At 41.6% G+C, this 60,627-nt stretch overlaps 1 protein-coding gene across 1 annotated transcript; it reads right to left on the reverse strand.

Moving 5' to 3' along the window:
* Window positions 1-1,985: 1,985 nt before the first annotated feature.
* On the reverse strand, window positions 1,986-54,898 carry RNF150 (ring finger protein 150). The gene is made up of 7 exons (XM_009576092.1): window positions 54,826-54,898; window positions 50,477-50,727; window positions 43,204-43,275; window positions 42,701-42,783; window positions 35,002-35,098; window positions 28,359-28,569; window positions 1,986-2,400 (listed from the first exon to the last, which is right to left on the reverse strand). Exons 1-7 carry the CDS (start codon window positions 54,896-54,898, stop codon window positions 2,282-2,284), a joined length of 906 nt encoding a protein of 301 aa, XP_009574387.1. The 3' UTR covers window positions 1,986-2,281.
* Window positions 54,899-60,627: the final 5,729 nt, after the last annotated feature.

Consider the following 60,627-nt stretch of genomic DNA (forward strand, 5'->3'; position numbering starts at 1 on the left):
TGTGTGAAGGGCCAGTATTTGGTGTAAGCACCATTTAAATCCCATTTCAGTATTATTTCCAGAGCTTAAGCAGAGCTGCTGTGGTACCTTGTGCAAATTCTCTTGTGTTAGGGGTGAATTTCAGCATCAGTTCCCCTGGTGCTGTGGGTCTTTCCCATAGCAGCAAGGAACAGAGAAGACATTAAAGACTAAGGAAAATACGATTACAGAAGCGCAAATATTGGCAAGACTGACCTAGCTGCGCCCTCTGGAACGATCTCTAACTTTCTTTTTAAACCAAGCGCATTTCCGGCTGCCTGTATCTCTTTAATTAAAAGACATGTCCTTTCAAATGGCTTATAAAAATGTAATGGCACATTTCCGGATCATGGTTTTGAAGGATGATTAGGCTGTGCTCCTTTGCCTCAAAGTTACCCTGCAATTTAGGGACTAAGAACATAAAAAAAATTAAGCTATAAAGTGAACTGAGTTCTAACTGGACTGAAAAGCATGGAGTATAATTTTCCTTCTTCCTGTACTAAAGAAGCAAGTCGGCCAAAATTTTAGGGATAGTTCTAAACCCATTTGTTCCTGAATAAGATCTGACAAACCGAATTTTGGCTGAAGTTGGTTTCCACACCTAACGAGTAAATCCACCAGGAGATTAAATGCAGCAAGAACCCTAATAGTTGCATTTTGAGATGCTGCCGTGACACCATCAAGTCAAAATGTTTGACCTCTCCATGAAATTTCGATGTAAGATGAATTGTTGATTCTATGGACTTACTCAGGAGGCGGTAATGTGATTCAAATCATCTGACTGTCAACAGAAACCATTTACTCTTGTGTAACAGTAAGCTAAAAATGCTTCTTCACAGTTGAGTATTTTGACTGAAAAACGAAATTGTACACTGAACAAGTAACAATAAGCTTTTCCCTGGAAAGCAGAGCTCAAGTTGAACTAAATAATCATCACAGGTGGTTATTATATAGGTGTTTTGATTTATGTTAGTTCTGTTTATTTTCAAATTCCACCCCCTCTACCCAAAATATTTTGGTATATATACCTATATACAAATTGCAAGCATTCCATTATGCTTGCGACAATGTTGACAGGGACTCGGGAGGGCCACGGACCGCCTGAACTCTTGTGTTCGATAACAAGCAGGCAAAAACTGTCAAACCAGAAGTGAAACGCACTAAGAAAAAAACCCAAAACAAACCAGGAAGTAAACATTTCAACCAGCTGCCTCCTGCTTCATTAGCAATTTCTGACACCGATATCAGCATCTCCAGACCCTTTCTAAGAATATTCTTGTCATCTGCATATTGCACAGCTGTTAACAAGCAGCCTCTGGAAACCTCTCAGACACTCCTTTAGCCTACCGGTCAGATTTTGGTCTGTAAAATTAAGAAAAAACATAATGTTATACTGGATCTTCTTTTCCAGCTACTGAATTGTGACTTGAAGGAAGGCCATTAATGTACTGGCAACTGCTAATAGCGTAAAATATAGCAAAGGACTACAAGGACGGAGTGAAGCTTTAAGCTTTTCTTTCTCTCCTTCACACTGTATGATACTTGTCTAGAACAGAGCTCTAAGTAAAAGCCAACATAATGCAGTTTTAACCCAAATCTCAGCAATCTCTGTTAATTCAGAGCTCTCTTACAAAAAAAGGCCTTCAGAATATACCATTTCCAAGGCTCCCACTTAATGAAAGCAGGCTTCACAATAGTGCAGGGTGCTGGTGCACCATCCTTCTGAAGCTACGTGTAAGTAATGCAGAAACAAGAAGGCAATGATAAATCCTGGAGTCAGATCATGAAGTGACCAGTGAACGGGAATTCAAATTTCTGGATTGAACTCTTGAAAAAGCTGGGGTCAGTCAACAAAACCGGAGTGTCCATCCATAACAAACTATGAACAAACAAACATAACAAACATATGTCTTTTAAAAAAAAAAGAAACAAAAACCCGATCGAACAAGTGTAGAAAACACTCAAGCTGTCATTTCAGTTGTGTATTTATGAGCCACTGAAGAGTTACATGACTGCTCTCAAGCACATGGGTAAACTGGTAGTGTTCATCTCCCATGTGAACAAAATGAACATATGTAGATGATGAAACCGCATCCAGGCAGACACAACTGTTGCTATTGCTTTTCGTGACCATCTCAGAATGGAGTGTGCAGGAGTGACAGTGCTCTGGAGGCATGTGCATGACTGGTCCAAATCCTAGAAAGCTGACTCGGTCCCTCCCTGTGACCCTCCCCTGTAGTTTAGTGTTGGATCTCTTTGTTTTTCAAGATTTCACCTCTTCGCAGTCTTGATCAGTGGAAAGCTCCACATCGGACAGTCCAACCTCCATTGCCATAATCAATGAAATATCTGAATCACTGCTGACTGCTGGCTCCTGTTCATCTGTGAGGGTAGAAAAGACAGGAAAAGGGCATTATGGTCATGTCTTTCTGTCAATGTATTACTATTTTTCAGTTCTGCAGATGGGGCCCAGAGGTTTCTCCACTACTGAGGTTGTGCTTAGATTCCAAACTTTGCTCTTATTCAGTATCTGTCTAAAGCATTTCGAAAATATCAGAAAGTTCAAGCCACTGGTAGTGAGAAACATGATGACAAGGAGCCTGGATGGGTAACACTTCCTTCTCCTCCTAATCCTCCCAGGGCTCTCCGTCCAGGCCCTTCATCTCCATGATCTTCCTCCCACCGCCTGAGCACTTCCCTCCCCGTCCCCTTTCACTTCCACCTACTGGCATCATCCTGCTCTCCCCACAAAGGCAGCGAGTTAAGGACAAAGTCACAAGCACCTGGTTGAGCGAGTTGGCCATCAGGAAAACATTTTTAAGAGGAAAAAGAATCTGCCCAAACCCTCATTAGGTGACAGAATCTCTGTTAGTGGAGACTTTTAAGAGGGCGCTAGGCTAATGTTTAGAAGGAGCAGCGTGGGTGTCGTTAGTTCTGCCTCAGGACCAGGCTACCTGCCTTCTCAGGTGCCTTCTCTCATCCTTTTCCAGTCTCTTTTCTATTGACCCTTTCCTCTGATTTGAAGATACCTTGCAGGTTCTTGATCCAGGCTGAAGGGATCTACCTTAATCCACCATGATCCCAAATACAGTAAAAGTCAGATTATTGACTTTTGCCAAACTGCAAATCTCATCAAAACTACAAGCGTAGAAGGAGTAACTTGTTTTTTGTTTTGATTCCACAGCACTTACTACGTGTGTATTTAGTAGCAGATAAAACCAACAGATTTTAAAGGACTAAAAGCTAATTTTATTTCATGAACAATCAGGAGAAGCAAAGCACACTGGATCTCTGGGGAGATTTTCAAAGGCACGAAAATCCCATAGGTGGCTGAGTCCCTGAGAGAAAAAGTTGATGGTTCCTATTTGCAAGTGTTTTAATTACAATGATGATATTTATACTGTAACAATACAATGTATTTAAATCTGTGGCAGTTTTTCCTTTACATATTTTATTTTTCAGACAATAGAAGCAGAACTTGATTGATGTTAAAAAGTCTAAAAGTTGAATATCTAAAAATTAGTAAGTAAGAAACATTACAGAGGAGCCAGGAAAATAATAACTCTTCACAATTTAATTATTCACTTGAAGCTAAGTGAGCACAATTAGTCTCCTCTCAAGAGCTGCATGATTTTAAAATCTGTTTTAGAGAAAAAACATGTATTACTTCTGCTGGGATTAGACCTCATGTTCTATGGAGAAAGCTTGAGTGAGGTCTGCATTATTCAAACTGAAAAAGCCAGTGCTTTCCTTTACAACCCTTCCCAATTTTCACCCTGGATTATTTTTATACTTTCTTGATTGCAAGATAAATAATTAATGCACACAACCTCTTTATATCTGTATATTTTTTTCCCTATCAACGTGACAGTAGTAAAACATTTCAAGGCATTGCTTCTGACTATAAATGTTTCCACTGGAGGTGGAGGAAGTACTTACGAACTGAATGATATCTCCTGCAGACTTCAGTGGGCTTCAATTACATTGGACCATCAGGTGAACTGCTAGATCCAAGAGTACAAAAATGCATCATGTACACCTCCAAGACCTAAAGCATCATCTGTAGTGGTAACAGCTCCCTGAGCCAGAAAGATGTGGTTCCAGACCACTGGAACCTCTGTAACTATCTTCTATAACTAATAGGATTCTTAAAAACAATGAAAATGATGCTTCAAATGTTGACCTAAGAGCAAGTTTATATTTGCATGACAGGGTTCCCGAGGCTTAGCCACGTTAAACAGCCACTTGGAGCACTCTTGAGAGAAAGTGATTTTCATCTGAACTAGCCGTGCAGGAAAGAAGGACTGGCTGAATGGTGACAGCCACAGGCATGCTGAAGAGGCAGGCTGAGCTGCCAGCGCCAAATGTCAGAGCGTCAAATGAGAAGCGTTTATGGTGCTGAAATGTTATTTCAAGAATTGTTGTCTCTTCTGGGGTTGCACAGCAGAAAAAAATCTCAGCTGAGTTCAAGACGGGCAGATAGCACAGAAGCAGATTTACAGCTTACCTGCCAACTGTCTAACCTATGTACAGGAGCACCCACTTTCCAAACCAGCAAACTTGAGTTTTACATTAAAAATCCTACACAATTATTCAAATTCTTGGATCTTAGTTTTTCCAAAGTGTGAGCTTTGTAGTTTGTCTTCTTTGGGACTGAAGTGCAGGTCAGTAGGAGTAGAAGTAGGAACAATGAACAAAGGATCCTAAAAATGCCCATGCTTATGCCCTGGCATTGCTTTTCCAGCACTGCAAAAGTGCCTAGAAACATGAATGCTCCACCTTCCTTGCTTGCTGACAGTGCAGCAGTTCAAAATCCTAAAGCTACAGCCTGCCGCTTCAGCAGAGTGGGGAGAAAAACTGGGACATCACCATCCCTTACACTTTCCCTTTCAGGGAAGGGGTCAGCACTGACATTTCTTTGGAAGACGCAGACAACACAAGGAAATTAATGCATCCCTCAGCATTACATGCTTGCTCTTGAAAACAGGCATTCTACTGCTGACCCCAACAGGCACAGGATGAAACTCTGGGAGGCTGCAGAAGTTACAGCAGATCATAGAATCATAGAATCATTAAGGTTGGAAAAGACCTCTAAGATCATCAAGTCCAACCGTCAACCCAACACCACCATGCCCACTAAACCATGTCCCTAAGCGCCTTATCTACACGTCTTTTAAATACTTCCAGGGATGGTGACTCCACCACTTCCCTGGGCAGCCTGCTCCAAGGCCTGACCACTCTTTCAGTAAAGAAGTTTTTCCTAATGTCCAGTCTAAACCTCCCTTGGCGCAACCTGAGGCCATTTCCTCTCGTCCTATCGCTTGTTACTTGGCAGAAGAGACCGACCCCCACCTCGCTACAACCTCCTTTCAGGTAGTTGTAGAGCGCGATGAGGTCTCCCCTCAGCCTCCTCTTCTCCAGGCTAAAGAGCCCCAGTTCCCTCAGCCGCTCCTCATAAGACTTGTGCTCCGGGCCCTTCCCCAGCTTCGTTGCCCTTCTCTGGACACGCTCCAGCACCTCAATGTCCTTCTTGTAGTGAGGGGCCCAAAACTGAACACAGTATTTGAGGTGCGGCCTCACCAGGGCCGAGTACAGGGGCACGATCACCTCCCTACTCCTGCTGGCCGCACTAGTTCTGATGCAGAATCAGATACGGATCAGCTGTAGGTAACTCTGGCTGCAAGGTCTACAGACTGTCTCACTGTGAATCCCCCACAAAACACAGGCTTTCTAGACTGTGGTGGGGTGGTTTTTTTGTTTGTTTTTGGCTGGCTGCTCAATAATGTGAGCCAGCACATTTAGTGACATTTGTTAAAGGTAAGCAAACCTCAACTAAACTGCAAGTGCCAGGAGCTTAGCCTGCATTTTGCATCCCTGGTTTTTAGATCCTATTTACAATGACAAAGCTTATACAATCACACAGCTTCTATAGAAGATGCCTGACTCACTGTTAAGAACTTTTATGACCTTTTTGCAAGTTTTTTGAAATTTGGTGTTTTTCTTAAAGCCCTGAAGTCAGGTGAGGATCTCAACTTTCAGTGAAGATCTCAGCTTTCACTTAAAAATAAATGAACTTTAAGAATTAAAAAGGAAATAAAGAGTTTAAAAAAACCATATCCCTAATTTCTAGACAGATTCTATGTTGGAATATCTGACTTGTGATTTTAGATGTTTGAGATTGGCAATCCTGTCTAACAACATACCACCGTGTTTTATAGCACTTCATGCCACAGGCATAAAGCCTTTTGCTTAATGAAGCAAAAGGCACATCCCAAGCTGCTTTTCAGCCCTAGTGCTAGTGACTACAGCAGGCAACTGTAGACCTCACTGCCACATTCCTCTCATGTCAGCGAAACGCAATACACCACAGCATGCTGCCTACTTCCAGACAGACTTTTTCCACTCACTTATATATTCCCTGACACACATTCATTTGAGAGGTGCAATAAAACAAACTCCTTCTGTAACCAATATTACTTTAAATTTAATTATGCTAATGCAGGAGGAATATCACCACGTAGATACAGAACTGCCCTATATAATAGTGGTACAGCCCTCACTTGTTGCAAAGTTCATTAAGTGATGTTTATATTTGTGTATAATTGCAATCAAACAAGGATGAAAATAGTTAATTACTCTGGTGCTTTAAAAACAGTAAGACTGCACACTAGTAATAGTTATCTACTGCTGCTGCTACTCCTAACACTTTGAGTAGGTCTGTAGCTGTTGTACACTAATAAATATTCCAAAAGAAAAAGGTCAGATGATGGGTTTCTAAGACTTTGATACTGTTTGCAAGAGTCTTGGGAGGGACCTAAGCATTCAACAGTGAGTGAAAACTGCATTTACAGAAACATTCATCTGCCATATGTACGTAAGCATACAGGCATGGGCACAAATCGAGATATACTTGTAATGACCCACTGAAAGATGAGGAACAAGCTGATGTAACTGCGGTGGGTTTTGCACTCGTGGAGGCCTCACGCCTGCTCACCACTGTGCTCCTCCCAAGAAGGCCCTATCCGACACTATGCTCTCATGTCCCTAGGACATGGGCAGTGCCATGGGGCTCTCCTAAAATTGCTCCTGCTTGCCCCAGAGGCTGAGATTTCCCCCAGGCTCATGGAGCTGGAAAAGCTGCAGAACCCCAGGATTGGGCTAAAAGGTCCACAAGCATATAAGATGTCTAAGATGACAGACTTTCTTCCTTCTCTGGACCTTCAGGTAGCTCTCTGCTATTACACCCATTTGTGAGTAAGCAGAGAAGTATCGATTATTACATGTCAAATGAGAGCTGCCACCAAGTGTGTAATTCATCTACTGAAGGTGTAACTAAAACCAGCAATCTCCTATTCTTGTGGATTAAAAACATGGGCCACAGCAATAAACTATTCAGCTGGGAGTCAGTCTTCCTTCCCTCATTCATTATCAGCTCTCCGTGAACTAATTCAGCATACCCAGTCCTGCTCCACACACAATTAAACCGTTGCACAGAGCTGTGCAGCTGCTAATGGTTTTCTTCATCTTATGACAGTCACAGGAATCAGAGGCTAAGAAAAAGCTGCTACCGTGCTACTGACTTAGGTGTAACCTATTTGCCTAGCTATGAAGTTGAGCACAAGAAACAAGTCTTATTTTGCGCAGATCTTCCGTTCTTGATGGTAAATGCCCAGCTTTGAGGAGAAACGAATAATTACTGGTTTCTTCATCAAACGAAACGCTGTGAAAAATTCATCAGTTATTATCCCATCCTAAGCTGGCAGAAATTGTACAGCAGACAATGGGACTCTGTTTAAAACTTCGTTTTGACAATAAATATACAGCAAAACTTGGGCTTGATTTCACTATTCGTTTCACATTCTCACTACTGTAAAATACACCTTATTTCAGAACTCTTCATTTTCTGAAGATAGAACTAAGCCAAAACATGAAATCCCTGGTGACAGGTATGCTCTCAGATCTAGACAAATATCTAAAATTTATGTGCTAGCATGAACCTTATTCCAGTCTGGGGCTCACTTCTACTAAACAAACATTGCCCCCAGTCAGATGTGTGGAGAAGCATTTTGCTCCAGAAGAAACCAGAAATGTGACCATCTCCTGGAGCTCTGAGGACCTGAGAAGAAAATATATCCAGGGTCATTAGAGGCATTGATATGGGACCTTTATCAAAACGGATTCTGTTCAGCATGAAGCCACAGCGACCTGCCAACACAAACAGTGTTATTCAGATTTTGTTTCCAGTATCAGAACAACCAGAACACTATTCATCACATTTGATTTATGACAGGGAGAGAGAGACATTTCTAGACCCCTCTATTTTTCTTTGTCTGCCCAAGAATGCATTTTACCATTACAGAATTTATTGCTCCCTCCTATTGCAGCCTTGCTACAGCATCACTTTGCTGCTTATAGTCTAAAAGGAGGAGTATGGTCCTATGAAGTTAGTACCTCAAATGGCAACTCCTTCCACAACAGTACCAATCAAATTTATTTTATCGCTAAGACCCTCTTCTTTAAAAATACTACCAGTTCTTAAAATTATTCTCAGATCAATTATCCAATACTTCTTATTGGATCATTTTACAAGTAAGTCTCAAATTCCTTCCATATCATCTTGATAACTGTTTAGAACAGGCCATAACTGCACTAACAAAAGAACTGAAATAAAACATACGGAAAAAAACGCCTATAAAATCTCTAATGCAAAAGAAGCAGTGGGAATATGTTTGAGGAGAAAGTGTTATAAAAAACCTGTTACTAACGCAGTCCTTTTGTACAGAGAGGCTAATAAAATGGATGAAGAAGTCTGGCTGGCTACAGTTGAGAATAAAGTACTGGGGAAATATTTTATTGCTGTTCCCTAGCATCAGAGAGAGACTTATCTGAGCAGCAAGGGGAAAAAGTACTTGGGCATGGTAACTGCTTTTGGAAGAAAAGGTTAGAGTCTTTTCCATAAATAACAAGCCAGAGCTCTGTGAATGTACTAATGGCCACAGGGCTTTATCCAGAGGATAAAGCAGATGACATCTGAAACACATTGCAGAAGTGAATACCCAAACATCAGCACACCAGGAAGAACCAAATGAACCTGGCAAGATTCATTCAAGACAACATTTCAAAAATGTGTTTAACTGGATCAAACCCCTAAGTGGTTGAGAGACTTGATAGATGGGCCTGGATATGATATAAAACACTAGAGTCCCTCCCAAAGCAAACTTTTTTTTTTCTTGTTGAGTGAAAAGGCAACAAACTTTCTTCCCTTAATCTTTCTCTAGAATATATGTTTTGGAAGAACATACAGCATCTCTTAATGGAAAACAGCCAAAGACATAGTTCCCTGTTTTCAAAAATCCCGCAGTACGAAGGGGTAACATCATCATTCTAGACATGAGCTACCGAGATGGAGAGTCACGACTTTTCAAGGCATTCACTGATTCTGGGCACCCAGTTAAGACACCGTAAACCTGATTTTTCAGTTACAGCATTAACCAGCACACTGTATGCCCCAAGCATATCTTCTACTAACTTCAGCTACAGCTGTAAGTACTCAGCACTTCTGGAAATCATATCCCAGTATCTCAAGTCAAGCATAGAAAAACGAAGGGGAAATTATTAGTAATACAACCAATTTTCTGAAGCCTAAATTTGGAACATGTTGTACTTAAGCAATAAAATTTAACACCAGTTACCTGAGAAGACATTTTGTATTTTGGCAAGATCAATAAACTCATTTTCATAAACAGTATAGAAAGTATCAGCACCCAAATGCTCTCTCCAGAAAAAAGGGAAAAAAATCTGTCCAAATAAGGACATACGATATAAAACATAAGGAGCAGATAGCAAACACATTTGCAGAAAGCTGAGCAAAAGGGAAAGAACACATACCAGATGTTATTGCATGGAGACAGTTGGACCTGATTGGCTGGAAAAGCAAAGCATTTTTTTTTCATTTTTTATATATATATCTATCTTTAATGAGCATATACTAGCTCCTTGGGATTTTGTCCATGAATCAGAACACAAGGCCTTTGAAATTCACAGCATGTATTAACATTATTTTAGGAGTCAACACTTTGGGGATCTGTCTTCTCTCTATGAGAGGCTGGCTGACGTTTTGGGAACTCTTGATCAGCTGTCTTAGCAGGGAGCTGCCAACCCTCTCTGTGATACAATGAACATGCCTCTGCCAAGTATAACACAAGAAAACTTAGTATTTTTGCTTTCAGTATACTTTCCTCTTTCTCCTTATGGGAGACCCCTCTTATGGGTCATGCTCATCATGTTCCTGCCCTAGGACCAGCAGGGAAACTCCTTCTGTGGCCTAGATACTGCAATATCATTTTCTCTTCCCATGACTAGTCTTTCTTCTTTCCTATTGGAAACTCAGTCAAAATATGATCAGAAAGATTTACCTGAACAGTCAGTGGAGTCATCACACTAAGGTCTCTTGCACCAACCTCTATGCTCTCATATCAGCTAATCCCCATATTCAAGGTCCTTCACAGTTTATCTGCACATCTGGTCTTATTCATTATGAAGTATTTTCTTCCATCTTTGACTGACCCCATTCTTCAGTCCTACACTCTCCCCTTGTTTGATTGCCAGACAAGAACCACCCTACTTCCTCCACAACAGGGCATCCAGCTTCTTAAACCTTTGCAAAGCTGCTTTTCCTTTCTCCCTCCAAGCCTTCCCACTGTCTGGAAGGGGAGAGCGACAGTGGGATGCCGCTGCACGCCCTCCTTACCATTCACCACTGGCCATCCTCAGTGCCCAAATACTGCACCAGATGCACCTCTGGTCAGGACAGCACGTTCTTCTGATGCCCACAGTAAGTTTCAGAAATAAATCTGAATGCATTTCATTCAATGTACAGCCTGTTAGAAATTATTATTATTTAGAATATGCAAAATTATTCATGTATTTGATTGAAAATCAGAAAATGAGATCTCCCATAAAAAGGGAAAAGATTCAAAAATACTGAAGCATGGTGCTGTAACTACATGACAGTTTTGATTCTCAAGTACCTTAGCTACCTTTGGTAATATATTAAATAGTCAAAGATCTTTAATTCTGAAATAATTTAGCTACTTTTGGTAACATCTTGCCATTTCCTACACCACTCTAAGAATCCTAAGAAACATTAAATTAAGTTTTCCATTTCATGTTGAACAAAAAGTCTGATTCAACTCTTCATCAAATTCACTCACAAAAAAGTCTCTTAGGCCAAGACCGAACTAAAATCGCTATTATTGTGCAGTCTCAAGCACTGCTACAAACACTTCATGTGCAGGTATTATTTTCTGATCATTTCTATTATTCTTCCATGTAATTTCTCTGTGTGCAGACCAAGTCTCTGCCTTAGCTGAAGCATAGTTCCAGGTACCAGCAGCATGACAGAGCCAAGAAGTGGAAGTCCAGCTCCCCTGTCCTAGCTCACCCTCCTGCCACCTATCCTGAGTCAGCTCTGCTGTTCCTTTGATTGGCCAGGCAGTTGACTTAACTTAAAAAAAAGTCTGCAAACTACCTTGGAAACATTTTTTGCTAGGCTAGCAGCTGAACAGGCTGGCTCAGTCACAAGGCGAGTACTGCAGCCAACTTCAGGAAAGAAGCATACAGAAAGAGAGAAAGGAAGGGAAGGGACCCCTAGCCTTGCATTCAACATCTGCAAGCTGTCCCTGAGGTACCATGATGTTATAAGTCTAAAACGTCAGGGGTGGCGTGGGGACTACTTTTTTACTTGGTTTTCTTAGCAGCTGCTAAACGACCAGGGCTCCTTGGTGTTACTGCAAAACAAATAGCATTAAGTGATAAAGTTAAAAATAATCATGCTTCACCATGTTAATGGTGTGCAAGGGATATTGCAAAGATTCTTCCAGTACCCGAGGTGAGAAGCGTGGAGAGACATACACCCTTTGAGCAGTGAGCAAACATCCTTAATCACACTGCAAGCCATTTAAAAATCTGAAGGGATAGCAGGTATGTGACAAAAGTAGAGTTAAATGCTGTATGTACTAGCATGTGTTATACGCTATACGGCCTATTGGCAGGCTGTCATAATAGACTTTTACATCCAAGAAGTATAATCACACAATTTAATTGCGTGCATCTCAGTTTCCATGGGCTATACTGGTGACTGCTATTGTGACTGAACTTGCTTATTTATATTTTAAAAACCTGTGTCAGCAGTATGCTCTGCTTCCTGTGAGCCTGAAAGGAGAAGGAAATTACAGCCTGACTCAGACACATAATGTGCTGGATTGAACGAGCAAGAGTGTAACGGTAAGAGAAACTTCAGTTCTGTTCCGTTCTTAAGGAACATAAGGAAGAAACATCCTGTCATGGGGTGATTTAGAGATGTGCTGGCCAATACCACACAAGTCCCTCAGTCACACCAGAGAGGTATCGCAATACCCCCAATCATGATAAAATATTAAACCAGAAGACTCAATGTAAGCTAGTGGTTTCCAAAACCTTTTTCTCTGGTCTGATCATGCTGCAGATCTGTGACCTCTCCTTCGGGGACTCCATGGTAGAAGCGGCTACACAAAGCCACCTGAGATCGCTCCTTCTCAGGACTGCAGATCCCTGCTGACCCCAGCTGCACAGCAGCTCTGCTTTGCCCTGCTGCTCTGCACCCTGCTCCTGGCCAGGAGGGATGAGAAAAGAGATGCTCAGCCCACAGGCACCCTCCTTCCCACTGCGGCAACTGAAGAGCCCGTCCCTGAGCATCTGCGGCTGGGTGGCGGCTGAGGCTCAGCAGGGTCTGCTGGCACACAGCAGGGTCTGGGGGAAATTGCAACCCATCGCTATGATCTCTGCCTAACAGCTTCAGCACTGCTGGATCCTGCAAAGGCACCCAGGACCGCGACCCTCCTGGGAAGTGGGAATGTCACCTCTGGCACTCAAGGGAATGCAAGAAGGGGCGTTTGGAAGAGCAACCCACCAAGGGCACAACGAGACTAGGACATGAAAGTGGACCTGCAGAGCAAGGCCTGGCTAGGCTGTCGTAAGAAATCTCAGATTACTGCAGCTTTTCTTCAAGGATGTTAGAAGCTTCTCACTCCTACTTCAGCTCACGTCCAAGGTGGCTACTAGCCAGTGAAAATCTGCATGGGGGCAATTATTTCTGAGAACTTGATGTGAAACATAGGCTGTGAAAAGCAGGAAAAAAAACCACTTCTGCCTAATCACTATGAACTGCTTCCTCAATTACAAGTATGCATACAGCTGTAACAGAAAACAACAGCTTGCTTTAAAGACAATTCCTGTTAATTTTTGAATGAGGGGGGTTGGAAAAGCTCATGTTAGTCTCGCTGAGTTTGTCTGTCATGGCAGCATGTGCATGATTTTCAAATCTGTCTCTTTAAATACCTTTTGCTGCATAAGATCTCAAAAAACCTAGGTCACTAGCAAAGCAGACTACTGAGGAATCATACACTGAACTTTCAAGAGCATTACAACAAACATCCTTGTGCAAAGACGTCACAAAAATGCCTGTGCATATATTAGAGGATTTAATGAGAAAACGCACAAGGAGGTGGCTGAAAAGCTCAACAGTGGTGGAATTACTTGAATAAAGTGCATGTGTATCTTCTCTCCCCCCTCTAACAAACAGTCCTGCCTTCCTTTCCAATGCTGCTAACACTGGGTGCCACCTGAGATCTCCAGGACATTCCCGGGATAAAGGGGCAAGTCATTAGCCCAGCACTTCCTGGGCTCTTGAATTTTGTGCATGTTGCTAGGAAGCCCTTCCTCACCATGCATGTTGGTGATGGTGATGCTTGGCTGAAATTTAATTCCATTAGAAATGTCCATAATAAAAATTTCACCCACGGATGTCTTCTCATTAGATATGAAAAAAATGCACACAGTAATGAAGCCAAAAGAGAAAACTCCCACAGTGGTGGTGGAAGAATCTACTTATCGGATATGTCATGTTTACTGCTGTCACTAGCAAAATACAACTTTTAACAGTGTAACTTTTACCTTAAGGGGAAAAGTGTCTTCCTTTTTGTTCAGTATAAGGAAACAACACGCCTGAGAACGGGCCTGGCTCTGTTGCAGCAACAGCTCCAACGCCTGAAGCAGGGCACAGCTGTGGGACCACCATGCCTGCCAAGTCCGGGCGGATTAGTACGGCATTCAGTGGTCATCCATCCACAGAGCTTCAGCATCCTACGTGCTACCCAAGGGCTGCCCACAAACAACAGACATGTGCAGAGACCATAACATTGTTTTTTTTTTTGTCACACTTTTTTTTTTCCCCTTCTGACACCTCGCAGCGAAATCAGTGTCTTGCTTCCCACCAGCCACATGTGGGCTTGCAGGATTTGACCATTTCTAGTCTCCTGTCACATGCTCACGTTCCTACAGGTGCATGCCCCCAAAAAACTGGGAGACATTTGACCAAAGTACACTGCTTAGGTTAAAGATCAATTGTCACAAGTCCATAAAAACAGAGAATACACGACAGAAACAGCACAACAACCCAGAGACAATATGTTCTTGAACTTTACAGGACTGTCTAACCTGATTTGAATTGGACAGCTTAATTAAATGTTTTGTCATAGGCCATGGCTTATTTATGTACTGTAGTTCAAAAGAGAAAGATTGATTTAAGTGCAATTCAGTTGTAGAAAAATCTCTTATAAGAAAAAAAAAAAGGCAGAATCATGGAGCCTCAACTGTACAGTGTCTCAGTGACTCTGTAAGAAATCCCCTGTTTAAAAGCAAAGCACATGCTTTTCAGTCTCACAAACTCCACCGGGTACTGGAAGATATAGTCGTTCTTGATGACGTGGCATCAGCAACAGTACAATATTCTGCGGACAGGTCTGATGCATGTATTGGAACAACGTAAGAACCTGAACAGATGACTATAGCCATACCCTACAGCTATACTATTTCTGCTATGTTAAGATGGGCACATAGGTAAAGAGACTTTTTTCTGAATACATGGAGGGGACGGTTCAATTGGTTAGCCAGGCATTTTTTATGTCTACACAAAACATTTAAGAATTAATAGTATGATCAATTAGATAAAATAAGAACATCCAGTTTTCCATACAGAAGAAACAATTTCAGCCATTTATATGTGCATTAGCAATGAAGAGAAATAACGTGACAAGCTGAAGTGTCACCCCTTAATTTCATTAGAATTGCAGTAGTTTTTTGAAATAAATTCTAGATGCTTTCAAAGTAACATATTCAACTAATTTGAATCTCCTTCCTACGGGCTTCTTACAGCATTCATACACTTCTCTTTTGAGGCCCCTAGGATAATTTAAAAATTCTGCAAGGAAGCTTTCTTTAATATCCAGTTTCGCAGAATCTTTACATAAGGAAATTTTACCCTAATTGAAAACAGTGTACACTTCATTTCTAGTGCCCTGTGTTCAGATACACTCTTGGTAGGTATTTGTGTTTGATCCTCTCTCATACAGTTTTCAGATTTTTCATCTTCTCTGGAGTCTAAGTGACGATGTTGTTTTAAAACAATAGCAAGAAAGGGAGAATAGTGCAGAAACCACGCTTCAAAACAGCTTCAGTAGAACAATTTCTTTAACACATGGAGTATTTCTCTTTACTTAAACAGGAAGCCTTAGGAGACTTGCACTGGAAGGGATGTCCTGGGTAGCTGAGGCTTCTCTCCACTATTGTAGTGGCTTCACGATATAATCCCTTTCAGACTTGCTAGCAATTAGCATCATTCACTGTACAAGCTCCCCAGCTACTTAGTTCACCTCTTTGCCAGTGCAGAACCACAGCCGGATGTCAGTTAAAAGCTGTAATACCTGGTTTTCAAAAGAACCCTTCATGCAACACCAACCCACAGAGGTTTAAATTTTCTTTTACATCCTACGATGACAGATGAGTTCAGCTGCTAACACTCCTTTCTCTTAAGCCTCACAAGCCTATCAAACCTTGCAACACATTTTACATTCCAGTGTAATTATGCAGTTTTTGAACACGAATTATTCTAGCTCTGATATTCCCTGCAGACTACTCGATATTTTCACTATCAGTAACATTTTCTACCTACAGTTGTGGCCGGTTCTGTGATTGAGAAGCGAATCTGACCATGGCCACAAACAGAAATCTCCTTATCAAAATGTGAACTTTTGTACTTAAGACTTCCTAAAATGAGAGCTTCCCACTATTTGGATGGTCTATGTACCAGGAAGGTCCTCGTGTGCCACTGGGCAGTTGTAAGCAGAACGTGCCTTGTGCCAGGCTGTGGGTCGGCGTTTTGCACAGGGTGCAAAATGACTCAAACTGCTGCTGACATTTATGGATTGGCAGGTGGGATATAACATTGCCAGCGCTGGTATAATCTATAAATCTTGTATAACTGTGACTGAGTACTAGCAGAAAGAGTAAAGTACATCTATGCAGCCAGAAACAGCCCATAGTTTCCAGCAGGAACATTTCCCAGGACTTCCTGCAAACTTAAGCAAAAAACATGATTTCATCTGTCTATGCATAGTTGTTTTTATGAGAAATGTGGCTTTTTTCATTAGTTTAGAAATCAGAACCCCCCCCCCCCAAACAGAGACTGTATCAAAACCTTTTCTTTTTGAAAAGTAAAACCTCTTAAATGCCCTTTGGATCTTCTTTAGGTTGCTTTCACAGTTTGCTTAAAGGATTTAGCAGTATTTTCAATATAATAAAAAGCATTCTATAGGAAGGAAAAATAAGCACATTTAAAACTCATCACAGGCACATGAAATGAGGATTAAAATATGACTAGGAGGTATACAGAACCACCGTCTATTTGGAACAGAAATGTCCAAAATGTTATTGTTTCGTGCAGCAGGGCTAGTGCACCAGATAAAATTCTAACAAGCTAGGCTGTGTATATTAATGCACATTCACAGAGAAACACATGAATACAGAACAACAATCAAGAAAAGCATTCTTAAAGAAAAAGGTCAACAGTTTATCTCTTGTTTTGTTCATTTAAGAAATTTTAAATCAATTGGTGCCAATCTTCTTTTAATTAGAACATTTATTTGACAATGCTGCAATAGCTCAACATTTTTGGTTTTTCCCATTAAAAAATAAGTCTTTGATCTGCCAGGCCAGGCCTGCTCCATTTGAATCTTATCTGAAAATACATTTATAAAAATGCCTTATGTCAAGAATTTAAAAAAAAAAAAAATCAGCCTTTACAAAAACTGAAACCAAAATAACAAGCTTTTTGAGTTAAAGATTTTAAATTAATTTTATGTGAGTCTCCCTCTGATCCCCTGTCTCCTTCCTGCCTGTCTCCCTTTCCTCCCAAAATGGGCCTTTACAAAAAAGAACATAGCACAGTTTTACTTGACCTGACTCCTTGACCTGAGATGTGAAACCAGTGGTTTTGTCTCACCAACCTAAAGCAAGAGTGCAAGCATGCTCCCTCCTTAGTTAACTAGCTCCTGTTGCTTTCCTTGCTCATGGTTCACACAAGTAACACCACAAAAAAAATGAGCTCCATTTTCTTGCTTACAAAATGCTAGATGTGACAATTAAAACCCAGAGAGAGGCAACCAGGACAATAAGCAGCAAGGCTAACACTAAAGAGGGAACTCAATCTCACCTAAAAGCCCCTAAAGGTGCCTGAAGGGCACCTCAGTCCTAGCACCCAGGATAATTTCTCACTGGCCAAGTGCCCTTGAAGGCCTGGCTGGTAGGAAACCCAGTAGGGATATCAACAGAAACTGGTCTTAGGCTATATATAGATCTAGGGCCATTTAGCATTTCCTTTCAAATAAGCTTGCAGTCACAATCTAGTTTCAAGTGAACAACTTCTGGCATCAGAAAATCCCTCCAAGCCACTGCTTTTATCAGGGACTCTTGCTGAAATACTCACGAGAACATGAGAAAGGCCAAGACCAAGGCATCCGTTTTCAGAGTTTCTTCTCAGACCAGTGGAGGGGAAAGGTCAATTTAAGTTTCAACAAACTGCAGCTGGAATTTTACTATGTTCAATTAGGTCACTTGGACACCACAATACCATCAAGACCTCCCTAACACTCTACAAGTGAAACTCAAATTGGAACAGAGTAATTTTAAAACACTGTTTCTCTGCATTAAAACATTTTGTCTCTGTTTCAAACTTTTTAGTGAATATATACTCCTGTTCCACCTTCTTTTGAGTTCTGAGCATTCACACTCTTCAGAGACGCAGAAAAAAAGAGATATTACCCTAAATACCAATACGTACCTGGAAAAGTAAAAATAATAAAAGCTCTCCAAAAACCTGAAAACCAGTCACATAACTTCAAAAAATGTAAATGCCTTGGCACTGTTCATTATTATTTCCCTTGGGAACACTACTGTAAAGTTAGAGTCAAAATTTTGTGACATTAAGTTCAGTTTTAAGCCCTCTGCCTTTCCTTTTCCATTCAAGTTCTTCAATTTCAACTCCTCTCATTGAAAAATGGTAGTTTCCAGAAGGTTCCCAGGCAGTTCCAGAAGGATATTTAGACCTCAGGAGCTTTCAGAAAAAAATTAAAGATTAAAATATTGTTACATTATTCATCTAGTCTGGAAAGAGGGCTTTTAGAAGCTGAACATAAATTTACAGTAAATTTTCAGTTTTTACAAGGGAAATGGACTTGCATCTTTCAGTCATAACCAGGCAAAACCTGAAGGATTAATTTAAAAAAAGAGAGAGACAGAAGGAATGAATTACTGCAAACAAATGTAATTATTTCCAACCTGTGGAATATGCAGCCATTACAGTAGTTTAACAAGGCACTTCTGAGGGTGAACAACTGAAAATATAATCTTTCTATCATAGCTTTTCTTCAAAACTGTTTCCTTTGAAGCGTATCTTTAGGCTGCAAGTTACTCAGCAGCTGGGAGCACATGTTACATCTCCCAGAGCAGGTTGGCAGAGGGTCATTTTTCTAAAATCTCTTACTTTGAGACTATTCTGGTCTTACAGACTGATAGTTTTTCATGCACAGAAAGACAATTTGCTGGTGCCACTACCTTTTCAAAAAGCAATTATAAAGAAGTAATAAAGTTTAGCAATATCTCACTTGAATTCAATATCCCATGCACAAGGGGGCAAAATCTGAAGCAAGGTTTGACATACGTACCTGACATACCACATTTGGTGGCTGTCTCCCAAAGAAATGTTAGCAGCTGAAAACTCTGCGTTTTTTAACTACTTGCATAAGGAACTGGCAGATTTTAAACCTCCTTTGTGTGATTTTTTTTCCCCCACTGAGATGCTATGATTTAATAAAGCTATTTTAGCTAAGTGCTTTTCATATTCTGACTTTGCCAGTGGTATCTTTGTTCTACACATTTTCTACGCATTTTTCCTGTAGGAGTATGGTTTTTCATTGTCTTACAGCACTATGCTACCCAGACAGTGGCAATTAGAGCAGAAATTCACCACAGAGATCTCCAGGTAAGTTGTTTTGCACATTAATATCTGAATTAACATAGGGTTTAATTATTGCCACAACAGAGCATATGTTCTTGCCTACTCTCTTGAGTGCCTCAGATATGCTAACAGGAGTTAAAATGAAAAGAACAGTCAAAGGTATCAGCACTTGCAAAAGATAGTCACAATAAAAGGCCAAGTTGGGTGGATATTCCATCATATATCTCCTGGGCACTTTGGAAGCCCAGATATTCATTAATGCAACTCTGATGCTACTGTGCACTGTGCTGAGTACAGCCTGAGTATATTCCTCAGGATATCAGCCTTATCACTGGAGTTGCAAAGATGGCATCTAGTTGGGCTAGAATATAACCATGTGGGTCCTATTTTCAGCATCCCTAAACGTGAGGGCTACCCACCTCTCCCATCTCCCACAGACTCTGAGGCAGGAGAAAATCCTCTCCTAACACTCATGCCAGTACTGGGATATTTCCTCTCGGATGTTGGGCTTAACCTGTTACCTACTTTTCATCTGATCACTCACGTTTTCTATAAACGTTCATAAGCTAGTTTCTCCATCTGGCCTATCGGTTTCAAAGCATCAGCTTCAGGCACTATCTTCACTTAAAATTGCCTACATCCAGAACAATAAATATGTAGGTCCAATTACTAAAGATTTAGTGAGAACTCGCACTTCTAGGTGAAGTGACCTGGTTACTGTGGTAAGCCTAAAGGATTCCTGAAGCACCCTAATTGCTGCTAGAGTTGGAGGTATGTAACAGAAGAAAGAGCTGTTTCAAAAACATACTAGGACTTGACTGGTATTTTATGAGCAAATACCAAATTATTTTTTTGTCCAGGCTGAAGTCGTAAGTACTAGAAACTGTATGTGGAAATCTGAGCTGTTGCCCCTATAAGAATCTGGAGAAAACTTAAACCAGAGCAATTTTGGATGCTTCTTGCAGGCCAAACATCTCCTGAAAGACTATTTATCTATCATAAAAAAAAACATCACACAGGTACGTGCACACACACCTCTTTCACTTAATCTGCTTCTAAATGTAACTCTCTCACGCTTTTTGAGAAATCAAAAGTGCTGGTTACAACACAAAAAGCACAGGTATAAGCATGCACGTGATCCTTTAAATGCTTGTGAGAAACCAGATGCCTTCCATGTACAAACGATTCTCTTGCACATTCACAGACTCAAAGCCTAGATGAATAAGGAGAACAACGTATATACCAATGACTGGAAACAGTACATCAGTAGGGCTTTTGCCTGGCTTACTTCTTTCATTTGAGTTACCTTCAAAGTGGTCACGACACTATGGGAGCACTGACGCAAATGTATACTCCATTATGAAGCAATGAAACCAGAAGAAAATACATGCATGCAGAATCAATGCTGCAGAAATGGCACTACTTTCTGTGAGTGCCTCCTATATCTCAGCCTTGTGTTTTTACTCTCCCATAGGCACAGCTGCCTTTTCCCACTAAATTTATTAGATTTGTTTGCTTGCTACAATCTGCTCTTACCTGTGAATTTTTCAGAAGTGGGTCCACCTGTTACTATCTGTGTATATAATGACTGGTACAGCAGAGCCTGACCCTGGTAGGGGTCTCTGGGGTCAGCGCAGTACAGGTAAGCATTACTTTTGCATTGCTTATCTGTCTGAAATAATGGCAACAAGCAGAAGCACTGACCCTGGAATCCTGCCTTTCCTCTGCCTGCCTGGCTAGAGAGCTGTTGCTCAGTCTTACTTCTTAATTCTTACTTTCAGGTGCTGATCCAGGCTGGATCTTTGTGTCTCCCATTTGTCTGTTCCTGAATTGGTCCAGTAGCACATTGTATCTTAAACAGCACTTCCTGACGATTTTAGTGGAGGCTTTTGTGTAAAAACTGATGAGAATAAACACTCCACAGACATTAGAGATGTCAGAATGAGTCCTAAATAATCAAGCAGATTGTATGCAAGATGCTGAACATCTCTTGCAAGGCAAGGCTTTCATTCTCAAGTATAAATCAAAGAGATCAGCTAGTATTAAGTCATCTGGTCTCTCTGCAGTTCAGATTTGTATTTTACTCTACATTGTTTGTCCGTTTTGCTTTAAAAGCTTTCTTGTTCAATGTTTTATCTGGCTGTCTGCTTAAGACAGTGAAGTATAAAGAAAGATATAAGCTATGTTATCACTGATCCCAGTCCTCAGATCCCCTTTTCCCCTGCATGGATGCAATGCACATTCAGAGCAATGGGGAATGATGTATCTAAGGACACGCTTGTGTGTCATCACAGTTTTTACAATGGCACTTTTCCTTACTGAGTTTCATCGTCATAGATAATAAATCCCTTATGTCTCTCATATTCACTGACCATTAATAAAATGCCTGTATACTCAGATATGAGCATTCAAATGAGATTTTAAACTTCATGCTTACTTTGCCTATTTGTTTATCCTGATTTCTGGGCAAAACAGACAGCTGTGTAGGCTCTAGTTATGCTTGAGGTAGTGTGCTTGCTTCTGGCACGTGTTGTGAAAGCTGGCTTATATGTCCTTCTTCTCTTGCACTCCACATTTCTTTCCTCCTGTTGTACTGGCACAACTACTTCTGGATCAGGGAACTGATCCAAATGAAAAAAAAACCAGGAATAAATCGGTTAGCTTCTGGATTGGGCTCACAAGGTAGCTGCACAACAGAAGGACAACACGGAGGCAGGAACAAGTAATATGGGACAGAGAGAGGCAAGCTAGTAACTGCCACAGCATTTATATGTAGAGACAGACTTATAATGGAGCTTCCACTGCTGAAGGAGAACTTTTTCTTCTAAATCTCTCCCTAGAGTCAATTATTAAGCAAGTTTCTTAAGATCTGCAGCCTTTTTGGCACCCTAGTTTAGGCCAGACTACCGCGTGTACCTACTGTGCCCCCCGACTGGGCCACAGACACAGCTCAGTGTGTCTACAGGGAAGAAGGGAGATTCAGGAACTGATGGTTTCATCCTTGCTCTGTACACAATGTCAATGTACAATAGCAGATGTGAAACAGAAAACAAACAAAAAAATTTGCTCCTTGTTTCACAGCATTTTTGTACATACCTTTTTGCAATTTGCTGTACAGAAACACTTTGTCTGTTTGTCACACAGCATATGGAAAGGAAGAGCAGTTTTATAACAGAAAAACTTCACTGCCCATTCACAGAGCCTGGCAGGAGTCTTGTACGTGTATGTAATGATCCAGAGCACATTTTTAGTGCCAGTTAGGTTTCACTTGGTGATTCTTTCAAACCACTGCTGGCCTTTCAAACCATCAATGCTATGTTGGCACTGGTGTCAGTCTCAAAACGAATGTAGGACCTCAGCTCACTGGAATTTTCAGTCCATGATAACTATTTAGTGCAACATCCGCAGAGGCTTTTAATAGAGCCACCAGGATTTATGTCATACTCCAGGCACATGGGACCCAATCTGCTCAATCTTTAACTAGGTCCCATCAGTATTCTGTCTCCAGGACAGTGTTAGGTGCTAATGCAAGTGTTAATAACTTTCCGTATTAACTACTGTCTAGGGAGTTTTTCCACCTTTTCCTCCCCCTTTACATTCTGCCTAAAAAAACCCCTATTATTAGCAAGGAGGAACAGTCAAGTGGTTGCAAGACAACAGTGGATCAGATTCTCATCATGCACTTTCAGCCACTTCCAAAGGCTGATTATTCTTCACAAAGACATTTTAGACATACATAGATCAAAATAATTACTTGAGAAGTTATATTAATAGATTTAATGAAGAGATATCAAAGAGACTTGAAAGTGTCCTAACAGTCATGATGAGCTGTATGTTGGCAGGGTTTTATGGAAAGAACAAAATGAGAGGCAGAAGAGGAACAGCTGGTATTCTCTAGACTGCCCCCACTGCTGTACAGCCCGCTAAACTTGATGGACTTTGCAGGTGATATGACACCTTGGGGGAGAGTTCTTCATACTAAAACTCCTGCCCATGTTTGCAGTAGAATTATTCATGGATCTTCCTCCAACTACAGAGACAGTGCTGGTGGGATTTCTGAGGCCTTATGCAGAGTGATGAGACATCCCGCTGAAGAGAATATAAAAGCTTGTCTAAATTGAAGAACTACTAACAGAGAACAAAGACTCAGGCAGTGCACATTATCTACTGCAGAAATTAGCAAGTGCCACGTGGATTGAGGGAGATGAATGACCACAGATGCTAAAAAGATGAAAAAAATTAATAACTGTTTTTCCCCCTGCAAGTGTCACCATACAACCTTTAAAATATCTAGATGCTACTTTCCCAGCAAACTACCTTTTTCAACCATATCATTCAATCCCAGCTGAGCCTGGCTCAAAGAATATTGCAATGTCCTCCTCAAATCCCAAATCTACCTTCCACTCCTCCAAAGCTGGTGTAGCTTAGAGCTTCTTCAAGTTCAGATCTTAGCCTAGTTCAGCTCATACTCTCATCATTTGTAGAGCAGGAAATTCCACCTGCGCTGAAATTTCCAAAGATGTTAGCTTTTCGCATAACTCACCACTAAAAATTAGGCAACACAGATTGCTATGATGCATTATTGTGGAAAAAGATCCTTAGCTTATCTTCTTTGATACCCTCCGGAGAGTTGAAAAGTAATAGGATCAAAGCAGGAAACTCAGGTCAGATGAACTCATGTATTTCACACAATTTTTTTACACCCCCTCCCCCTCCCCCCTTTTTTTTTCCAACTTAAGTTTTTCAATTTTTCCATCCATCCATTTTCAGCAACTGATTACAGAAATACCACATTACAAGATACTATCCCAGGATCCTGCACAAAATCCCACCACAGAGAGCAAACAGTCGCTAAGACTAAATACTGAACAGACTTTGGGCTGTAGATATGCCCAAGGGACTTGATGAAGGCTTGGATCTTGGCAGAAGCCAGCTGAGAGAAACTGCTGGTCCGTTTTTAAATGATCAGTGCTACTACACAGGAGATGCTTGCTTTAGCAAGGAACCCTAGGGATGGGCCCCCAAATGAAGTCCCATCCAGATGTTCACAGTACACTACGTCGCCAAGGGTCCCATGGAAGACATTATCTATTCAGGAGCATGGGGAGAAAAAGGGAGGGAGAGAAGAGGAAATGTCTGCTGAGCACACACAGAGAAATAAAAAGAAAAGCACTGGCCGAGTTCCAGAAATGAAAATCTGGCCCCACTGAAGTAGGTGGGAGCTTTGCCACCAGATTTCAATGGAGACAGAATCTCACCCGATGTGAACAGTACTCTGGAAATATCCTCCCTCCAGACACACTGTGGGAGCTCTTCTGGCTCTGAATACTCACTGGAAACACTGAAAGGGAAATTAAACCCAAAACAAGACAACAATACCAGAATGATTAATCAACAAACAAAAAGGATGAAACACCAATTAAGCAAAAAGTATTGCAGAAGTGGGTGGAAAGAAGGCGGCATGTCCTCTACCTCCCGGACCACTGAACTTTGCCAGGAATAAGGAGGGATGCAAGGACGCGTGGTGCTGGGTACAGGGTGCCACATCAAGACTGCACTGGAGGCAGTCTGCACAGATTCAATAACAAGAGGAAGAAAAACTTCTAGCACAGATTCAGCCTTGGAGTATGCTCCCGTCGCTAATGCTATATAAAGAGGCCAGAACCTAGCAACTTCAGCACAGATTCCTAGGAGCAATCAGCGTCATCGCTTACAAATTCCCAGGCAGGCTAGTTCACAGAAAGGGCATGCTCAGCAAGCTCTGCAGTTGTGTAACTATGAGGATTCTGGAAATGAGAAATACAATGCCTGAGCACAGTAAACAGACACAATGCCTTTAAAGCCCCATCTATATGACAGCTATGACCCAGTCATTTAGCCTACAGTTACCCTCTGATTTAGCTAGCATTTGGTTTCATACCACAACTATACAGTGGTCCTGGATGTTCCCCTTTCACTGGCTTAAGAGTTCAGGCTGCCTAAGATGCTAAGTTCCACCTTTCAGAGCGCCTGAACACTCCAAATCCACATAAGGCAGGTGGAGGGACAAATTCCTATCGCCGCTGGAACTCAGCCCCTAACTCCCAACTGAAGACGACTTCTTTGCTCCAGCTCTGCTGCAAAAAGGGACCAAACAGCTCTGTTTCTGGGAACTACTGCAAATTGCACCACTTTGGATGTGGTGATGACAGCATGTAAACTTGTACACCTACCACTGACTAATATTCAAGTATTGTATTCCACTTTTTTGAGATGAGAAATCCAGATGAAGATTCATGTCTACATATCAATGATGGGTGAGTGACAACAGCTAACCAAGCATTAAACCAGAGTTCCCTGAGTGACTGTGTGTGACAGGCGCAGCATAGACAGGCACACACCAAGGTCTGGAAGTTCCCAAGGTCCTCTGAGCTTTTCTCAGGACTCCTCTTTCCTCACAAAACAACTGGAAAGGTCTTGTTTTTAGAAGTGGGTCCCCAGCCACCCCTGTGATAGTGTGAGGCTCACAACCTTCACAGAGCTCAGGCCATCTGCCAGTTTCCCCTCCCTGCCCTCTTCTCCCTCTCTCTCTCTCAAATAACCAGGAAAAAAACCCTTTTCACAGTCCTTCCCCAGACCACATGGCCAGCCTCTTCAGGTGATGGATATCTCCTGAAGGTCCATGGTTTGCTGCTTCATTACCTGTATGCCTGGACAGACCACTGGTCTTAGTGCGAGTTCCTTGTCCATGGGCTCTGCTGTCAGCCCTCAGGATTGCCCAGCGTTAGTGTCTATTGCTCAATGTTATTAAAGGTAAGGGGAAAAACAGAGGGCACCAAGACAAAATAAAGCATCTCTGCAGGCCCTGCAGTACTCTGCTGGCTCAGAGCAAGTTTTTCACCCAAGTCACTTCTTGGAAAATGAAGAACAAATGTGTTTGGACTGAAACTGATCCTTCTGCAGACTCTGGAAACAAAACTGCAGGAGAAGAGAGCGGCTGGAGAGTTACTGAGCCCTTGTGCTCCCTGGCTGCCTCAACACCATTGTTACCCCTGATGAAAAACCAGAAGAACTGCTTCTGGGTGTGCCAAGATCCTGGGATGGAAAGCGTGGACTACCCCTAGTGCTGGGCTTTGCACCAGGCTGCTGGCTCTTCTCCGCATGTGCCATGCAGCTGTGGGTGTAACGGGCACACCACGGCCCTCCTTCCCAACTTCAATAGTGGATCTTGTAAAGAACAACATGTGCCATGCAGCTGTGGGTGTAATGGGCACACCACGGCCCTCCTTCTCAACTTCAATAGTGGATCTTGTAAAGAACACTGGGACAAGGATAATTATCTGCCAGAGGAGCTACTCACTCCAGGAGGGTACAGCTGAGACCAGCGTCTAGCCCAGTCTTCAGTTACATTGTGGTACCCTGAAGTAAAATCTTTCCTTCATGGTTTAAATCAGTCCCAAATGCATTTAAAAACAGTTACTGGAAGGAACAAAATAACATCTCGTTTTGAACAGCTCTTGCCAGCACTCAAGGAGGCTTGAGAAAGTAGTATGCCACCAGCTAACAGGCTGCTGCTACAACCTTGCTCCTCAGCCCTTGCTGGATCCAGGACTTAGACCATAAAAGGACCACACCTGAAACGAGTACAAAGGGAGAACTTAAAAATCCACTTAAAAAAGTCACTTGTGGCGAAGGTCGCAAGTCCAGCATTTCCAGAAGTTATTTTCACTGCCACGACACTGGCTGCAGTATGAGGGAAAATGTGATTATCAAGTCTCTCCATGGAGTAAGGAGACTAATGTAAAATCATTTCAGCCTAGTTCCTTACCTTTCTCCTACCTTTTACACATCGTATTATTACTTGCCTTCTTTTTCACACCCAGGCCCATAGTAGTACCTAGAAATGGTTGAAAATGTATAATTTTTCCAGGACCTACGCTGACTCCATACACAAACCTGTATTTTACGACATTCTTCTACCTTCCTTCAAGTATATCTGATGATTTTCTACAATAGTCTTGTCAATACTAACACACAAACTGGTATCAAACAGATATGTATTTTCTACTGATCTGCTATTTTACCTAAAAATGAGCATTTTAGACTAGTACAATCCTCACTCAAAACAGCTGACAACATTCTTTTTAAACTGTCAGAAGTAGATTTTCAACAAAGAGCATAGTTTTTAGGAACAGAGAGACATGCAGACATTTTGAGAGTTACTGGTTCAAATGGTCCCCTTAAGAGAAAACTAAACACATTGAAAACATGCAAAATTCTCCTTTTTTTGTACAAATTGGCAGTGTTATTTCACTACGCTCAGGTTTTCAACTACAGGAACTCTGACCATCAATCCTTCTGAAATGAGAAGTTCAAGTATGAATAAATAACCAGATGAGCTTAAGTTGATGTAAGAAGATAAACGAAACCCAAAAGCAGAATTCAACTTTTTTTTTTTTTCTTGTCCGAAGGCAGTAAAAGTGATTGCTGCGTTTACTATTTATTTTATGATATGCAGGTAAGAATAACTTCCACGAGGTAACATGTAGCCCAGTGAGGAAAGGTAGGCCAAGGGACACGCACCAATCTGCTTCACAAAGAAGCCAGGTGATACATGGTGGGTTATCATGGTGAATGGGATCACTTACTATAAACAATATCTGAAGATGACCATAAGTTTATATTGCTTGGCGTTGACTGAAATAGCTTGTTCTGTCCATGCAGGGGACTCCAATTAGAGTTTGATATTCAACACACTGATGTGCACACAGGCTGGAATTGTTTGCAGTACAGCACAATGACATGATATTTAAATTTACTTACCCTGTAGATTTCTGCTAGGCTTAAAGTAAGGCCATTGCTCCAGCGAAAAAGCCCTCAAAGGTCATTTTTCCCGCACTAGAGATCAGTTTGTGATTTGGGTTTCTAAACATTTATTTCAGTGCAAATTCTGCCAGAAAGAGGAACTTACTGCTTGTTGTGAAGTTACTCTCCCCAACCTGGGGAAAGGAGTCTATGTCTTGGATGACTTGTAGTACTCCCACAGTCCGCACCGGGGGATCCAGGGCTACAGAGCTCTCGTTCACTGTTATATCGCTGGCTCCCGTTATCTGGTTGGTTGGTGGTCCTCCTATGGATGCTTCCAAGTCTGGAGGTATATCATCCATGCAATCTGCATTTGGCTAATGGGGAGAAAAAGAAGGAATTTGAGCTTTTACCTGATGAAAAGATTTAATGTACCTGTTCCCACTTCTTCAGGGTTTTTCACTTTCTTTCAGTACTGAAAATGGCAACATATGATGAATAAACATGCACAGTTTGTTTGTTTTCATGTACTTAAAACCTTTTAATACAATTTGTTGGAAGAGAGACCCAAAGTATGCATTGCAAATATTCAGTATTAAACTGTGTCACCTACAATCTCTAAATATTCTTGTTTATACTTTTTAAAGGTTTTGGGAAAGTATACATTGAAAAAGTAACTTACTTATTGATATGATCTGCTCAATACAGGCAGACTGCTGAGTCAGATTACAAACATAAACAGAGACGGTAGCTGAAAGGGAACGATTATCTTTTCCCTAAATATTCATTTTATAGAGCTGCTATCAGAGCTTTCAGGAATAGGAATTTGAGCGAAGTGCCTGTGGGCGCATCTATGTGTGGGGTGCAAAAATAGAAAACTAAAGCTGTTTATAAGACAAGTCTTTTAACATCAAAAGATCTTTTCCTTTACTAATGCTATATTTCGTACAAAATAAAATTATGAGAAAAGAAACAAACAAGCAATAATGGGAATTTGAAGAGTATTATTCGATCCATAGCCTTCCTTGCTTTGTGATTCAGAGAGACCAAGGATGAAACCCAGTTCTGGGGAATTTAGACACTTCTCTCTTGCAGTTACATAGTGAATGCACCAACACCTCCAGAATGAGCCAAGCTCTTCAAGTCAGGTGTCTGCCTTTCCATTGACCTTGTAGGGAAGCAATGAAAGGGGGTTGTGGTGCCCACTTCTTGCACAGTATCTTTAGCATTGAGTGCCTGTTCACAAAGGGCACTGAGACTTCAAGTGGGCACTGGGTGACAAAGAGGATTGTTTGTCCAGAGACACTATGTCCAAACTAGGCACTTAAAACAGTCAGACTAGTTTCTAGCCTTGATTTCTCTGGGCCTGTTATAAGCCTGATGCTCCCATTCATACAGCAGTGATTTCTATGAAGCTCCCCATAAACATTGGTGACAAACATATGAGTAAAAAAGCTCTTTTTCCTCTAAGAGGAAACAGATTCTGGTGCTATTTGCCCATAGAACCAGATCTAGTTCTCCCCAAGGCAGGAAGAACAATTGTTTGCATAACTATTTCAAGAACTGGGTTTTGAAGTTTTAACATATTGTAACAAAAGCAAGGCTAATTCAGAAATGAGGATTCTGTGTGTCAGAGTGCAAAGCTTCCAAAATGACAGAGGGACATAGCAAAGTTGAGCTGCAATTACATAGATACCTGGTTAAGTTAGGAAACGTACAGTTCAGTTGTTCAGTTGTTACCATTTATCTTTATCATCCAGGAGTCAGACAGCTAATCGGGATCAGTCACTTAGGTTTCCTCTAATTTCAATGGTTTGAGACGATTTTTCTGTGTGATTCATCCCACCCTAAGGTAAGTGGTATGAATTGCCCCCTCTGCCTTCGCACTGCTCAGCATTAAGGAGAGATGGGGCTTAAGCTGCTAGACTGGAAATCCAACATCTGGATGGCTAAAGTCAGAGGAGATGTACTCTGCTCTGTGGATCTGATTTTTGCTATGTTTAGTTGTCTCACTTGCTAAGGCATTTTTGAAAATCTCACTACCTCCCTATCTCCAACAGCAGGCACCTAGAAACTAAGCAAAATATGATACAGCAAAGAATTAAACAGAGGCTTAGCTTTAAGCGCAAGAGTAATCCCTTTGAACTCAGGCATAGAAGGTTACCATATGTTTACATTTTTTGCAGAACCAGGAACTTAGCATGTTTTCTCTTTTCCCATATGTTCCCTGTCTGATTGTTGCCACCTCATAAATATTTTTTCACAAATGTTCCTAATGAAAACGGTAGGCATTTTAAACAATCCTCAGGTGACTTGTATCCACAAACTGAAGTTTGGGATAAAAATCAGAATTGTCATTGTCTGGCTCCAGTCTAATCCACAAGCAACGAGGGCTCCTCAGAACTGGGATAAAGGCACATTCAGCTACACCAGATTTTAATGAAACCCATTGAAACTGGACTTTTCTAAGTGAAATACCAATCATTTATCTTATCATATTAGGACTTGGATACAAAATTATTCCTTAGATCTATCACTCTTTCAAAATCCCTCACCCTTAGCTGTTACAACAAATGCTTTCAGAATTTAATTTTTAACTTAAATTTGGCTTTGATGCCAGTGTATCTTGAAGAAAAAAAAGGCCAATTTTTTCTTTTCTACTCTAGGAAAAACTATTTCAAATTTTTTTTTCAGGGGATCAGTTGTCTGTCCTTTGCTCTAATTCTAGTTATTCCTAGAATGGGGTTTTATCACTAACTTTTAAACCTTTAAAAACTGGGGGTTATAATTGAAAGCCAAACCAAACATTAAAGATGCAAAAATAGCATTGCTCGATATAATTAATCCCTTTACTCCTGAATCATTTTAGTTGGAAAAAATACCCCAAACTAAGCAGCATACTATAAAACTAATGATATGAAATACTGATCGAAAAAAATACATTATGGCTTTTGCTGTCAGAGTGACCCAGATACATTTTCTAAGTTTAATTATATTGGTTTCACTCATTCCCCGCATGTAAGTGCTTTGAGGGCACAATTCCACTAAAGTCAAGGGAAGGCTTTGTATTGACTTCTGAGGGCTTGGCTAAGGCTCTTAGTGAATAGCTTCAAGTCATCCAGTCTACTGCCAAAAATGCAGCTGTCTGCATATCCAGCAGATATCTGCAGAAAAGGGGGAGAAGCAGAGGGAAACTATTTTATGTGACATGATCATCCCAGTAACAATGTAGCTCTCTGAAAGTGAAAGGCACTTTCACTGATAATTCACTTCAAATATTACAGCCAAAAGAGGTATAGTATGAGCTGGATTCACCAGCAAAGAGACAGTGGAAAAGGTTACGCCAACCGTTTGCTGATAGTTAGTTAGTTAATAATCCTCTGGAGCTGTAGAGAGCCATGGTGAAAAGCGGAGATGCTAGGATGCTCAGCTACCGTGAAAATGAGTGCAGTCATTTTGGTGCCTCACGGCAGCCTGGGGAATCTGGTTTTAGGGCACGTAGTATTTGAAGTGTCTGTTACAAAGTAAATGGAGAGTTTAGATGTGAACTGAATTGAAGCATTTAGATATTTGGGTTTTAACCAATCATTTCCTGGAAAATCCTGAGTCTTCCTGCTAAATGAAGCACAATATACCCACAGTCACACAAGCCAGCTCTTTAATAACAACCATAGGACAAACATGCAGCTGGCAGGAAAAAAGACATTTTAGCCCTGCCTATGGTAAAATTTCCTCATTCCTCCCATTGTAAAAGCCTGCAAAAGGACTTCGGTAAATTTGGCTCAAGGGTCCTATCAGAGACTGCTGCCTGCCTAAGGCTGCTTTTCTGTGTGTGGAAATTTCAGCTAAGATGGCTCAGCAAGACTCAAGAATGTGGTTAGGGAATGGCATTTTGCTTTATCCACTCTACAGAAATGTTTGCCACCTCTCACTGAGAAGCCCTAGAGCTTTACAGCTTCTGCCAGGGAAATGTCCTTTCCCACAACAGCCTACTGACATCTGGCTAAGTTATGAGCCTCTGAAAATATCAGTTCACGTGTACTGATAGAGACTGGTGGCTTATTTGGGACCGACAACTACACCCTCCAAAGAGAAGAGGGCTTTGCATGGTGCCTGCAAGCTTAGGGTGGCACCAGAAAGCACCCCACAGGACTGATGCCCACCCCGGGCTGCCCTCGAGAAGGGTGGCAGGCAGCGAGAAGGGTGAGGATGCACAATTTCTGTGTGGGTGGAGAACAGGTCCTGCAAGCCGAGCTGGGAGCACCAGCAGTGATACCAGGGCAGGAGCTCAAAAGGAAGGGCAGGAGGGGTTATGCAGAGGAGAAGCAGGAAAGGGCACGAGGTAGGAGAGGGAGAAGCAGGAGTTGAGGCATATTTTAGAAAGAGAATGTAGAGAAAACAGAGGAAGAGGAACAACTGATAGCAGTGTAGGAATTTTTAACCCCCAAGCTACCAGACGCTCTCAGACTCCCACTTCCTTTGCTGTCAGCCAGATGAAACCCCTGACACGAAGGCTACCATCTGCTCCCTGTTCCCACGGACAACAGCTCCTACAGTAAGTCACCTCGAGGGGTAAGACTCTAGCATGCAGCTCTCCCTTCATGAACCTAACCGATGATCCACGCAGGTGGGAGCCAGTATGTTCCTCCAAATGACGGAGCGGTCTGTTTTCAGTTTGCTGTCTTAGAACAACCTAGGGAAATTTTTACAGAAATTCATACAATAAAATCCTCTAAACAAACTTTCCTAGTGGAACATTAACATCCAAGCTCTTGATTTTTAGTGTTAAGACAGACCAGCACTAAGGCTGATTCTGAAATCTGAATTTGACCCAGTTGTTTATGTTGGTTACAGCAGTATCTTTAATTACATGCCCAGTACAATTATTTCTACAGAAGCTCCATGTGGAAAGCTCTCAGTGAGGGGAGCAGGATGGATCCCCCTTCTGCTACATGGAACAGAGAGAACGAGACAGGGAGCTGTGGGAAGAGAAATGATGGCTGAGGAAATGGAATGGCACTTTTAATTATTCCTGGTAATTAGGTTCTATACCTGCCACTACAGAGCTGTTCATATGTAGTAAAAGCCAGTCATGTAAACCAAAACTTTTACACATGGCCTCTGGGCATGTTTTCCCTTCCTCTCAATGTACCCAGCCTCAGACAGCCTGCGGACAGGCTTAGCCTTCAGCAGCTCTCAGTGAAATCGGTGAGAACCGTATTGGGGATGTAAATACTAACAGTACTAAACCTTCTGGAAAGACCTTAACATCTCACCGCAGGCCTCCAAAAAGCGGAGGTCTGATTTGTCTATATCCCCTGATTATGAAGCTGGATGAAGAGCATGTTAATGAAATGCTTGGGCAAAAATGTGAATGGACCAGTGTGAGAGCAGAAATCGTGTGGTCCTGCATGATGCAGAAGAAAGCCATGGAACAATATACTGGGTACGGAGAGAGGTGTCAAAATCCTGGGTAGCTGCACACTGGCAGGCCTGTGAACTGAGACATGGAACCTGGGGAAAAATTTTTGTATTTAAGCCTAGGCGCAGAGATGCTGAATGGCAGAGCCAGCCTTCATTCCGGCCTTTCCTCACATCTCAAATACTGATTTAACAGTTGTATCATCTTTTAATATTCTAAAGACAATATACAAGCTTAGCAGAAAAAGTAGCCCAACTGTAATGGCGTTACCCTAACTACAATGCTCTACTTCATTTTCCCCAGTGCAAGTTTTTAGCTTGGATTATATTAGGTTGATTAACATATCTGCCTACTTCAGTAAAACATACTTCATCACTTGCTGTGGAACCTCTTCTGCAGCAACCTGCTTGGCTTCCTAGTCTCCATGAAAATGAACTCTCGGGGAATGGCTGCATCAGCTCCCCTAACATGTTCACATGAGCTATCTTACTTTATATAGCTCTTCCATACGTGAGCTGGCATGTCACTATCTGTAACTGGGGAGGGTATTTACAGCACCTGTTAACGCATCAGCCGGTGGTGTTTCAGTATTGAACTTCACTATCACGTGGCAAGCCTCGCACGGTGTGAGAAAGTGACTCACTTCTTCCTGGTGAAGCCCCTGATCTCTGTGATAGCTGCAGTTAGGAAACTGTATGGCAGACAGGACATGCACTATCTGAATGTAAACATGCAACCTAAAAAGATCAATTGCTTTGGCAGCTTCTAACCACATCTGAATGTTCCAAATAACAAAGAGCTTAACAATTTCTTGGATGTCATGCAGTCTGCCACATGCTTAGTTACTGGGAGAAATGCTCCCTAATTGGAATTAGGAGTACAGAGCTTGCTACAGATAGACTTTAAGAGAAATCTGACAGAAAAAAGATTTGGCTCCCCAGAACGAGCAATTAGTTGTCCTCAACTAGTATAGCAGGGAAAATTTTATTTGTAGACCTTCTGCTTTGAGATTTAAACTGAGAGCATGATTAAAAAAATAAGTCCAGTCCTGATTTAAAACACAAAGAAAAGCTATGTGAAAGAATCTATAAATCCACCAAACCACCAGTAAACAATCCTCTGCTCCAGAAAGCAGGCAACCACAGACACACAAATCCCAACACCCAGCCAACCCCCACAGACACACTCTCCCTTGCTAATAAAAGTGGGGTGCAGGAGAGAGGTAGAGTCAGACATTTCAGCTTGTACTCCCCTTAATAAATCAATTAATAAATCAATAACATAGCAAGAAGAGTAGGATGGGAACAGACAGGCAAAGGGCTAGGGATATACCCAAGTAGCCGGTGTTTCCCTTCTGCCCCGACCAGCTGCTCTGCGACGTGCTTACCGGGATCCCTAGAGCTTTTAGAATATTCATTTTACACATCGGGCAGGTACGATGGTCTAGCAGCCACGGGTCTACACAGGACTTGTGGAAAAGATGCCTGCAATGAAAACCAGGATATTTTAATTCAAATCCACCACAGCACAATTTACCACTTAGTACCAGACTTATCTTCCGAATTCAGTAAAGTGAGAGTATTTCAAATGGTGTGGTTTGTGACCTCTGCAAGGACTATACTTGGCAAAACTATATCCTATGCACACAAGACTAAAATTATGGCTGCAGCATCTCAAGCACATGTGCACAATGTTGCTCAACTGAGTTTGGAAAAGCAGACATGTACATAATTAGAGAATTAGGAAAATTACAGAAAATGCATGAGCAAAACCCATATTCTTAAAATGTTAAAGGCTGTCAGTAAACAAAACCTGCTTGCTGGTAAAGGTAAAAATCACATTAATATTTCTTGATGGTTCTACAGACAAACCTGATTACACATAATTTAAATGTGAAGCCATCAGGGGTCTGGTATTTTTTAGGATACAGGCATAAGGAAATAAAGTGAATTTAAAAAAAAAAAGCTACTTTTCATTTACACAGAAAAAACAGGATGATGCTGTTTAAAACATTCTCCCTGGCTTTCCTGCTCTTCAGAAGTTGTCCATCAGAGTGAGCTCCTAAACAATTCCAGCCCTGAAGGGGTTGTTGCTAATCCTGTGCTCAGTCTGAAGTGACCACTAAGCAACTACCCGAGCCCTGTGGCTGCTGGGGGCGACTTTTCTTAGACATTATCCAGGTGGAGGAACTGCAAGCTTCTTGTCTAGCTTTGCCTGACACAAACTGAGATTGAATATAGAGATATTTAGTGCGTGTACCTGACTGACAGATTGTATTTTCTCTTGCGAGTATATTCTGTTACCCTGTGGTTATAGAGAACAAATGTTATAAAACGCAGGAAGGTGAGGCTCGGGGTTTAAGAAACACTGCTGAGTAGGCCAAGTAGAAAAGTTGGGACTCGGCCCAAGGCAGTGAAGTTTGTTCAGCCACCCTCCTTCTGAAGAAAAGGAGGAAAGTTTCCTACCATGCACATAGCTTCAGAAATTACACTGCCATGTAGGAAACTGAAAATTGACTTGCCTTCCTGAAAATCTTTTTTAATCCATTAATTGAATAGAATAGAACAGTTCAGTTGGAAGGGGCCCTAGTCCAACTACCTAATATAACTTAAGAATAACTTAAGCAAAATTGAAAGAGGGTATTTTATTCTGAAATATGAGGCTCGATATACATACACAGTCTTGCTCCAAAAGGTGCAAACTAAGACTAATTTGCTTGTTTTAAAACACCACATAGACCAGCTCCAAATTTCCTTCCTAAGGCTTGCAACCGGTGTCCCACATTTTACTTGGCAGAGCCTGAAAGTCATGTTTAAGTCTGCTTGAACTTTCACATTTGAGCAGTCCCCAGCCTGTGTTTCCCTGTGCCGTCACTGCCCCATGTGCATCGCTCGTACAGCACAGCCATACAAACCCAGCAGGTAACCGCAGGTGGACACAGCTCACAGCTGCCCAAGGCTCCGGAGCGGGGCACATACCAGCCTCCACGAGGAAATGCAATCTCTGAGAAAGCCAGAATCACTTAACGCACCAAAATAATTTTAAATATTTAAGTGGTACGTATTCAGCTGAATGGGTCTGCTGCTGTATTGTGTCGTGGCCTCTCTCACACAACAAGATACACACGTCTTTTCAACGTCATGGAAGATATTAAGGTGCACTTTGACCAATATCGATTTGCAACCCTGGCTCTTACTAACATGATATCGGCCCACATACTAGCTGGCTGGTTTACTAGCTGGCTGGCTTACCAGCTGGCTTCAGTTCTAAATAACACTAGAAATTCAAAGCCAAAACTGCCTGAAATCTCAGAATCTCATCCTTTTCACTGCGATGTTTTTTCTCGCTACTTCTAGAAGAAACGGGTCCTTTGTGAAACAAAGCTACATGGCAAATTATCACATTCCTGTGCTTGGTCTGACTTCACACAACTATGGGAAAGGGCAAATCTGTTCTTGGAAGTTCGACCCAGTCTAATTATATCAGTTGGCTGCAATACCAAACTTTGTCAAACCTCATCTGATCCTGTATGTCAACATGATTCACACAAATGAAGTATCGTGATACTTGAAGTTTAAACCACTACTTCACTAAGCCTACTAAAGTTTACAACCCTCCTTCCAAACAACACTTCCTTTACTGGGTAAAAACACAATGCACCAAATTTCAGTCTTTGTCCTACATAACTCTCCCTTCCTTTTATCTGAGGAGGGACATATTCAGCACATCATCAGGTAAGCATTCTGAATAGGTGAAAGCATAAAGATACAGTCCTCAGGCATGTGTAATTTTACATTTAGAAGTCTAACCAACAGAATTCCTTGGGTGTGTTAATTCACGGAGGGTACTGAAAAATCAATGTCTTGCTTTTCGGCTATTTGAAATAACTATGAAATTCTTGATAGTGATTTGTTTTCTTTAATTATACACTCAAATTCATAAACAAGTGTGTTTAACTGCAAACATCTGAAGCATATTTGTGCCAAAATAATCAGTACATTTACAAAAGCTGAGATATTTATTATTCTCTTAAAAAAACCAGATTTCCAAAATCTGTTTCGGATAAAAAAATATGTAACTTCTATCAAGTCATTTTACCATAGACTAGAAAGTCTCCTTTTGTTTTCAAGTTCAAGATTTGCAAGCCTCAGTCAAGCTGTGGTTCACACTACAGCATTTCATAATGTTTGTTAATCACCAAAAGCTTGGAACTTTCATGCCTTAAAAGACTTCAGAAACTGAATTTTAGTGTTCCTAAAGTTGGCTTCACAAAACAATATTCTAAAAGAAATCCTACCAATGCCGAGTAACTTAAATACCTGACAGATCATGTCACTTTGCACTTCTCAATACTAAATTTGCACAGTGTATTATGGCTCTATTAATTTCAGATTTAATAGGTACAACAGAAGGAACTTGATTATTTGACAGAAATCTACAGAAAAATGGAATGTTATTGAAAATCAGAATGTTACTGAAAATCAGATAAAGATTTGAATTTTTAAATTTTTGTATATAATTATATACATTATAAACATATATAAACATTATATAATTACAGCTCTCATAGTATCTATTTTTGAACACGTAAACATTTGTGCAGAGAAGTGAGGTGGCAGGCTTTGCAGACTTGGATTTGAAAGTTTATTTTATGCATTATTAGCTACAGCACTATATACATGCTTATGGCTTTCAACAAATTGTGAATTGTTTGATGTCCTGATAAGTTTATCATCCAAATTCAGGCAAAATAAGGGTCAGCACAAAGGAAGATGAGAGAGCAACTGCAATATTTCACTGTCACACGGTAAGACAAAGATGTAAAAAGATCAACTGCAACAAAAATCCCTCTCCCTCTGTAGTTCTGACTGATGCAAGTTTTAAAAGGAAGGAGTGGGTAGAGGCATCATGGATGAGTTCAGAAGTAATGACCCACACAGGGAGACAGTAAGAGAGATGTTTCAAGCACGGGCTCGGGACGTGGCTTTGATAATCAAAGTCAGAGCTAGAAAAAAATGTGTTTTTTTTCTGTTGTGTGCAACCACATGCGTTGCAAAACTATGTTGATTTGGATGGGTTGAAAAGTTTCTCAAAAGAACTGTAATTGATTAGTTGAGAGAGAGGAAGGTGAGAGGAGAAGAGATGTCGTTACAATCCTCATACAAAACAAAGGCTTCCATAAGGAGAAAGGAAACAACTGTTCTTCACCTCTCCTAGGGATAAGAGACACAATGATGTGTTTAAACTGCAGCAAGTGAGATCCAGGTTACACAATAGGAAAAGCTTCACCACAGTCAGGGTAGTGAAGCACTGCAATAAATTATCAGGGGAATTTGCAGAGCCTTCATCCCGGGAGACTGCAGAGTGTGTTGGAAAAAACTCCCAAGAATGACACGTGCACGGCCAGTGCCCCTGTGCCGTTCCAGAGGTGGTGGCCTCCTGGGACCCCTCCTGCACTCTTCTGCGACTCTGCGACTGCACGCGGCTGTGTAAAGCTCACAGAGCACAAAGAAAGAAAAAGAACCTCAAAATCCCAGAGCATTTCATTTACTATTATCTAAATGGCACTTCATATTTTTTAACTGGAGGTTACTTTTGTCTGAAATGTATTTAAATTTTCTTTAAAGCTGCAATTTTAATCATAAAAGAAAAAAATTTCATTTCAGGCTCAGCCCAAAATTATAATAATAATTTGATTGTTGTAAAACTATTGCAAAGCTTTCAGCTTCCCGACAATTTTGTGAAGCTTTTTTTCCAGGTTAAGGGAAACTGTTCTCCTTCCACCTTCTACTTGTACTCCAAACTGCACACAAACAAACCTACCAGTCATAATTTTTCTCAGAAGAAAAGCGTAAGCAGAGAAAAGGAGGCAAAAGCCGAAAGAGAGGTACATCCCTAGGCACCCTGAGTAAGATCATCAGTTGCCTGGATTAGACACAGGGCTGAAGCAGAGGATTGAGAAGGGTTTTGGTGAGAGACAGAGCAGCACTGTAGTATCCAACGAGAAGGTTTGGGCTTTTGGGGGTGCATGTACGGTATTATTTGCTTATTTTTGAGGAAGAAGGAAGGACAAAAGATGATGATGATGAAGGTAAATGAGAGGAAGGAATCAAAGGGAAGAATGTATGTGATGAAAATTTTCACAGGAAGCTACTAAAAAGAGAAAGGAGGAGTGAAGCAGTCTCTGAAATCACAGTTGTTCATGGAGTGAAGGTTCAGGGGAAGGGAACGAGCTGGAACAGGGTCAGAAAGCACGTTTATTGGTGACAGAAATGAAACAACCAAAAAAAGAGCTTATGAAGAACTCAGTAGAGATGAGGTTGAAAGAATTGTCTTGCCTCTGTAGAAGTTTAGTAAAGTTAGTAAAAGTTTAGTAAAAGGCACATACTGGGAGCAGCAGCACCAGTAACTTCTCCAAAGCCAGAGCAGAAAAGACAAAGGCGTTTTGAAGCTAGAGATGGAGGACAAGCAGAAGGAACTAGGGCTATGACAAGAGATGTCACTCTGGGAACAATGAACTTGGTTACATTTGATGTTGTGTCAATGCCCTCAAAGATAACTTCAGCGATGCTTGCTACCATTAAACATAAAACCAGCTGCAAGCCAACACTTTTTGTAACCAAGTGTCAGTCCTTATTTATTTAATACGTTCTATAGAGTGAAGTTTATTAATACAGTCAGTTGTGGGAGCTGGCTAAAGAGGACAAGTTAACTGGAATTCTCCTCCTAGCTCCCCAGAGCGGGATATGTAACAACAGGCTATCCCAGTGCCTGCTCTCTGCCAACAGAAAAGAGAGGACATTTGGGGAAACACCGTAAGTCCTAGTAAACATGTATCTATATGACTTCAGAGCTCATCCATTGCAATATTGGCTGGTGGATTTTTGCTGCCAATTTCTTAGGAGATTCAGGCTCCACCAGCCTTAAAAAGAAATCTCAAGATATACAGGGCTTTATACAGAGTGTGCCTGCTAGCAGTGGTTTTCCCAGTACTGCCTGCAGTACCAAGCAGCATCTTTTGTGTGCAGCTCTTGGGGTGTATTTGGCTTTGTAGGTAAAAAGTTCTACCTCCTGGATAGAAACACTAAGGTCAGCCAGCACTGGTGTCATATGGTGCTGGCTTCTGTAAGGGTTGGTGAAATGCCAGCCTCTTATTCAACAGCAGTATAACGAGGTTCCCATGCTAGAAACTGCACACAGTTTAACTGAAGATGCTGGAGGAAGAAACCTACAGGGTCTGTAGGTCTTTATCAAGATATAACACTCTCCTACTCACTTAACAGAGACAGAAATTAATTCACTTTTTTTTTTTTTTTTTTTTTTGGATGAGGAGACGAGACTGGCAAAAGCAGAAAAAATCATGACTACCATTTCCTGTTTTGGAAGTCCAAACCCATGTGAATGTGTAAAATACTGCCCTCACAATTTGTGTAGCAGGAAAGCCAGGGTTTGTGAAGCAGCTGCTTGAGAAAGATCTTTGAGTTTTTATAATTCAAAACTGCTGAGGCTCAAACTGTGAGTATTTTACAAGACAGTTCTGCTGCTGCTAACCTTTTAGCGTGAGTCATTTTCTAGGCGACCTTTTAAGTCAGCCAAGAACTGAACATCACCTGTTAACTATGTGTTTCCTATTCACCCTGCTTGACTCAACACTGTGGATGACAAAGTCTGACTGGAGCCTCACTGAATTATGAGGCGAGACACAAGTGAAAGCTAGAGCTTAGACACGTTTGTTGCTGTTGTATAACTACCTCCAAAAACTGCCTGTCTCTATCATGCAAAATTTCCATGCTTTATTATGCTTCTGTAAAAACAGGCTTGATGTCAAACCAAGGTCCTCATTTTCTGCTAATCTATCATTCTTCTGTATTTCTGCTTCATGATGTGATGCGTTTGCGTCTGTTCATAGAAAAAAAAAGAGTTCACATGCAATTTGTCATTGTGGGGGATTTACAGTAGGTCAAATTTATGATTAATCTGTTGCTTTTTGTTTGCCATTTAGTGATGGCAGTAAACAGATTTAATGAGTCACATGAACGAACAAAAATGGACAGATTGTAACATTCAAATATCTACTAGGGAACAACATAGCAGCATAAGAAACAAATATTTCAGTTTCTCAAGCCAGTGAACATGTCTGCAGGAGAAGAAAGAAACTCTATATAAAAAAAAAAAAACTCTGCTCTCTATGTGCAACACTTGGATTCCTATTTCTAGGGAAATCAAACACTTGCTCTTGCTCTTGCTCTCCTAGGGGAACCACTGTTCCTAGGAAATTTCCTAATTGATTTCCTTAGAGAAATCCTTCATTAGCTAACACTTCACAGATGACAATATAATGGCACAGAGAGATGAATACAGCTGTTACGGGTGGCAAGAGGCTGCGCTCCTGTGTCACATCGCTGCAAGCGTATGTGCTGCACAGGGCACGTTCACATGGGGAGAAGAAAAGAGAAAGAACAAGCCCAAAAGCTCTTCTTGTCACCTACATGTCCCACATGCCTGAGAATATTTTCATGGCAGCAATAGATAATGTGGTCTTTGTCACATTCCCTTTTTGCTTTACTGTTTCTACTCAGCATATCTCCTTTTATGGCTGGGGTTTTTTTTGATAGAAGTCATCCCTTTCTCAGCGCCTAGACAGCAAAAGAAGTGGCTCCATGGGGAGCAGGAGCCTGCTCTATCCCTGGCTGCTGTGCCCAGGGCACGCCTTGAAGCCAGGGGCAAATTCTTCTAACGGAGTTATTCTAGACTGATATAAAACCAGTGAGCAAAATAAAGGAATCAAAACGTTTAGTTTAAAAATCCTACTGAAGACTTTGTAATAGGTCCAGATCAGACAAAATATCTGACTATCATGCTAAACTCAGGTTCTCACCACCGTTAATACTACTTTTACTTCAAGTCGAATAGAGAGGCATTTCAGATATCTTTAAAGAACAGATTTTGAATAAATAAAAATGATAAACTCACCCTTTCCTCCCCAAGCTCTCAGGTAATCTCATCAGTGTGATACTGTGAGAACAGAGCCTGTCTTGAAGTAGAGAGACTATCAGAGCTAAAAGAACCTTCAACCTTTAACTTACCTGCAAGGCAAAATTCTGACAACATCATTGGGCTTGTAGCCTTCAATACAAACAGCACAGTTATCAAAGTCTGGCTCAGTTTCCTATAGGAAAGAGAACATTCATCATTTTCATTTTTTGATTTTGTCAGCTAATCTCTTCATACAAGAGCCTATGTGACAAAATAAAACAGTCACTGATGCATGCTGCAAATCCAATAATGCATTTCAAGACAAGCAAGTCAGATTTTCCAACATGTTTCCAGTTAAAAACTTGCCCTGGGAAGCATGCAGATTTAGTTAGCATGTTTTAACTTTCAGGATTTTCTGCATTTTCACAGACTCACCTTCTTCTCTCTCTACTCCATTCCATCTGTAAATTGCTTACCAGTATTCCTCCCAGCCTGAAGGACACATAGTAGCTAAATAAGCAATTGCCATTTCTGTTCTGCCTCATTGTCCCAGTGGTCTGAAGGAATCCTCAGTACAGAGTTTCATTTGGTAATGAGCAATTTGAAAAATTACCTTATCACCTTTCCTGATTGTTCTGACTTGCAGCTTGCTGATTGCTTTCTTTGCAGCATCTCCAAGCCGGCGCTGTAATACAAAATTTGCTCTTAAGCAAAGAGTATCTCTTCATGCAGAAATCACCACCTTTTCTCCCTAGGCCTCTTAATAATCTGAAGTGACTGTACATGAAACAGGACAGTGCTGTATAAATATAAACAGATGAGGTCAGTCATGCTGTTATTCACAATAAGGGCACAGTAGGTATTCTAGGCTCGCTGGTACCCCACAGCTGATGAGGCAAAACTACTCTAATGGAGTTCCAGTGAAGACTGCATGTGGGCCCATCATGATGCTACACTACAGCACCTTTACTATTCCAGTGAGTAGCAATGTATGTAACAAGTCCACTATTTGGGTATCCTACTTCTTCCCTCTCTTTTTTTAATGACACTTGTAAAAAATACTTTATTAAATGAGGCCTGGGCTGGTAAGCAGAGTGAACACTGGGCTTAAGATTCAGAAGGTCTTTATTCTTATGTTGTTCCAGAACTAGTTCACAATCTTCAGCAAGATGTAAGTGCTGAAAGTGAGCTGTTAATTTGTTAACCACGAAAAACATGAATAACCTTCTCTTTTCCTGTAATGCAGAGTTGCCTACTTTATAGGAGCAATGCAAGGTATAAAAATGAAGCAAAAGCATCTGCGGTTTCTTACAGGTAAAGCACTATATGGTCCTGCAGTAACATCCTATCTATACACAACCATTTGCTTGTTCTTTGCCTTTCTATCTTTCCCTCCAGTGGACCATGAATTGCTTACCACGTGATATTTCTGACTGTTCTCCCATATTTCCAAAACACTGTTACTGTGCTGGCAGGGTCACAGCCACTCAGAATTGAAGTATGTAATAACAGCCTGACGCAAAACACCCTGTTCTCAAACGCTGAAGATGGAGATGCCTGCCTCTTGCAAGAGGCTGAGAATATTACGGGGCAGTTCATACAATCACTGCTCAGCAGAGCTACCTCTGCACCCTGTGCTATTGAGCTTGTGCCTGTATGAGTGCTCCAAGGACTTGGCTGCTCATTTGTGCTAACCCAACAACGAGGCGATCTGGAGACAGACTCACAGGCTGGAAAGGCCTCTGAGAGGTCATGTACTCCCACCCCCTGCTCAAGGCTGGGTCAACTTCAAAGTCAGAGCTGCGTCCAGTCAAGTTTTGAATATCTCCAGGAAGGGAGATTTCACAACCTCTGTGGATAATTTGTTCCAGTGCTTAACCACTCTCACAGTCTTTTTTTTTTTTTTTTTAAACATACAAATGGAATTTCCCTTGTTGTAATTTGTGACCTTACCCTTGTCCTTTCTCTGTGCACCTCTGAGAAGAGTCTGACTCTGCCTCCTCTCCAACCACCCGTTATGCAGCTGAAGGCTGCAAGCAGAACCCTTCCTCCTCCTCTGCTCCCCTCCCGGCTCAGCAAGCTGAGCTCCCTCCGCCTCTCCTCAGATGTCGTGTGCTCCTGTCCCCAGACCATACTGGTGACTCTCCTCTGGGCTCTCTCCAGTTTTTTCATGCCTTTCTCGTACAGTTTCGTGCAGCAACACCTACTCTGATGTCTTCTTTTTATATTATAACGTATGTTAAACATAACATTATGTTATGTTTGTAACAGTTCATGATACAGTGCATCCCAATTTGCCACCAATAAATGACTTAAACTCTTCTCTTCACCTCCCCTCCCCATCCATGTTTCCAGCCATGTGTTGTTAGATAGGAGGGAGACTCAGGAGCTTTGGTGACTCAGAAAACATTCAACTTTTTGGGCTGGGAACACCGCCTGTGCTGGAGTTCAGAGGGGCCTGTCAGCGGGAAGGATTTCCAGTTGGAGGGGGTGAGAGCATGAAGCCAAAAATGGAAGGAAGCTGGATGTAGTTTGTAAATTGAGACCTGATCACCATACAGATACAATTAATAAATTACCACTTTGTTCTTCAGATTCAATTAAAATCACTGAATTAGATTTAGAGAATAAGCTTATTGGATTAGAAAGACATGGAAGACTGACAAAATGCATGCAACACAAAGCAGAAAGCAATTTCAAATCTGGCTAAAGAGGTGAAAATGATCTTGGCTATCATATGAGATTTACATATGAGCTTTCCAGCATAACTAATTATTACACGTGAGGGAGTATCTTGTAGTTATACAACATCTTTTCCGTGATTCATTTTTCTCACAGTCTCCCTTAAATAAAGGGATCAGACAAGAGTTGGAAACATTTCTTGCCAGCTATTTGTTTCTTTAATGTAAATCAAAGACAGACTGATAACATACAGCAAGACAAGAGCCATTATGTCCTGCTTCAGGAATTGCTTGTGATTCCTTTTTATCATTATTATTACTTAAACTAACGAAATGTCTCAGTTCTTTTTTGCACATTCTTCAAGGGGAAAGGACAAGATTAAAGACTCATGTACATCTTTGATCTGCTTGTTTTCATGTTTGCTTTCTCTTATCTGTCTTAAATAGACAAGTTCATGACTTACATGCAAATGAGAATAATTTAGTTTTTGAAAGAACAGGAATATCTTGGAGTAAAGTCGTACTTTCAAAGGATTCTTCCATTTGAACGAAAGGCATGCTATCACTAACCAATGATTTCCCCTAAAAGATAAGAGGCATTACAATAGTTTAAGGGTTTAAAGTGAGGCTTAGAGATTTACAATCATAAATCTCATAATCTCATTAGCAAGGCTGCAACGTTCAGTACCGGACTGGAAGGAGTTAAGCATATCAGATGCAGTGGTCTTGTGGAGATGGTGATACTAGTTCAAAAGAAAGGACAGTAGGATGGAAAGCATCACTTGTCTGTTCCTGAGGAAGTAAATGACCGTAGATGCTGCGGAAGAGAATTTATGGTAAGTGCTTCTCTCTTGATGGCCTTATTAAACTATCACCTTTGCAGGGAGGAGATCGCCTTGGGCCTTGTGCAGAATGAAGCGCACCATCAGGATGAGGTATCAGACACACCTCCTGTACCACAGATAAAGTTTGCGGACTCCATCATGGGAAGCATCTTCCCAAGACTGCTTCAAAGATCGATGTCTCTATTCAATGGCCCAAAACTCTAATTCAAAGCCACGGCCAGCAGACTTCCTTCTCAGATAATCGCTTGACCCTCCACATGCTGCCAGTCACATACTAAAGTAGATCCTTCACTGGAGATTAACCCAGGACGCACAGGACCCTCGTCAGCCCCAGTGTGATCACTGCCTGCTTTGGCTGTCACTATCCTGCAAAACTCACGGAGTCCACCTCGTTTCAAAATGACTTCACAGAAAACTTCTTCTTAACAAGAAACCAATGGGAAGAAATGACATGGAAGAAATATGGTCAACAAGTCTGGCACTTAAACATCATCCCCTCGCCATCTTCCCATCTCACAGACGACTATTACTGGTAAAATATGAAATCTGACACATTGACAGGGTTGGTTTTTTTTTTAAGCCTGTGTCCTGGCCGTTACAGGGCTGAGACAGCAAGTCACATTTTGCTGAATTATCTCCAGGACTTAACTTGTCATGTAATTCCAAACTGCTTTCAATTAGCCCTGCAACCTGATGTCTCTTGATGCAAACAATTCCCACAGTCTTTAACAGAGAAACTTTCTCATCTTCAGGAGGGCTCCAGGAACAAGCCGCTGAGGAAGCAGATTGCCTACACTTTCCTTACACAAATTTATCCTCTTCATATCAAAAGGGCGTATCATCAGGGCAACAACCTACTTCCTGGACATCTTGTTAGGTGGGAAAAAAAGAGGAGGCCTTGGATTCTCATCAGTGTGAATATTACTACCTATCTTCTACTTCCACATGTACCATACAGTCGTCTGTGCTAGAAATACTCTTAAAAATTAAATGTATTAAAATCAAAATTGAAATCTAACCGTATTTGTAGCTGACACCCTGGCTGCAGGTGCACAAGCCCATAATGGAAGACAGTTTTGTGCTCCACTGCATTAATTCCCAGCCAATGGGGATGAATGGGCAAGGGCATTCAGTGAGAATCCTTGAAGTCCTGGTTCTCCACTCATCAAAATCAGGCACCTAACTGGAGTGAGCTGTGTCTTCCTTCTGGCACGTGAACCTGGATTTTGCACACATGGTGAGGAAGAGTGGTGGCTGAAGATGTACATGCTGTATGTCCAGGTTTCATCTCGCTGGGGGGTCACAGGAAATGATTCCAGGAGATTCTTCAGTCTTTCTAGCTGCCTCTCTCACTAGCTGGACTCGTTGCTTCCTTGATGGATAATCAAATCTGTTCCTTTTGGGTTTACTGCTTGATCAGCAACTTATGCTGTGTGCAAGAAGGGAAGTGGACCTGGAAAGAAGGGTCACCATATAAAAGAGGACAAGGAGGCAAAGGTGGTTATGAGGCTTGACAAAAGGACACACCATGTTTTTCATGAAAGGAAGACATAGTTGCAATGGTCAGCTTGGAAGAGGCAAAATGGAAAAGGACTTAGGGATGCTTGGAGTGGCCAAGGAAAGATGTTCAGAAATCTTGCTTTCATGTAACAGTGCAACACCCCTCCTGCTTGGAGAGAACGGCTTTTTCTGCCAATCATATTTTGCAGTCAGCCACATTGTCCCATTCCCTCAGCACAGTCCCCAGACTACCAGTCCAGAGGAGGCTGAACTGCTCCTGGTAGCAACTCCAGTATCAGCCAAACCTAGGAAGGGCATGCATGACAGAGGTTAACAAAGAGGTAGGCATAGCTTCTTATTTGACACAGAGAACATAGGTCCTCACAAGCCCTTGTTTTAAAACTGTGGGATATTAAATCATTCAGATGTCAAAATGAATTTAAGCTTTTTAATTTTTTTTTTAAATTTTAACTGAAGTCTAATAAATGAGTCACAGTTTTTTGCGCTTTCAGAACAGGGCAGTCAGTCTGCACAGTCAAATTTTATCGCATTGCGGGATAGGAACTGATAGCACAACTTTTTCTGAATAGGCCAGCTGGCTGCCCCTTCATCTGATGCTCTGTTTAACCAAACATTTCAACCTTTGGATAAACTTTAGCCTGAGTACATCAAATACAACTAGAAGGAAGCATCTTTCCTGAAGTTGGCCAGCAATGAAAGTGCTTACAACACATGCAAGGCTTTCCAACAAGTAAGCACAACACCTTCATACAAACAGACTTGCAAGTTATTATGGCAAAAGCTTTTGAGCGCAATGACAAAAGAATCTTGCTCCAGAGAAGCAACGCAAACAATTTTTCTTGTATATATCTGAATATCCAAGATATCAACATAGAACTTTGTGAACCCATCCTTGTGCTACAAGAAAATGTGCCAAAGAAAAAAGAAACAAGAGAACTTTAGGGGAAACAGAGAGGAACCCTCATGGAAAGGGCAAGAGCAAGCTGAGCTCTTCTCAACTACCTACATCATTATATTCCATAGCTAGGACTAAAAGAGAAAAAACAAACCACAGGAACTCATTCACACAAATGGTCAAGCTTTGCCTGTATATCACTACTGTTTTTCATATGAAAAGAGCTAATAAAGAGATTAGAGGATACGTCAGGCAAAACTGGATGAAGAAAGTACATGAAGAAATTCTAGTTTGCCCCATATCATTACCACAGCTTTGGCAAAAAATTAGTAATAAATAATTGCTTAGGAGGCATGCTTTCTTATTCTTCTGAAGGACAGAACTAGTATAATAACAAAGTTGTTAAAACCTCTGCACGGGACAATTGCTTGTGCACATGTTAGTCTTGTTCAAACTTTGGAAAGAAAATACTGAAAAGGAAGTCTGCTTTAACATACAAACCTATCAGTTCCAAACTATAGCATATTACCTGAATGAGCTTCTTATTTTGCTGGGTTTCATATTTATGTATGTCTATTTACACTGCTAATCTGCCTGTATAATTACTTGATTCAAAGCATGCTTACGGTACTCACACACATAAATTAGGCACACATGTGCTTTTGCAGCCAAAGCATCTAAAAATTATCACAACCATTACAGTCACAGCGAATCTGCTGCCAGTGATGTTCAAATTCCAGCTGGGATAATCTCATTCTTGCTATCCAAAATTTCATACTGTATATTTAAAAGGAAAATATATTCTTTCTGTCTGTAAATACAGAGCAGCTGCTCTCTATCTCAGAGGATGCCTGAATTTCAAGGGGGGAGGGTGAGGGATCCCTATACGTTAAGTATACATTACAGAGTGCGTGGCAGTACTTTTCTCTACAAGACACTCTCCGTTTTACTTTTTCTGCAGAGCAAGCAAGGAAACCCTCCCCCTGCCCCGACAGTAATTTATTAAGGGTCCAGAAACATCTCTGAATTACAGTGCATTTTTTTCCCTGCAGTAAAATGGTTATCTCCTCAGATTTCATACATTGATAACATTTTCTACTGGACCATTAGAATGAAATGTAGAAGTCTCAGCTTCACAGTGCTGTTGATGCCAAGATAGTTGCATCCAGACAAGAAAAGATTAAATTTATTATTATCATTGCTATTATTATTCATTGCTGAACTACCACAAAGATGCACAGTGCCTTATAAATCCAGAGGGCCTCAGGACCTAGGGCTCATTCCCACTGCTGTTGACTTCTCTCCAGCTCTATAGGTTTTGTATCTCTTTCTTTTTGAGCAAACCATTGCTCAAAAGCAATGATTTAATAATATTGGTGGCTATCACTACAGCACTTACATGTTCAGTGATTATTGTCAAATGAAGAGACATGTTTGCCTTTGAAGCCCAAGACCCTTCTAAAGATGTATAAAACTGAAAACACTTTCTGTTCTTTTTTTCTTTCTTCACTTACTGTGAACCCTTGTTTCACACACAGACATTCACATACCTCACTATAGTTTAGTCATTATTCTGATCTCAAGGGTCATTAGTTGTATACATTTCTATGTCACTTGTCTATATGTACCAAGGCAATCTTTTCGCTAATAAACATTATCAACTTTCTGCCTATTTTTTTGTGTATTTTGCACAGGGGGAAAACCCCATAATATATATACACTATATTTATTAATTTCTTTTTTCCTGAATCACATCTATATTGGCAGAAGTCTTGGCTTTTCCCAAACACAGGCATTCTTATATCCCCATTCTTTTCACTTTCCTATTTTTTGTTTTGATTTGCTTTTTTTACCAGACATTCACAATTTCCTCCAATTTCACTTTTAAGTTGAATCCCATGGTGATTTTTTGGAAACACAAACAGCCATTCCAGCACTGCTCACCTGATTTCTGTCTCTGGCATTTGCGTAGCGGAATCGCTGGATGTAATAGAAGACCAGCCACGCCAGTGAGATGATCATCAGCACAATGAAGGAGATGGAGACGAACACCACAGAGGTCCGGCTGACGTACTTCTGCAAGTTGCGTGTCCCAATGGTTATGTACATCATCACAGTAATGTTCCTCTCCAGGAGGCTCACTATCTCTTTTCCTTTGGGTTCAGGAATCATTATTGCTACAACATCTTCTAGGCCTATCAGACAGGAGAGAGAGAAAAGAAACCTTAAGTAAAACAAGTGATTGCCATGTAATAAAATGACAAGAGGATGTGGCAAGGCCAAAAGGGAAAAAAAAAAAAAAAAAAAGGCAAAACAGTAACAAAAAGCTCCCCTTTCTCCTGCTGTTTTTTACCAAGAGGTAAGTCAGATGGATCTGGTGAAGGTTTTAACTGGAACCAGTTACACACTGTGTTTCTATAAACTAATCTCGGTGAGATACGTAAAATGTGTTTCATGGGTTGATACAAACACAGATTTCCAGCGCTACTGAGGCTTATCTAGACGGTATTGCTGTAAGTACTGCAGAAAGGGAGACATGCTGCAGCCAGCATCTTTCCATCCAACACTCCATATCCATTTATCATAGCCCATTTTGAAGGCTCACGAGTCTGTGAGAAGCCCCTCCGAACTCTGCATTCAGATCAGAAATACTTTCAATCACAGATCCCCACATGGTTTCATAGCCCGAAGGCGACGAAGCATCACTGCCCTTGCGTGGGGCTGGCAACAGAAGCCTGCAGGGACAAGAGCAGCTCAGCGCGTTCCCAGCTCACCCGCTACCCCATGCCGCCGGAGGCTCCCAACAGCCTGAGCCCACGCAGACGTTTGGGAGCCCCTGCTGGGAGCTGGACTTGCCAGCTGATGCAAGTTTGAAGTCAAGAGCACTGTTTTATTCCACAAAAAACGCTACTGCAGCCCAGATCAGCCCCCAACAGTTTGCAGCCCCAGAGGACACGAGTCAGCGCAGCCGAGGCAGCAAAGGGGTGTCCACTAATGGGATGGGGCAGGGACTTCCTACAGTCCTGTCAATCTTTCTGAAGCCACGACCCTGTGAAATGGGCCCTCCACCGATCTATCAAGTCTCGACTCTGCACCAGCTTTCCTTTCTGTACAGTGCTGTTTCATTTTACTTGCATCACGCGCTGCTGAAACTATTTTCCTTTCATAATTTTATGTCCCCTATGTACATGACAAACATAGTCTGAAATTATCTGGGATTGGGCAGCTTGTTGAATGCCTTTTCTGGCTTTATAAATAAACTATTGCTGCTTTATGGTTTAATATTAGGGATATTCTGTTCTTCCACTTCACAAAACAAGTATGTAGACAATTTTTACACCTAAGCTATGTTTTGCAATAGTCAAATCCTGAATTGTACTAAGTGGCTAAGGACAAATAGGATGTATTTTAATGTAGAAATGCGCTAGAAACAACAGCATATGAAATGATCACAAACCGGCATTTAGAAGGAAAGGTACAAACTGGGAGTGTCTGACGTCAGAGAGAGGATGCTGGGGTGGGGTTTCAGAATTTCAACTGAAATCCCAGGAGATCAGCCAGCATGTTGTTAACCCCACGGCTACCTGTATTTTGACTGTGGCAGGAGGACAAAGTGCTGCCTGCCTCGGGACACTCGTGGAGATGGGAAGGGATCGCTCGGCCACGAATGGAGACGTGAGAGCATGACTTGTGTTTCCAACAGCATCCCCCTCCAAGCTGATATCCAACCCGAGCTTCACTGGTGCAGCACTGTGCCCTCGTCCTCATGGTCCAGCTCAGACATTTCTCCACCGAAAACCCCTGGGAGGTATAAACCAGGTTTTCAAAGGTATTTAGGTGCTAAAGACCAGGAGGTGTCTAGCAGGATTTCGGATATACTAAAGCAGACAGGTGGGTGGCATTCAATGTAAAACACTAACCATGGTGGAAACTTTATCAAAATCTGCTGGGTGCCCGGATCAACCGGAGGTACTGAAATAGTTGCGACAGACTGTTGCTACTCACGCATGAAATCGCTGCAAAGCTGGGAACTGAACCCTCCTCTCTCAAGTCTTGGAGTAGAAGTGCAAACTGCACCACTCTTCCTCTCATGAGACTTTCCATCACAACTCTTTCCTGATTATGAACAGGCCAGTCAATGAATAAGGGGAAATCAATAGTTTGGCTGAGTCAAGAGTTTGAGATACCCATGATAGGAAGCTTAACCTTTCTGCTGATACTCTTCATAAAGCATTAATCATTTTCAGCTGTTTCCCTTTATTTGTCTAGTAAGAGCCCACCTTCAGCAGCCAAGATAAATCCACCTTTGCAACTCTTCTGATACCTGTTTATTACAAAAGGCTAATGCGAACATTACCCTAACAGCCTAGGGAGAATTTGCCAAATCTCAAAGTGGCTGAGAAGGGCACTGGTGCCATGCCAGTAATTTTCCTGCAGTCAATAAGACAAATTGTCTGGAGCAGTGCTTAGCTGTCCACATGCCTTCCTTTGTTCTCTTCCCTTTCTTTAAAGAAAATAAAAATTTTAAAATCACTCTACAAGAAAACCAGAGCAACCACCTCACACAAAGCCAAAAAGAACCCATAGTGAAAAACCCCACAGTCAAAAATACTGAAACGAATTTCATCAACTCCTCTCAAAAGCCACCATTCTGACTCACTCACTTGTCCAGCACGGACCTCTAACATCATCTTCAGTACAATCTGTGACACTGTATGAATGATGTTACCTGAAAGCCTATAAAAATGGGAGATACTGACAAAAACATTTTCAGTAGAAAATATAGGTTGTATCTTAACTGTTTAATTATCTTGAATCTTAAATTTTTTTAAAAACTTCAGCAACATGTTTAATTATGTTTAATTCCACTGAATATAGCTTAGTATATTTCTGGAGAACTGTAAATAATGGGCACAAGCCAGATATGACATGTTGCAAATAAAGAATCACGTTCAACTATGAAATTAATATTTTTGTAATAATAAAACAAGCACCCCATAATAATGTCCTATATTTCTTTAATAGTAAAGTAATGAAAAAGAGGGAGAAAAAATTTGTGATCTCCTGTATAAATTTAACCTCATTACTGTTTTTCATCACCTGCCCCTTCTGATTAAGCTACAGTGCAGCTTTCTGGCTTCAATTCACGGTGGAAACATAACTGGTTTGGAATAGGCATGCAGCCACAGGCCTCCCTTCTCTGCTCTCTCCTCCTTGCATCTCTCTGCCAGGATGGTCTACTGCCACCTTGGGCCTAGGGCCTTTTAAGATACTTTAAAAAACCAAGATACTAAGTAAATTGCCATGGATATACGCTAAGTAAAATTGCATTTAGAAATGCAAAGTAGAAGACACAGCTATTGCAAGAGGAAAGCCGCTGCTTAATATATTCAAATTTCAGGCTATCTGGTTATTTTCTTGGAAAACATTACCATTTGTAATGAAGCGCCCTTGGAAAAAAATAACCAAATCAGCAACAAATAATAATCAGGAATTTTTTTTAAAACATTTTATTGAGTTTATGATAATTTCTCCAAGGCACTAAAGGGAATGCTATTTGATCAATCAAGTCATTAAGCTAAGTTCTTAATCTCAAACATGCTCCGTATTGGGAAGAAAATGAAAAAAAGAAAGAGAAAGTAATTTATTTTCCTTTCCTCCCTTATACAATAAAATGTTTGTATTATCTCAGTTTCAGTATCTAATGAGACATGAGAAGCTCCAATGTACATGAAAACTATACCCATTAAAGAAGGGAGATAATGTAACGAGACATCAATGTTAGAGATGAATTTCTATGCCCAAGTACACATTTGTTCAACAGACTTCAAAAAAGAGAAAGTATCTGGTAATATGTACTGATGCTTCTCTGGTGAGTTAAATGCTAATGATGCCTTTCATTAAACATACCCACAATGGGAACTGCATTTTGTGGCACTCTTGTTACCTAACACATTTCTTTTCTTTTTCTGGCCAAGATTAATGCAGAGTTTGACATGAATTTTTAAGTAGCTGTCAAGATGAATCAGAGATTCATAAATCAAAAGTATTCAGGCTGCAGTGAATGGATTTTTTTTCTTCTTTTTTGGCTTAGGAAACATTTAACATATCAGCTCTCTCTCCTTACGAGCCAATAACAAAACAAGGTAGAACTTACAGGCATTTGGGATGATTTAAGTCACTTTAACTTGCTGAAGTGTATTCACCTAATCAAATATTTCTGGGTGGAGAAAATGTGCTGCCGGTCTTCAGGCAGCTATTCTGCTTCTGGGCTCTGCATCCCATGGCATTACGCAGGAGAGCCATCGGCACGGTTATCGGTGGGCGTTGGGCGGGCCCGGGCATTGCTGGCTCCAGCGGGGCCATGCTGGGGAGCTGTGGACAGGCTCAGCTTGTTTCCCAGTCACTGGGCCAAACGTGTAGCCCTGTGGCTAATCCATCGATGGCGCAACAGCCGCACCAAGCTGTGGCTACTTTGTTCACTTACAAAGAGTTGCTCTGGAATTAATAGGCCTTGATATACTGAATCCCCCAAGCACTGTACTTTCCTGGGTGGGTCTTCCTCACCCCAGCCTGCAGGAGAAGGAGTCCCATCTCCTAACGAACTGCTAACAGCAGGAGGAACCGCAGAGAGAGGGGAGATGGAGAGCGAGTCTGCAGCAGGTGCCAGCCGCCCTCCGACACCTACACGTGGCGGTGGACAACAGAGGCACTCGTGACGACGAAGCAGTGATGAGGTCAGAGAGTGTTTTCAACGGCAAGATGCGCACTTCGGAAAAAGACCTGGAAGACCCTCTCCAAACCTTCCTCCTCCACTATGGAAATACATTTCAGCTAGGATGCTTTTATGCAAAATTTCAAGCTTTTTCAAGTGTAACAATCTATTCACTGGTGACAGGGGAAAAGAAAGACTTCAGTTCTGTAACAATGGCTTTTGTAGAAGAAATGAACAGATTTTACAGCCAGAAGATGTACGTAAATTCTCCACCTTGGCCACAGGCTGTGCTGACAAACCTGTGATATTTCTTGATTCTGCTCTGGAGGCTTCAGGGGTGATACTGAAAGCGGTCCTCTGTTCTCCTAATTAGCAGTCAGGCCCAGCAGTGGCGGGCTGCAGCTTTAATGCTTTGTCAATTTTTGATGGAGGCTCTAAAAAGTGGTATGTTTCTGGCACATCTTGGAAGAGACGATTTAATTCTTCATGCTTGGCCACCGACAGAAGTCGGTTAGAGAAATAATTAATTGAATTATTTGAATAGAATTCCAATTTGGGAGGCATACAGAGTCTTTTCCAAGATATCCTATCAAGATGTAAATAAGGATGTCTCTCATGTTGTACATCAAAATCAAGTACTAAAGTATTTCCTTTTACAGATTTTGTAACTGAAAACTCAAACACTATTTTAGAGTTCAGAAATTGCCCTGATAAAACAGGCAGTTGTTCAGTCCTGCTCAGAGCCCAGGAATAGAAACCTCGCAGGAGGGTGCAAGAACCTAAGCAACTCTTCCTTCACTTCTTGAAGAAATAATTTCATTTTTAGGAATCAATTCCGGTAACTACCAGCTATTGGAAAAAAGCGAAACAGATGCAGATCTAAACAATTTGACAGCCTGCCCGTGCCCAGCTCTGGAGCACCCTCCCTGGGCTCAGCCGTGGTCTGTGGGTCCTGCCAGCCCCACGCAGCGTGAGCCAATTCGGCGGTGGTGCTTCCTGCGAGCTCAGCAGCGCTCGCTCCGCACAAGGACTTACTGTGCTGCCAACCATGCCAGCGCTTTCCTGCCGTAGCTCCTGCTGCCGCCTGCGTCTGTGTGAATGGATTTTACACTATGATCTGGATGATGTGTAACATTTTAAAGCAAATTTGGAGCAAAGCACAGACTTTTTTTTTTAAAGAATACTATTTTTTTTTTTTCCTCCAGAACAGCAGCTCAGCTGAAAAATTAGTACTGAAGAGAATGAAAAGGAACCCATGGTGATGGTGCTGTAGTCATGATTGTCTAAGCTATAACCAAGAATGGTCTGTCGGGCTATTAGCAGATACTACCTTTTGCTATAGACCTTGTTCTCTTTGAAAATAGTATTGCTTTATAGTCATGTTTGGTTTCTTTACAATTAAATTACATGGGAAATGGTATATAGGTTAATCAGATGGCATTTCAATTGAATTTTAATGCCATGTAAATTGTTCTAACATTTTCATAGTTGCAACAAGGGTTCCAAGTCTTTAAGATCATCCAATGAGAGTTCAATCTCAGTTCTTCTGTTCTGTTTGGTGCAATTATAAATTGACCAGAGTATCAGCCTTTACCTTTAAAAATAAACATAGGCTTAAATTACATTTTTGTGAACTCAAACATTACTTTTGGAAACCAAAGCAGTATTTTAGAAAAGCTGATTTCTGAGCTTCACGCCTTTCAGAGAAGCAGCAGCATAATATCATTTAAACAATGTCCTAGACTCTTACGTAGGCCAACTGGGAAGCATTACTGGTAAGAAATCAAACTGGGCAAAAGGATTGTTCCCTGCAGGAACACTCCTTTATGGGGCATTCACTGCATTGGGCTCAAATTGAAGTATCAGTAAATGAGACTATAGAAAAAATTGGCAAAGAGAAGAGCAATACATAGTAAGCAACAGTAATACATAGTCAATACATCATATATCATAGGTAAAATGACTACAAACTGTCATCTATCATCTCTTGCATAAACTGTCTCAATGCCAGAGGACTAGAAAGGACACCAATTTCTAATGAGGTTTCATAACAGATATAGGCAACTACAGAGCAGGTTGTCCAAAGTTATTCAGTGAGGTTCCTCACCAAAGGCTCTTAAGCAAAAAAAGTGGTTCTGAATAAAATAGGAAGGGCCTCATATGAGAAAATAAGGGGTTAAAAACCAGGATCTTGGTGTTCCGAAACAACAGAGAGCCACCAAGTACAAAAGACACTCAGGGACCACAAACTTCTGGAGACTGGGAGAGCAATTCTGGGGAGACAGGACTAAACGTTCACCCTGCGCTTATACTCTTCCCCAAGCAGCTGCTGTTTGCCGTTACAAGAAATGCAATGCTGGGACAGATGGACCTTTGGTCTCAAACTGTAGACTTGCTTTTACGTTAACTGGGAACTGAAAGTTGTATCTCCTCTGGAGAGAAGAAAGATTAAGTCAAGTCAATGCAGTGAAACAACAGGGCCAAAGTCAGAGGTCTGATTATGCCAAAAAGTCCCTCTCTGAGCCCGAGTGGGGAAACCATACCTGTTTCTGTGACCAGTAATGAACAAGAAAGGACTGGGGCTGCGACAGTTGGTGCCTCTTGCTTCTCAGAGCCCCAGTTAGGGCTTGACCCAAGGCAGAAGGGTGCATTTCCGATGTGGAGGCAGGAGGGTGGGTTGGTTGCTCAGAACTGTGCACCACATATGTGAGCATCAAGTGTTCAGCTGCCACCACAGGGGTATGAACACAGGTGCAAAGTGGAGGAAAGCAGTAGCAAGATGGGAGATGCACCTACCGGCCCAGAGAGCAAACTGTATCACCCCCAACGCTGAACATCACACCTGGGTCCTGCAGATGGGCCCGTCCACCTCTTTTCTCAGTGCCCGTCCCTGAAAGGTGTCACTGTCACCCAGCGCAAGGGATCGGTAAGGTTTTGGGGAAGGATTTCACCCTACAGTGAGGGAAGGCTGCAGAGTGGGATGCAGAAGTCGTTGCCTACCCACTCGTGGGGCGCACAGGCACTGCCTGTCCCTAGGTGCCCCCCACCCAGCAGCCCCACTCTGCCCTCGCACCCTGCTGGGTGGAGGAGAAGAGCTGCCAAGGAAAGCAGGACCGTGACCGTTCTCTGTCCCTGCTGCTAAAACTGAGACACACCAGGCAGGCAGAGCTAACCCCCGCTTCTAGGGCGCCCAGCCTGACAGCAAAAAAAATGCAGGGGAAGGCCAGAAGCAAAGACAGCATAGCAGCACGTAGCCCCGTTTTTGTGGATATCAACCTACTGAGGTTATCAGAACACGATTTTTCACCATATAGTCTTTTTTCTTTTTTACTCTAGAGCCCTTGCTTTGCAATGACGTAGATGCTTTCATCTCCCCACGCCCACATTTCCAATTTGTTTTCCTTCTCTGTTTAAAAGCAGAGATATTTCCTTCAACTTATCCTCTCCCTCATTTCCCGCTTCTCCTTGGCACTGTTAGCACTCGCTTTGGTCCTTTGCCCATCTTCCAAAACATTTAACTGTAAATCAGGTTTCCTTAAAAGGCAAATGCAGCAAGCATGGAGAGAGGAACGACACCTTTTCCCTATAAAAGAAGGAAACTCTTTTACGCAAACTTTTTTTCCTTAGACAACCTTATTGTCATGAAATGCTTTTCATTGCAGAAGCCCTAATATCTAGTAGGATAATTAAGTGACCTGTAAAGAAAAAAGACCTCCCGCTGTTAATGACTGGCTATAGTATTTAAGTAACGGATACAAAAGTTTTCTATTTGGTCCCGAAGTGAACAACAATAACCTCCAGCAGAGCTGCTCTTGGTTCATTTCTTTTGATAGTAAAACCAGGAGAGGCAAGGTGCTCCTGGCTGTGATCTTTCCTGTGAAAAGCAGTCTCAGCCACTGTTTATTACTGTTCAGGGACAAAGAAATTTCTGTTCATGTTTTTGTAATCAATGCTGATCTTGCCAAGGCTGTAAGAGCTCAGAATGTATTGGCTTCCTCTGATTTTATGCAGAGACTGCAGCAAAGGAAAAAGAAGCAAAAAGCTACAAAACTCACAAAACCAAATTCAGCATGATAGCTGCATTTTTCCTGGGCTTGGTTCCCACAGTGTCAGCTCATCAGTCTGCTGAACTAACCAATGCTAATGAACCAACGTGATACTACTTATTCACACTTAATTACAGAAAACGGGCGGTTCTCCGAGAGGTTTCCTCAGACCCCAACCCAATGCACAAATTTTCGAGACTCTGTTACCATAATCAGGATAGTACTTCATTATAACTGCTAATCATTTGTACTGAGGACGTCTCTAGAAATGTCCTTTGGTTTCTAAACAATATATACTGTTAATGGCATATACCACTTGTTATAAGTTCTCTGTTCTGGAATTTGCACTGCAATGCTTTATGATTTTTTCATGTACAAGGTGGCCAGACAGACTCCTTCATGCAGGCCTTACAGCTAGGATATGCTCCAGCTCATAGTAAAATATACTATGGGGATAATTTATTAGTAAAATACCTTTTCAGAGTTGTGGCAAAACACACCCACTGTTTAAAGCAGATGCTGCTTTGCTATCTTCAGTGGAATTATGCCAAAAGAAAATGTGTTTTAAATAGCATCTTACGTAGTCAGGGAAGAGTACAATGCAAACACGAGCTAGTTACTGTGCCTGGCGCTCTTAGAACAGGTATAAATATATTTTCATTTACAAACGGGGAAACTACAGCAAGTGTGTTGAACGACTCGATAAAGGTTCACGAAAGATAAGGGCAGAGCATCTAAATCCCAGCCTCCCCTGACAGGCAAGCAGCACCAATACTCCTCCAAAAAGGCAGGATGAATAAGCAGAATGGCTGGAGCTGCTCACGTCTTCCTTGGAAACAGGGGCAGGGTTCAGCACAGTCCTGCCTGCCCGAGTTGCCCTTCTCTCTGCTGGCAGGGCAATTCAGCAAGAGCTGGTAGATGCTGTCGTTGTCCACTCCCTGCCTGGGGACACGCATGCCGAGTTAGTCACTGTACCCCTGCTTTAAATCCTCCTCCCTTCAAACTATGGATCCCTCCCCAGGTAAGCCCATATTTGGGTGAATCAGGATGCTTGCACAGAGTATCGCATAAAACCAGTCGGCTGATCATACTCGAATGGTTTGGGAAGGCAGTACCCCTCGCTGTTGGTGACTGCTCCCACAACACACTGCACGGGGAAGTGCCGGCGGCCAGGAGAAGCTTGAGTTGGTGAACCCTGGCAAGAAGCACATCTTCCCAATGCAAACACCAGGCCAGCTACCTCTAGCTCAGCTAACTGCAGCAGGGGCCTGCCATTCCAAACTTTAATCCCATACCTTGCCAATACATAGAATCATAGAATAGAATCATTAAGG

The sequence above is a fragment of the Fulmarus glacialis genome, unplaced genomic scaffold (genome assembly GCF_000690835.1).
Source record: "Fulmarus glacialis isolate BGI_N327 unplaced genomic scaffold, ASM69083v1 scaffold10844, whole genome shotgun sequence".
Classification (NCBI taxonomy): domain Eukaryota; kingdom Metazoa; phylum Chordata; class Aves; order Procellariiformes; family Procellariidae; genus Fulmarus; species Fulmarus glacialis.

Excerpts from the sequence above, each read along its gene's own strand:
- RNF150 (XM_009576092.1), bottom strand. The coding sequence starts at position 54,898 with ATGGCCCCGCTGGAGCCAGCAATGCCCGGGCCCGCCCAACGCCCACCG. Across the intron at positions 42,784-43,203 it reads CAATCAGGAAAGGTGATAAG|GAAACTGAGCCAGACTTTGA; the intron begins GTAATTTTTCAA and ends TCTTTCCTATAG. Across the intron at positions 28,570-35,001 it reads TAAAAGCTCTAGGGATCCCG|CCAAATGCAGATTGCATGGA; the intron begins GTAAGCACGTCG and ends TCTCCCCATTAG.